This window comes from Macaca mulatta, chromosome 12, assembly GCF_049350105.2.
Source record: "Macaca mulatta isolate MMU2019108-1 chromosome 12, T2T-MMU8v2.0, whole genome shotgun sequence".
NCBI lineage: Eukaryota > Metazoa > Chordata > Mammalia > Primates > Cercopithecidae > Macaca > Macaca mulatta.
Genome location: NC_133417.1, coordinates 87,993,458 through 88,046,212, shown reverse-complemented (window position 1 = coordinate 88,046,212; position 52,755 = coordinate 87,993,458). Strand labels below are relative to the sequence as shown.

The window sequence follows — 52,755 nt, the reverse complement described above, 5'->3', positions numbered from 1 at the left end:
ATACCTGCTTTGAAAGGTGGTTATTCTTAGTACAGTGCCTGCTCCACTTCGGTTTTTATGACATTCACTTTCTCTACCATCAAACATTCAGATATTCTTTCTGCCTCTTCAATTTCTATACAATTGCAGTCAACTCTTCACATCTCCCTGCCTTCAGTTTCTCCCACCTAACACACCAGTAGCCAAAACTTTCTTTTTGTTGTTGTTGTTTTTTGAGATGGAGTCTCATTCTGCCATCCAGGCTGGAGTGCAGTGAAGCGATCTCAGGTTACTGCAACATCTGCCTCCTATGTTCAAGCAATTCTCCTGCCTCAGGCTCTTGAGTAGCTGAGATTACAGGTGCACACCACCATGCCAGGCTAATTTTTGTATTTTTAATAGAGATAGGGTTTTGCCATGTTGGCGAGGCTGGTCTCAAACTCCTGACCTCAAGTGATCCTCCAGCTTTGGCCTCCCAAAGTGTTGGAATTACAGGCATGAGCCACTGCACCTGGCCCAAAGTTTTTTCTTCATACACATTACCCAGCTGTCTGAAAACACTCACTGAGTTCCTATTTTCTACAGAAGCCTCCTTTTCTTCAGCCTCCACAAGGCTCAGGTGTGCAGCACATGTCATCTAGTAACATCCTTTATTATACCATATACATTGTCACCTGGACAGCAAAGGAGGAAAAAATCAAAATATCTCATGGTGGGAGGGTAGAAGCATCTCTTTGAGAGACTTCCATAGGAACCCCTAAAGGCAATACACATTGTTACCCTACTTTCACCTTGGGATAACTGAGAACCTTGGTTTCAAAAGTAAAATCCCAGGGTGTGGTGGCATGTACCTTGTAGTCCCAGCTACTCAGGAGGCTGAGGCGGGAGGATCACTTGAGCCCAGGAGTTCCATGCTGCAGTGAGCCATGATCCTGCTACTGAACTCCAGCCTAGGCCACAGAGCAGGACCCTGTTCCCTGGCCCCCCCAAAAAAGAAAATTTCCTTCACCTCCTCATCCTAAAATTTGCTCCAATCAATTATCTCGTTATTCCCTGTTGGAAACCCTCATTCTCTTGTGAACAGCTCCTCACATTGTATGTCTTGCTCACATCAACCTTCAGACTAGCATCCCTTAGCTTTCCACCCCAATTTGCAAAGTCTTGTGTTTCTTTCAAGTAGCAGCTCGAGTGTCTTTCTGTCATGAAACCTGCCCCAACCATGCCAACTCTGAATCATCTTCTCTCTTCACCTCACTTTGCTGTAAGATACTTGTAAGTTTTCTTTTCAGCCCCACTAGATGGATTTTCTTGAGGCCAGGGACCATAACTTTTCCTATTTTGTATTTCCATTACTTTTCAATTAAATGTATCTTGAAAAATGAATGGTTACAGTATGTAGCTATTTAGGCATAAACAGAGCAAGAGAGGGTGACCCCTACCCCAACCGGGAATGTCAAGCGGTTGTTAAACTGTCTCTCTGAAATAATTGGTTGCAGCCAGTGCCAGGAAAAGGCAGTTTCCCAACAGATAGAAACACCTAAAACTGGTGATCAGCAGCTTCCGGATAAGATCTAAGGAGATGGGAAAGTGGGCTCAGGCATGCATATTAAGAGGCAAAATCGAGGAGTTTAACTGGTACATGACCTCCTAAGGACATTCAGCTGGTAAGGGAAGAACACCTCTGGTGAGCATGCGTACAACTCCAGTAAACACACTGCGCACGCTCACCTCCAAAGTGCTAACAGGCCTCCCTCTCCAAGGAAAGAATCAAGGGAAAAGGGACGCAAGATGCTGGAAGTATGCCAACATGTAAAACCCTACGTCCAAGGTCAAATGGGGCACTTGTCCTCTAAGATGGCCACTTGGCCCTCTTCCAAGTGTACTTTACTTTCTTTTCATTCCTCCTCTAAAGTTTTTCAATAAACCTTCACTCCCACTCTAAAATTTGCCTTGATCTCTTCGTCTGCCTTACACCCCTTAGTCGGATTCTTTCCTGAGGACACAAGAATTGTTGTTGCAGACCCGTATTAGTCGGATTCTTTCCTGAGGACACAAGAATTGTTGTTGCAGACCCGTATGGATTTGCCGCTGATAACATATTCTGATGCTGTGTAACTCGGATTCCCACCACCGATAACAAAATGATTAAACGTTAATTACAAGCTGTAAATAAACATTAAACAAAGGATAATTATCTGACATAACTTATTTAATGCAATTTTGCATGTTTGCCAATTTTAAAAATCGTAACTGCACATTAATTATATTAGTGCTTATTATAAAATAAAGACCTATTTATAGTTCTAATTACTCTTTTTTGTGTAAAATGAGATCTTCAAAGTGTGGATTACCTTGAATGAGAAACATTTGTACATTTTTTTATTTCTTGTTAAACTGAAATTTTAGAAATATTGCAGGTTCACTATATTCCTCTGTACATGAATATTATCTTGATTACAATACTTGTTTCTCTACCTTCTATTCTGAACATATTATATAAACTGTCAAATGGAACCTGTTTCCTATTTCTGTTCTGAATTCCTCCCTCCCAGGGCATCAGATTTCATCAAAGTGCTATTTTTGTAGACCATTGATTATCAAACTTAGGTGGGGAGCCCTTTCTTCAACAAAGGATGGTGCAGATGCTTAATAAATACAACTGCCCAGTTGGGAGGGGAGGAACAGATAGAGTACAAGGGTTCTTGCCCCCTAAACTGCCAACTATCACAACTCCAAGTGACTCTTGAAACACTTGGTTTGGAGTACCTAGGGCTACAGAGAGCTCAACCTGAAAATTTGCTCTGGGCTGTATTTCAACTTTCTTCTAAACTCAAACTTTGAAAAAGTCAGAAATATGTAAAATCTCACATTAAAAAATTTTTTCGGCCGGGCGCGGTGGCTCAAGCCTGTAATCCCAGCACTTTGGGAGGCCGAGACGGGCGGATCACGAGGTCAGGAGATCGAGACTATCCTGGATAACCCGGTGAAACCCCGTCTTTACTAAAAAATACAAAAAACTAGCCGGGCGAGGCGGCGGGCGCCTGTAGTCCCAGCTACTCGGGAGGCTGAGGCAGGAGAATGGCGTAAACCCGGGAGGCGGAGCTTGCAGTAAGCTGAGATCCGGCCACTGCACTCCCGCCTGGGCGACAAACTGAGACTCCGTCTCAAAAAAAAAAAAAAAAAAAAAAATTTCAATAAGTTTAATATATTCACACCCAAACTGCTTGTGTATCTATCATATACTGAATATTCATCAACCTGCTTATAAATGTCTAACTATGCAGTGTTTGTATATAAATATAAAATCAACTTCTTAATCTTAAAAGCCCACTCTCAGTCTATTCTATAAAACAAAAACAAATACTTTTTTAAATGAAGGGAAGAAAAAAGATTTCCACCTTTAGTAAGACTTCAGAAAAAAGATGGAGTTTGTCATCTTCAGAAAGAGCAAGGGGAGAGAACATCTTATCACTCATGCTGTCACCATCTCAGCCTTCAGCACCTGGTGTAGCATGGGCTACCATTCACTTAGTGATGTCATATAAAGCACACAGAGGAACCATGACTTCATGGGTACCAAGGACAAGTGATCTCCAAAGGCCCTTTGTGATGTTTGCGATGTAGAGATCTGGCTGGGCATGGTGACTCATGCCTGTGATCCCAGCACTTTGGGAGGCTGAAGCAGGAGGATTGCTTGAGCTCAGGAGTTTAAACTCAATCTGGGCCACATAGTGAGAACTCATCTTCAAACAAATCACCTTTAAAAGAATCAGACATCATCTTTTAAAAAATACAAATTTGGCCGGGCACAGTGGCTCATGCCTGTAATCCCAGAAATTTGGGAGGCCGAAGTGGGTGGATCACCTGAGGTCAGGAGTTTGAGACCAGCCCAGACAACATGAAAGCCCGTTTCTACTAAAAAAGTACAAAAACTAGCTGGGTGCGGTGGTGGGCGCCTGTAATCCCAGCTACTCGGGAGGCTGAGGCAAGAGAATCGCTTGAATCCAGCAGGTGGAGGTTGCAGTGAGCCAAGATCACGCAATTGTACTCCAGTCTGGGCAACAAGAGCGAAACTCTGTCTCAAAAAAAAAAAGTACAAATTCGCTCGTTGTTATTTGCGTTATCTGACCTCTATAAACAATCATGACCAAAGCCACGTCTTTATAAAATTAAAAATAAAATGTTACATGTGAAAATATATGAAGTTTTTATGATCATTTTATTATAATAAACAACTGGCAGACAAGAAGTAGCTAAACTTCAAAAGAAACATCAGTGTACTTCATTCAACTGTTGTCGTTAAATCAATTAAATGATTCCTTTCACCTGTAGGAAGTGAAAAACTAAAACTTACATAACTTTCAGGTGTAATTTTATTTCCTGCTCTTCTATTTGAACTATCAGGTAGTTTGATCAGATGTTTAAAAGTAGAAATTTATAGCAGGCAAAATTGACAACTTTGAATAAAAAATGCTATAGATTTTAGGAAGAGCTATGTCTGGGATTTGCCTTGAAATAATTTGCTAGGGTAGGGAGGGCAGAAAGAGAGGAGGGATGATGGCTAGGGGTACATATTAAACCAGAAGAGCCATGAGCCTAAATTCTAGAGTGTTCAAAAGTCATTCATTCTGTCTCAGCTTATGTGAAAAATGAGAAGGAAAAAAAAAAAAAGAAAAACACTGGGCATGGTGGCCCCAGCCTGTAATCTTAGCCACTCAGAAGGCTGAGGCAAGAGGATCACTTCAGGCCAGGAGTTTGAGATCAGCCAGGGCAACTTAGGGCGACCCAAGAAATAAAAATTAAAAATTTTGCCAGGCATGGTGATGCATGCCTGTAGTCCCAGCTACTTGGGAGGCTAAGGTAGGAGGATAGCTTGAGCCCAGGAAGTTTGAGGCTGCAGTGAGCTATGATCACAGCACTGCACTCCATCCTGGGTGATTGAGTGAGACCCTATCTCTACAAAAAACAAAAAAAGGAAAACATGAATCTTTCCTTGCTTGATAATGCCGTTGTTTAGAGAATCAGCATGTTGTTGAGTACAGGTGCAAATCTTGACTTTAAATACTTAATAGTTATGTGACATTAACATCTCTAAGACTCAGTTTTAAAAATCCGAATAGTGTGAATAATTTTACCCACCTCATGTAATACATTGACTTATTTAACCAGTGACATATATATAATATATTCAACAACTGAATTTTAGCCTAATGGCCTTATCTGTCATCAGCATATGACATAGCCTTTGATAAACTAATTTGGCTTCTTCCCCCATTAATCTGCCAAACAAGTCTTTCCAAAGTCACCAAAGACCATCTGATATGTTTTGGATCTGTGTCCCCACCCAAATCTTATACTGAAATGTAATCCATGGTATTGGAGGTGGGGTCTGATGGGAAGTGATTGGATCGTGGGGATGGATTTCTCATGAATGGTTTAGCATTATCCCTCCTGGTACTGTCTTTGAGATAGTGAGTTCTCATGAGATATGGTTGTTTAAAAGTGTGTGGCATGTCCTGCCTCACTCTCTGGTTCCTGCTTTCACCATGTGAAGCACCTGTTCCTGTTCTGCCTTCCACTATGAGTAAAAAGCTTCCTGGGGCCTTCCCAGAAGCAAATACCACTATACTTCCTATACAGCCTGCAGAACTATGAGCCAATTAAACATCTTTTCTTATAAATTACCCAGTCTTCAGTATTTGTTTATAGCAAAGCAAGAACAGACTAATACAACCACCATGAGGCTAAATTCAATACATTTTCCGTTCTAACCTTTTGTAACTTCTCAGTATGAGTTCTTGAACACTCTCTTTGAAGCCTTCAGTTTCTCTGGCAATGTACTCTTGGGTTCCTGCTTACCCCTCTAATCATATGACCGTGTCTTTTCTTGACTCATCCTCCTCTACCTAGCCACTAAAAATTGTTCTCATAGCCAGGTGCAGTGACTCACACCTATAATTCTAACACTTTGGGAGGCTAAGGCAGGAAGATCGCTTGAACCCAGGAGTTTGAGACCAGCCTGGGCAACATAGCAAGACCCTGTCTCTATAAAAATAGGAATAATAATAATAAAATTGTCCCCCAAGGCTTTATCTTATGATCTGGTCTTGCCCTACACTCTTTCCTTATATGTTGTCATCCATGCACATTGCCTATAATGTCTCTCAATTCATACCGCCAGCCCAGATCATTCTGTGTGGTACAAATTTATGTACCCAATTACCTATTTGACATATCTGTTTGACTTGGATATCTCAAAGGTACTTCAAAATCAAATTTAAAAAGCCAAACCCATGGTCTTTTGTGTAAAACTTGAATGTTTATCTCAGGGAATGGCACTACCACCATCAAGACCATGAATGGTCTTGAAAACCTCTTTCCAACACCAATCCAATGCCAAGTCCTGTGAACTCTACCTCCTAAATACCATTTTAATGCATCCATTTTTTTTTCAATTTTTACTGCTTTAGCAAAATCCCGGTTTCCTCACTTGAGACCCGGACCCTAGTTTCCTTAATGAACTTGCTTTCCCTCCCTAATCCACTCTCCATAGTGCAGTCAGACTGATCTTTTCAAAGTAATATTCTGCACAAGTTTCTCTCCTGCTTAAAACTTCTCCATTTTGCTGGGTGCAGTGAGTCACACCTCTAATCCTAACACTTTGGGAGGCTCAGATGGGATTGCTACAGGTAGTCCCAGCTGCTTGGGTGGCTAAGGCAGGAGAGCCCGGGAAGTTGAGGCTGCAGTGAGTCCTGAGCATGCCACTGCACTCCAGCCTGGGCGACAGAGCGAGATCTTATCTCATAACTTCTCAGTTTCTTTCACTGTTTAAAAGGCCAAAATCCTAGAACTGCCTACAATCCCCTGCTTGATTTAGCCTAACAGTCCAGCCTCATCTGACACCACCTTATTGCTTCTGGTTCACTGCTTCAGCCATTCAGCCCTCTTTCCATCACTCCAATGTGTCATGCTCCTTCCCAACCCTGGGTCTTAACGTATTCTCTTCCCTCAGTTCTGGAAGACCTGCAACAACCCACTCTCCCTCACTTAGTCAACGCCTATCTTTTATAACTGATGGTAAATGTCACTCAAAAGTCAGGAAAGCCTTCCCTCATAACTAGATGAGGTTACTGTTTGAGTTACACACTTCTGTACTTTAAAAAATAATCCGTATCTCCCCTCACAACTAGATTATAAGCTCCATGAAGTCAAGGAATTGGGTTTTTTCATTAAGCCTTTTAAAAACTTTAAAAATTTTTGAGATATTTATAGATTCACTAGCAGTTGTAAAAACTAATGCAGAGAAATCTCATGTGCACTTTACCCAGTTTCTCCTAATGTACATCTTGCACAACTAAAGTATGATGTCATAACCAGGATATTGAACAGTGATACATCAAGTTAAAGGACATTATTATTATCATGTGGCCCTTTCATAACCCCACCAACTTCCCTCTCCTGCCACGATTTCCTTAATTCCTGACAATCACTATTCTGTTCTCCATTTCTATAATTTTGTCATGTCAAGAATGTTATAGTAGTGGAAAATTACAGTATTGGGGATTGACTTTTTTACTCAGCATAATTCTTTGTAGATTCATCTGGCTTGATGCGCATATCATTAGTTTGTTCCTCTTTATTACTGAGTGGTATTTCATGGCATGGATGCATCACACTTTAGACAGCCATTCACCCATTGAAGAACATCTGCGTTGTTTCCAGTTCTGCCTATAACAAATAAAGTGTCTATAAACATTCATGTAAAAGTTTTTGTATTAATATACATAATCATTTCTCTGGGGAAAATGCCCAGGTGTATAGTTGCTGGGTCACACAGTAGTTGTGTATTTAGCTTTTTCAAAAACTGCCAAAATCTTTTCTAGAGTAGCTGTACCCTTTTACATTTCCACCAATAACATATAAGTGATTCTATTTCTCTATTTCCTTGCCAACATTTGGTGGGTCATTATCTCTTAGCCATTCTGGTGGGTATGTAGTGATATCTCATTGTGGTTTTAACTTGCACTTTCCTGGTAGCTATGATGTTGAACATTTTATTATGTGCTTATTTGTCATCTGTGTATCCTCTTCAGTAAAGTGTCTCTTGATACATTTTGTCCATTTCCTAATTGGGTTGATTTTTTTTCTGACTGTTGAACTTTGAGAAATGTTTAAATATATTCTAGATGCTAATCTTTTGTCAAATACATGGTTCGCAAATATATTCTTCCATTTTTCATCTTCTTAACAAGGTCTTTCAAATAGCAAAGTTTTTAATTTTGATGAGATCCAATTTATAAATTTTTGCTTTTGTGGATCACAAGTTTGGTGTCAAGTCTAAGGACATTTTGACTAGCCCTGGAGCCCAATGATTTTCTTTGATTTTCTCCTAAAAGTTTTTTAGTTTTCCATTTAAGTCTATGCTCCATTTTTGAGTTAATTTTTGTTGAAGGTATGAGATTACATAGAATTTCTTTCTTTTTTGTTTTTTTTTTTTGCCTATGGAAATACAGATGTCCAATTGCTCCAGCATCATTTGTTAAAAAGGCTATCTTTCCTTCATCAAATTGCTTTCGCACCTTAGTCAAAGATCACTTGAGCATATTTATGTGGGTCTACTTCTGGATTTTTTTGTTCTGTTCCATTGATCTAAGTGTCTATCTCTCTGCCAATACTACATAGTCTTGATTACTGTAGCTATGTAACCAGCTTGAAATCGGATTACTTTATTCTTCTTTTTCAAAATTGTTGTAGCTATTTTTGTTTCTTGCCTTTCTGTATACATTTCAGAATAATCTTGTCTATATCTGTAAAAAGTCTTGCTGAGGTTTTCATAGGAATTTGATTAAACCTGTGTATCAATTTGGGGTCAACTGATATCTTTACTATGCTTAATTTTTTAATACATTAACAATTTTCTACATTTATTTAGATCTCTTTTTATTTCTTCATTAGCATGCTATAGCTTTTGGCATATAAGTCCTGTACGTGTTATATTAAATTTACACCTAAATATTTCTTCACTTTAAAAACTTTTTTTTGAGATGGAGTCTCACTCTGGCTGGAGTACAATGGCACAATCTTGGCTCACTGCAACCTCCGCTTCCCAGGTTCAAGCGATTCTCCTGCCTCAGCCATCCAAGTAGCTGGGATTACAGGCACCTACCACCATTCCTGGTTAATTTTTGTATTTTTAGTAGAAATGGGGTTTCACCATGTTGTCCAGGCTGGTCTCGAACTCCTGATCTCAGGTAATCTGCCTGCCTTGGCCTCCAAAAGTGCTGAGATTGCAGGCCTGAGCCACTGCGCTCAGCCTCTTCACTTTTTTTTTTTTGAGTGAATGTAAATCGTATTGTATTTTTAATCTCAGTGATCGTGTTTGTTGCTAGCATGTGGAAGTACAATTGTATTCAGTTTTTTTGTAAATTCTTTTGAATTTTTTATGTAAACAACCATGCAGTCTGCAAAAGGAACTCTTTTATTTCTTCCTATCTGATCTGTTGCCTTTTATTTCCTGGTTTTGATTTATTACACTGGCTAGGAGTTGCAGCAATATGTTGAAGAAGAGCGGTGAAAACACACATCCTTGCTTTGTTCCTGATCTTAGGAGAAAAGCATTTAGTCTTTCACCATTAAATATAATATTATATATAAGGTTTATTTTATTTTATTTTTTACTTTTATTTGTTTATTTTTTGAGACAGAGAATCACTCTGTTGCCCATGCTGGAGTGCAGTGGCGCAGTCTCGGCTCACTGCAACCTCCATTTCCTGGATTCAAGCGATTCTCCTGCCTCAGCCTCCCAAGTAGCTGGTATTACAGGCACCCACCACCACGCCTGGCTAATTTTTTGTATTTTTAGTAGAGACGGGGTTTCACCATTGTTGGCCAGGCTGTTCTCAAACTCCTGACCTCATGATCCACCTGCCTTGGCCTCCCAAATTGCTGGGATTACAGGCGTGAGCCACCGTGCCCAGCTATTTTATTTTATTTTTTGAGACAGAATCCTGCTCTGTTACCCAGGTTGGAGTACAGTGGTGTGATCTTGGCTCACTGAAACCTCCAACTTCCGGGTTCAAGAGATTCTCCTGCCTCAGCCTCCCGAGTAGCTGGGACTACATGTGCATGCCACCTTGCCTGGCTAATTTTTGTATTTTCGGTAGAGACGTGGTTTCACCATTTTGGCCAGGCTGGTCTCAAACTCCTGACCTTAGGTGATCCGCCTGTCTCTACCTCCCAAAGTGCTGGGATTGTAGGCGTGAGCCACCATCCTCAGCTATAGAGGTTTCTTGTAAATGCTTTTTATCAAGTTGAGATAGTTTCCTCTCCAATTTTTCTGAGAGTGATGAATTGGTATTGAAGCTTGTCAAATGTTTTTTTGGTATTAATTTACATGATTATGTGATTTTTCTTATTTTCCCTGTTAATATGATTGATTATACTGATTGATTTTCAATAGTTGAGACAACCTTGCGTCTCTGACATAATCCATTTTGTCATGGTACGTCATTCTTTTTACAAATAGCTGAGTATTTTAAAAAGCTGTCTCCTACAGGAAGGAAGAGCTGAATTCTTTTTTCTAATATTCTGTTAAGGACTTCTGCATCTATATTCAAGAGTGATATTGGCTGTATTCTTTCTTTGCCTGTTTTGGGTATCAGGCTAACTTCATAAAACAAAATGGAAATTGTTTCCTCCTCTTCTGTTTTCTGTAAGGGATTGAGTAGATTGGGTGTTGTGCTAGGTTCTACACTATATATACATAACTGGTCACACTATACTATTGTTATTTAACTATTTCAAATAAAATATGGAAACTTTTATGCCTCTTTATCCTTCCCCATTTGCAATATAATTGTTTTAGATATTTCCTCTACATACAGTTAAAAACACATCAGACTGTTATTATTATGGTTTAAACCTCAAACTTAATGCAGTAACTCAAGATGACATGGAAAGCTTATTTTATTTAGTCATATTTTGTTTGCCAAGTTATTCTTGTTCCAAGATTTTTTTTCCTTTATCATTTTGTCTCTGTTTAGAGAACTTCTTTTAAGCTATTATTTTAGAATAGGTGTGCCAGCCACAGCTTTTCTTCATTTTCCTCATATAATAATGTCCTGAGGACAGGCACAGTAGCTCATAACTGTAATCCCACCACCTTGGGAGGCTGAGGCGGGCTGATCACTTGAGTCCAGGAGTTCGAGACTGGACTGGGTAACATGGTGAAACCCTGTCTCAACAACAACAACAAAATACAAAAAATTAGCTGGATGTGGTGGCACATACCTGTTGTCCCAGATACTAGGAGGCTGAGGCAGGAGGATTGCTTGAACCTGGGAGGCAGAGGTTGCAGCAAACTGAGATCATGCCACTGCACTCCAGCCTGGGCAACAGAAATCCTATCCGAAAAAAAAAAAAAAAAGCACGAATGTCTTGATCGATTTCCCCTTAATTCCTGAAGAATATTTTGGCTGGTTGTAGGATAAACATTTGAAAAATATGATGCCACTTCCCTTTGGCCTCCATGTCTTCTGATGAGAAATCCACTGTCATTCAAATTGTTTTATACAGACAGGGCCAGGCGCAGTGCTCATGCCTGTAATCCCAGCACTTTGGGAGGCTGAGGAGGGTGGATCACCTGAGGTCAGAAGTTCAAGACTAGCCTGGCCAACATGGTGAAACCCCATCTCTACTGAAAATACAAAATTAGCTAGGCGTAATGGCACATGCCTGTAATCCCAGCTACTCAGGAGGCTGAGGCAGGGGAATCACTTGAACCCAGGAGGCAGAGGTTGCAGTGAGCCGAGATCACGCCATTGCACTCCAGCCTGGGCAACAAAAGCAAAACTCCGTCTCAAAAAAAAATTGTTTTATATAGACAGAATAGATAAGGTGTAATTTTCTTTGCTCCCTTCATGAATTTTTTTTGTCTTTCAGATGTTCGAGTGTCCTGATGTGCATTCGTTTTGGATGGGTGGTTATCCAATTGGGGTCTGTTCTGCTTCTTTAATCTATCAATTTATTTCTCCGGCCAAATTTGTGGAGTTTTCAACCCTTATTTCTTCAAGCACTTATTCATCCCTGACCTTTCACCCTGCTTTCCAGGACTCCACTGACAGGAGTATTCAACCTTTGGTTATAGTCCTACAAGTCTCTAAGCCTCTGTTCATTTTTTCAGTCTACTTCACTCTGTTCAGGTTGGATTGTTTCTATTGTTCTATCTTCCAGTTCATTGGGACTTTTTTCTGTCACCTCCATTCTGCTGTTAAGTCCATCTTTGGAGATTTTTATTTTGGTTACTTTATTTTTCAAGTCTAAAATTTTCATAGGGTTTTTTCTTATATTTTCTATTTTTTTATGAGGCTTTCCTTTTTTTATTTGTTTCACACATTCATAATTGCTCATTAAAACATTTTTGTAATGACTGCTTTAAAATCTTTGTCATATGCTTAATGGTAACTAAATATTATCATCAAAATCATTAGTTAGTTTTTGATAACCTTCAGAACTGAATCTCAAAATGTTGCCCATTACATAGATTTTTCTTATCACAAACAGCCATGCAAATTGTACCCTCTGCCTGCTAACATCACTGAAACATGCTGTAACCCTGTTCCTTATCAATGGCTTCTACTATCACCTGTACTTCTGGCTTAACTCCTAAACCTGTCTCTTATCCAACAGTTTCCCTATAGCTTCTATGTCTCCTATTTTTACATATAGTCTACAATTATATTGAACTGTTTCCAAAAAAATACGTACTTACAAACATGAAAACTCTTTTTAGGCCCAAGATGATCTGTTCTAGGCATTTAACAGTATTTGTATATGCAATACTAAGCATCATTCAATGATATTTAAAAAACACAATATTTATCAAGAGCATTTGTTAAGAACATTAGCTTCATGCCTATGTTGTTTTACATTATATTAGTTTCTATAAATTAAAAGAGAAATAAAAACTCTAACACTAATACAAAGAAATGTTTATTTTTGTTTGAAATACCTGGATATTCATTAACTAATGCATTATACAGTACAATTTAACATTGTATTATTTAAAATAAAGATAATTCAAGACACTAGCTGCGGACTAGTACACCCTGGACTATATAGTCTGGGGAAGGACTCGTACACCCTGTGCTATGGACTAAGGGAGGATTAACATATCATGTGCTGAGAACACACATTTTAAAAGCAGAGATTAAACTGAAGTTTCTAGAAAGTCTTTAATGACTAAAAGGTTTATTCTGACCAATTCATCTGAGAAAGTAATAAAATTACTATGGCAGTTTACAGTTTTAAATGGCATATTTTCATGCCATCCAAGTTTAGAGCCGTTAATTAGGGTAGACGATATTAAGTCAACTGGTAAGAAAAGATAACAACTTGACTCCTAATTTGCTCCAAGTTTCTCTGACCAAAGTTTTGCACCAAGTAGGTCAATCATTAATTGGTCCAAGTTGAGAATAACCTCAGTGAGATCAAGAGTCTGCAGTGTCAGCTGGGCGCAGCAGCTCAGACCTATAATCCCAGCACTTTGGGAGGCCGAGGTGGGTGGATCACCTGAGGTCAGGAGTTCAAGACCAGCCTGGCCACCATGGTGAAACCCCATCTCTACTAAATATACAAAAAATTACCTGGGTGTGGTGGCGGGCACCTGTAATCCCAATTACTTGGGAGGCTAAGACAGGAGAATCACTTGAACCTGGGAAGCAGAGGTTGCAGTGAGCTGAGATCGCATCATTGCACTCCAGCCTGGGTGACAAGAGTGAAACTCCATCTCAAAAAAAAGAAAAAAAACAAAAGAGTCTGCAGTATCAAAGAGCCAAATACTTGTAGCATTGGGTCAGCTTGTGGTGGTGGACAAGGTATAGCTGTTCTTATTTGCTGAAAGAGAAAAGACCACAGAATTGAATACCAGTGATTTCCCATTTTCTTAACTCTACTGAAAAGGTAATTTACTTTTTTTTAAGGAAAGCTTTTATGAATACTTCATTTTTCTATAATTAATGAGACTTGTAGTATATATTATTGCTTATTGAAAGAGAGTCTTTGTTATTATAAGAATATGGCTTATGTTGTGAGAAAATATCATTCCTGGGCTACCCATGATATAGAAATCTACTTCAACTTTAAAAAAAAAAAAAACTGATTGCCTACAATTAAGCCACATTATCTCATTTAATCTTTAAAACTACTGTATGAAATATGTTTAAAAGTTAATTTGCCCAAGTAAGCAGTGAAGTCAAAATTTGAATTGACAATCTGACTTCAGACCTTAGACCCTTATTTCAGAAAATATTGCATTTCCTTTTATAAAAGCTGTATATGAACAAATCTCTTGTGGTAAGACATTAACTGTTTTGATTTACTCCTTACAGTCATAAAGCTGCATTAGCAATAATTATAACTACAGTTGACCCTTGAACAACATGGGATTGAACTGTGTGGGTCCACTTACATGCAGATTTTCTTCCACTTCTGCCACCCTGAGGCAGCAAGTCAGCTCCTCTGCTCCCTCCTTCTCCTCAGCCTACTCTCCAGAAAGATGATGCCCAAGAAGACCTTTATGATGATCCACTTCCACTTAATTAATGGTAAGTATATTTTCTCTTCCTTATGATTTTCTTCATTTGTTTTTGTCTTGTTTTTGCATTTTTGTTTGTTTTGAGGCAGGGTCTCACTCTGTCACCCAGGTTGGAGTGTAGTGGCATGATCATAGCTCACTGTACCCTCAACTTCCTGGGCTGTAGTGATCCGTCCACCTCATCCTCCCAAGTATCTGGAACCACAGGCATTTGCCACTATGCCTGGATAATATTTTTATTTTTAGTAGAGATGAGGCTTCACCATTTTGCCCAGGTTGGTCTCAAACTCCTGAGCTCAAGTAATCTTCCCACCTCAGGCTCCCAAACTGCTAGGATTACAGGCATGGGCCACCATGCCCAGCCTATGATTTTCTTAATAACATTTTTTCTCTATCTTACTTTATTGTAAGAATATGGAATACATATAACATACAAAATATATGTGTAATTTTTGTGTGTACCTGGTGGTATATACCTATAGTCCCAGCTTCTTGGAAGGCTGAGATAGGAAGACAGCTTGAGCCCTGGAGTTTGAGTCTAGCCTGGGCAACATAGCAAGACCCCATGCCCTGGAAGAAAAAAGTTATACATGGATTTCCTACTGTGGAGGGAAGGGTTGGCTCCTGCAATACCCACCTTGTTCAAGGGACAACTCTATTATTAAGTAAATTCGCACATTTAATAGAAGAACTGAATTGTGGAAAGAGGAGAATGAAACTTTAGAGAATGGAAGCAATTAAACAGACTTTCTATCCTACCAGAATGATATTCAAGTAGAATAATACTCAAGTGGAAAGAGCAAAGGCAAGTTGCATTATTGGTGTTCTTTACTTCTAACTTTGAAGGATTTATCACTGTGTAGATAACAAGCATCAACAAAATCAGATTTATATGCAGTATTCTTATATTAAACACCATTTGTATTGATAGTTAGATTCTCAATAAATATTTCTACAGTATTAATTGCTATAGCAAGATGGTGAAATAGAACTCTCCAGCAATCATCCCCGCTACAGAAACACCAAATTGAACAACTATCTACACAAGAAAGCACTTTATAAAAAACAAAAAACAGGTGTTCTATCAAAGTACCTAGTTTTAACATCATATCAGGGAAAGAGGCACTGGAAAGGGTACGAAAGACTTGAATTGCGGATACCACTTCTCCCCCATCCCTTGGCAGTGACTGTGTCACCTCTAGAGAGAATCTGTGTGCTTGGGAAAGAGAGAGCACAATGACTGTGGAACTTTGCATTGGAACTCAGTGCTGCTCTGTTACAGCAGAAAGCAACATAAGGCAGAATTCAGTTAGCGCCCACCAAGAGACACTTCCCATCTGGCTAGGGCTGGTCTGCCCAGTGGTCAGAATCTGAGTTTCAGCTAGCCCCACCACCATGGGCTAAAGTGCTAGGGGGTCCTAAATAAACTTGAAAGACAGTCTAGGGCATAAGGACTATGATTCCAGGGCAAGTCCTGGTGCTGTGCTGGGCTTGGAGCCAGTAGACTTAGGGTGGTGCTACCTAGTGAGACACCAGCTGGGGCTGTCAAGAGAGTACTTGCATCACCCATCCTTTAACCCTAAGCAGTGCAGATCATAGCTTCAAGAGATTCCTTCCTTCAGGACCTAGCTCCTAGACATTTCTAGACACACTCTGGGTCAGAAGGGAACCAACTTCCTTGAAAGGAAGAGCCCAGTCGTAGAAGGATTTATCACCTGCTGACTAACAAGCCCTTGGTCCTTGAATAAACATCAGTGGTACTCAGCCAGTAATCACCATGGGACTTGGGTAAAATCAAGGGCCATGCTGGCTTCAGGAATGACACAGCACATTCCCAGCTGCGGTGGCCATGGAGACAGACTCCTTCTGCTTAAGGAAAGAAGAGGAAAGCATAAAGGGGACTGTGTCTTGCAGCTTGGGTACCAGCATGGCCACAGTTGGGCAGAGTGCAAAGTGAACTCCTAAGGTTCCTGATTCCAGGCCTTGGCTCCTGGATAGCATTTCTGGGCCCACCCTGGGCCACAGGAGAGCACACTGCCCTAAAGGGAGAGACTCAGGCCTGGCAGCATTCACCACAAGCTGACTGAAGAGCCCCTGGGCTTTGAGTGAACATTGGCAGTAGCCAGGCGGTACTCACTGTGGGCCTGGAGCAGTGGTGGCCATGAGGAGTGACTACTTCTGCATGAGCAAAGGAGAGGTAATAGTAGGAAGGTGATGATATGGTTTGGCTTTTTGTCACCACCCAAATCTCATCTTGAATTGTAATGCCATAATCCCCATGTGTCGCATGAAGGACCCAGTGGGAGGTAATTGAATAATAGGGGCAGTTTTCCCCCATATTGTTCTCATAATAGTGAGTGAGTTCTAGTGAGATCTGATGGTTTTATAAGGGGCTTCCCCCTTCGCTTGGCATTCATTCACTTCTCTCCTACCACCATGTGAAGAGGTGCTTTCCACTATGATTTTAAGTTTTCTGAGGCTTTGCCAGCCATGCAGAACTGTGAGTCAATTAAACCTCTTTTCTTTAAAAAATTACCCAGTCTTGGGCAGTTCTTTATGGCAGCGTGAGAACAGACTAATACAGAAGAACTGTGTCCCGTGGGTTGGCTGCCAGCTCAGCCACAGTAGAAACACCCTTAAAGACACTCATAGACCAAAAGTAGAGGAATGGAAAGATATTCCATGCAAATCAAAACCAAAAAAGAGCACGAGTAGTGGCTATATTTATATCCGACAAAATAGATTCCAAGACAAAATATATAAAAAGAGACAAAGTTACCATGTAATGATAAAGGAGTCAATTCAACAAGAGGATATTACAATCGTAAGAGTATATGTACCCAACACTGGAGCACCCAGATATATGAAACAATTATTACTAGAGGTAAAGAGGGAGATAAATCCCAATACAATAATAGCTGGAGACTTCAACACCTCACTTTCAGCTTTGGGCAGATAATCCAGACAGAAAATCAACAAAGAAACATTGGATTTAATCTGCACTGTAGACCAAATGGACCTAATAGGTATTTACAGGACATTTTAGCCAACAGCTGTAGAATCACATTCTTGTCCTCAGTACTTAGATCATTCTCAAGGATAAACCATATGTTAGGCCACAAAACAAGTTTTTAAAAATTCAGAAAAACATTGAAATCACATCAAGTATTTTTTCTGACTAGGAATGCTATAAAACTGGAAATCAACGGCAAGAGGAACTTTGGAAACTACATGAACACCTGGAAGTTAAATAATATGCTCCTGAATGACCAGTGAGCCAATGAATAAATTAAGAAGATAATTTAAAATTTTCTAGAAATAAAAGAAAATGGAAACACAACTTACTAAAACCTATGGGATACAGTGAAAGCAGTACTAAGAGGAAAGTTTATAGCAATCAGCACCTACAACAAAAAAATAGAAAAACTTCAAATAAAAAACCTAACCATGCATCTGTAAAAACTAGAAGAGCAAGAGCAAACCAAACAAAAAATTAGTAGAAGAAAATAAATACTAAATATTCGAGCAGAAATAAATGAAATGGAAATGGAAAAAATACAAAAGATCAATAAAATAAAAAGTTGTTCTTTGAAAAGATAAACAAAATTGACAGACTTTTAGTCAGACTAACATTCTGGGTCAGAGTTCCCTTCTGACATAGAGTGTTTCTAGAATAAGAGAGAGAAGACTAAATAAACAAAATCACAGATAGAGGAGACATTACAACTGATACCCCAGATATTCAAAGGATCATTAGAGACTACTATGAGCAACTGTATGCCAATAATTGCAAAACCTAGAAAAAATGAAAAACATCCTAGAAACATACAACCTACTGAGACTAAACCACTAAAAAATCCAAAACCGGAATAGACCAATAACAAGGAATGAGATCAAAGCCATAATAAAAAGTCTGCCAGCAAAGAAAAGTCCAGGACCCAGTGGCTTTTCTCCTGAATTTTATAAAACATTTAAAGCAGGACTAAAATCAATCCTACTCACACTATTTTGAAAAACAGAGGAGGAAGCAATATTACCAAATGTATTCTATGAGGTTAGTATTACCCTGATACCAAAATCACACAAAGACTCACTAGAAAAAAGCTGGAAGCATTCCCTTTGAAAACCGGCACAAGACAAGGATGCCTTCTCAACACTCCTATTAAACACAGTATTGGAAGTTCTGGCCAGGGAAACCAGGAAAGGAAATAAAGGATATTCAAATAGGAAGAGAGGTAGACAAATTGTCTCTGTTTGCAGATGACATGAGGGTATAGTTAGAAAACCCCATCATCTCAGCCCAAAACCTCCTTAAGCTGATAAGCAACTTCAACAAAGGCTCAGGATACAAAATCAATGTGCAAAAATCACAAGCATTCCTATACACCAATAACAGACAAACAGAGAGCCAAATCATGAGTGAACTCCCATTCACAATTGCTACAAATAAAATAAAATAAAATAAAATGGAAATACCTAGGAATACAACTCACAAGGGATGTGAAGGACCTCTTTAAGGAGAACTACAAACCACTGCTCAAGGAAATAAGAGAGGACACAAACAAATGGAAAAATAGTCCATGCTCATGGATAAGAAGAATCAATATTGTGAAAATGGCCATACTGCCCAAAGTAATTTGCAGATTCAATGCTATTCCCAACAAGCTACCACTGACTTTCTTCACAGAATTAGAAAAAAACTAATTTAAATTTCATATGGAAAAAAAACAAAGCTCATATAGCCAAGACAATTCTAAGCAAAAAGAACAAAGTGTAGGCATCACATTACCTGACTTCAAACTATATACTACAAGGCTACAGTAACCAAAACAGCATGGTACTAGTACCAAAACAGATATATAGACCAATGGAACAGAACAGAGGCCTCAGAAATAATGCCACACATCTACAACCATCTGATCTTAGACAAAGCTGACAAAAACAAGCAATGAGGAAAGGATTCCCTATTTAATAAATGGTGCTGGGAAAACTGGCTAGCCATATGCAGAAAACTGAAACTGGACCCCTTCCTCACACCTTATATAAAAATTAACTCAAGATGGATTAAAGACTTAAGCTTAAGACCTAAAACCATAAAAACCCTAGAAGAAAATCTAGGCAATACCATTCAGGGAATGGGCATGGGCAAAGACTTCATTACTAAAACACCAAAAGTAATTACAACAAAAGCCAAAATTGACCAATGGGATCTAATTAAACTAAAGAGCTTCTGCACAGCAAAAGAAACTATCATGAGAGAGAATAGGCAACCTACAGAATGGGAGAAAATTTTTGCAATCCAGCCATCTGACGAAGGGCTAATATACAGAATCTACAAGGAACTTCAACAAAAATATACAAAAAAAAACAAAAACAAAAAAAAAAACCTCATCAAAAAGTGGGTGAAGGATATGAACAGACACTTCTCAAAAGAAGACATTTATGTGGCCAACAAACATATGAAAAAAACGCTCGTCATCACTGGTCTTTAGAGAAACGCAAATCAAAAGCACAATGAGATACCATCTCACGCCAGTTAGAATGGTGATCGTTAAAAAGTCAGGAAACAACAGATGCTGGAGAGGATGTGGAGAAATCGGTATGATTTTACACTGTTGGTGGGATTGTAAATTAGTTCAACTATTGTGGAAGACAGTGGGGCAATTCCTCAAGGATCTAGAACCAGAAATACCATTTGACCCAGTAGTTCCAGTACTGGGTATATACACAAAGGATTATAAATCATTCTACTATAAAGACACATGCACACATATCATTATTGCCACACTCTTTACAACAGAAAAGACTTGGAACCAACCCAAATGCCCATCAATGATAGATTGGATAAAGAAAATGGCATATATACACCATGGAATACTATGCAGCCATAAAAAAGAATGAGTTCATGTCCTTTGCAGGGACATGGAAGAAGCTAGAAACCATCATTCTCAGCAAACTAACACAGAAACAGAAAACCAAACAACAAATGTTCTCACTCATAAGAAGGAGTTGAACAATGAGAACATATGGACACAGGGAGGGGAATATCACACACTGGGGCCTGTCGAGGGGTGGGAGGTAAGGGGAGGGATAGCATTAGGAGATATACCTAACGCATGTGGAGCTTAAAACCTAGATGACAGGTTGAAGGGTGCAGCAAACCACCCTGGCACATGTGTACCTATTTAACAAACCCCCAAGTTCTGCACATGTATCCCAGAACTAAAAGTATAATAATAATAAAAAGGACACATGAAAAAAGAAAACTATTGACCCATATCCCTGATGAACATTGATATATACCCAAAAGAAAGGAGATTAGTATATCAAAGAGATATTTGCATTCCCATGTTTATTGTGACACTATTCACAACAGCCAAGATTTGGAAGCAATCTAAGTGTCCATCAATAGATGAATGGATAAATAACATGTAGTACATATACATAATGGAGTAGTATTCAACCATAAAAAAGAATGAGATCTCGTCCTTTGGAAAAACATGTATAGAACTGGAGAACATTATGTTAAGTCAAATAAGGCTGGCACAGAAAGACAAACTTCACATGTTCTCCCTCCTTTGTGGGAGCTAAAAATTAAAACAATTGAATACAGGGAGATAGACAGCAGAATGATGGTTACCAGAAGCTGGAAAGAATATTGGGGACATGAAGGGGAGAAGTGTGATGGTTAATGGGTATTAAAATATAGCTACATTTAATAAGATCTAGTATTTGATAGCATAACAGGGTGACTACAGTCAACAATAATTTATTGTACATCTTAAAATAACTATTACTGAAATATTTGTAACACAAAGAAATTATAAATGCTTGAGATAATGGATACCCCATTTACCCTGATGTGATTATTTATTTATTTATTTATTTATTTTTAAGACAGAGTCTCACTCTGTTGCCCAGGCTGGAGTCCAGTGGTGCAATCTTGGCTCACAGCAACCTCCGCCTCCCGGATTCAAGTGATTCTTCTGCCTCAGCCTTCTGAGTCGCTAGGAGTACAGACGCCCACCACCACGGCTGGCTAATTTTTGTATTTTGAGTAGAGATGGAGTTTTACCATCTTGGTCAGGCTGGTCTCTAAACCTAACCTCAAGCGATCTACCCTTGGCCTCCCAGAGTGCTGGGATTACAGGCGTGAGCCACTACGCCTGACCTCCTGACATGATTATTATGTATTGTATGTTTGTATCAAAGTATCTCATGTATTCCATAAATATATATGCCTACTATGTACCCATAAAAATTAAAAAGAAAATAATTGGTTATAAATTATAGGCTGAATCAGTCTGGATCCAATCTGGAGAGATAAATCACACAATAGTTTGATCAGAGAGAGTTTAATATAATGATTTATTAACTGTAATGGGACTGAAATAATGAGGGATTGTCTAAAAACAAAGAAGTAAAAAGAATTCTAAATATAGGAATAGCAGCTATAAAAAGCAGCCACTCACTCCTAGGGCTAAGATAAAACATTCAAGGAAGAAAGGGGTAGAACCTGACCAGTAAATGAAAAATAAATTAAAGATAATAATAAAGGGAGAGGGACTGCATGTCGAAATACCAGTCTTATTATTTAACATTGTCCCCATCCCTAACACTTGGACAGAGTGAAGTCATGAGTCACTGGATTGCTGAGTTGTTGACCAACAGAACTTACTGAAACTGTACCTTCTAAGATGCCAAGTGTTGAAAATGGCTGTCTTGTGCATATAGTCTTTTTACCCCTGGCTGCCACATAATGGGCCTTGGGCCTGGAATACTTCCTAATGGAGAGAGAGTCTTCCTAGCCTGTACTGGGTTTATCGCCTTGCATGGGATTACATTTCCCTATTTTAGATACAATATGTACTCCTTTGTTCTGCTTAAACACATTTATCACTGGCCCTCAGGCATGTCCCCAGATTTCTATATTTCACATTCCATTGGGGAGACGGTCAGGGTCTTTCTACTGCAGCAGAAAGTGAGGTGTATGCTGTTACACAACCCGTGTTGACTTAGAATGAATCCACTCTTCCTTTCCTCTTGCTGTAAATAAACACTGTACCACTTGAGCCTGGTGTAGCTATGGTCTGTTCTCCGTGGCCTCAAATCATGCATTGGTCTCTTCCCTGGGTAATGCTTACATGCCTTTTAACTTTGACCACACAGCTTGGCCACTCAGTGAACGGTGTAACACCAGGCAAAGCTGTTGACAGAGGGTGTTTCAACAGAGGTGCTCTGCTACAAAACTACCTCAGGGTGTTATCTGGAAAAGCTGCTAGCCGGGGTGGCAGTGGAGGGAGGGGGCGGTGCTGCAGATGCCAAGTGCTGGAGAAGCCACCTGCACAATAGGACCAAATGGTGAAGTTGTGAGTACTGTATGATCCTGACACTGGGAAAATCGTCTGTACTGAAAACTTGACAAGCAAGCACAACAGAACCAGGTAGAAAAACCCCTCCCCTTCAACACAGAATCTTCTACTGACAAAGTGTGACATCATTCCAGCTATCAAAGGAAAAACGTTTCAAGGGCAAATCGCCACTTTTGCAGAGTGGCCAATAAAGAGTGGACTTGGAGTTGACAGACAATAAATTGATCATTAGCACATAAATAGTTGTTCTTTTATATCTAGAGTGAAGGCAAAATCCTATTATACTGGATACTCTTGCTGGTTATGTAATCAGCTTTTTAACTTTTAAATAATTTGATAGACTTTACCGTAGAAAAAGGGCACAGATATTTGCTGCTGTTTGGGGTTCTGTGTGGATCCTGTTTTAGACCTATCATTCCAAACTGCCATCTTCATGCACTGTCAGAACATGGCTACACACCGCACTGTGGGTCATCTGCCAGAGCTTCAACTGTCATCTTCAATAGGTAGCTTATTGTTGTAACAACATGTATCCTTTTTTTCCCTTCCTTCCTCCCTTCCTCCTAAAAAGCGATTTTTGAATTCCTGATATGATACACATGCATTTTTATATGCTTGCTGTAGATAAACAACATAGTTAGGGAAGGGGACAATTTTAAATAAAGTGGTCAGGGAAGGCTTTACTAAGTAGGTAACATTCAAACAGAGATCTGATATCTCTAGGGGAAAAGTGCTCCAGGTAGAGGGAACAGCAGGGGTGAAGGGAGACCTTGGTTATGTGTTTTCAAGGAACAGCAAAGAGGCCAAGGGGTTTGAAGCAGAGAGAGGAAGAAAGCAGTCAGCAATGAAGTCAAAGATATAACAGCCTGTTTGCATGAGCGTGGGAGGCACATGCTTCACTATGTACAAATAATCTCAATGCAGTAATGGTTAGAATGCAGGGTAATTTAATCTGACAGTAATTCAGCATCTTCTCTTAACTTAAATAAGGTGTTCTATTGAATTTTCATTGCCAATTTGTCCACAGTGATGCCAATTATAAACTCTTACTTTAGCTTTTCTTTTTTGTTTTTTGAGACAGTCTCGCTCTGTCACCTAGGCTGGAGTGCAGTGGCGCAATCTCAGTTCACTGCAACCTCTGCCTCCCAGGTTCAAGCGATTCTCCTGCCTCAGCCTCCCAAGTAGCTGGGACTATAGGCATGTGCCACCATGCCCGGCTAATTTTTTATTTTTTTATTTTTTTATTTTTAGTAGAGACAGGGTTTCACCATATTGGCCAGGCTGCTCTTGAACTCCTGACCTCGTGATCCGCCTGCCTTGGCCTCCCAAAATGCTGAGATTACAGGTGTGACCACCCCACCCAGCCGGCTTTTCATTTCTTGAAGAGACTGGAACAACAAATCTTCATAGATCTAAACTAACTTACATTTTAAAATATAAAACTGTGTGTCTTGCCAACAGAATTTTTTTTTTTTTTTTTTTTTTTTTGAGACAGAGTCTCACTCTGTCACCTAGAAGTGCAGTGGTGCTATCTCGGCTCACTGCAACCTCCGCCTCCCAGGGTCAAGCGATTCTCCTACCTCAGCCTCTGAGAAGCTGGGATTACAGGCACCCACCACCACGCCCGGGTAATTTTTGTATTTTTAGTAATGGGGTTTTGCCATGTTGGCCAGGCTGGTGTTGAACTCCTGGCCTCAAGTGATCTACCTCCTTGGCCTCCCAAAAAGTTGGGATTACAGGCATGAGCCACCGCACCTGGCCACCAACAGATTTTTTAACCCAGAATTTGACAGTAAATAAGTGTTACATCTTTTAAAACAAACACCTTCAAAGAAATACATTAATGGAGAAATATTAAACATATCATTTTTATTAAAGTATATCAACACCTAGAAACAATAAAGGGTACATGATGAATATGTATAAAAATAAGTAACTCAAAGCTTTACTTGAAATAGAAAAGTCTAACTATAAGTTATTTTTTAAGTGTACATCAATGGAAACAAACCATAAATTTGCTGATTATAACGCCATTTTATGTATTGCAAGAATATACAGCTTCAAAGTCTTCTGGTTTAAATTCCTAAATAACTACAGGGTAACTAAATATGTTCAGGATCCTTCAGACACAAAAATCAACTATATAAAGTCACCTGGAACAAATAAATAAGTAATCATACCACATTTCTGTTGTTTTTAAATTTATCATGGTTTTGCTTATAAAGGTATTGACTCATTGGGTTAACTCTGTAAGGTTATAGGATGATATCTGATTTATACTTGCTATATTTATGACTACCTATATACATTTGAACAATCTGAGTTACAAATAATCATGCTGACAAATTCAGGTTTCCCCACTACCACTGAAATGATCAGAGTCTAAGCTGAAAAAAAAAATCCGTATTCATACATTTTAATCAAGGTTCAGTAGGGAAGAAGGGAAGAAAAAGTAAAACTGCAAACAAAATGTTAAATACTATACTCCATTTCCTCTGAAATATTTGTCTTTGAATTATTATGTTGGTCTAAATTTTGCCTCCAAAAATCTAAGAAAAATATTGTTTGGGTTTTCCAAAAATCTACATGCTTCTTGAGTTTTTTATTCAAATATTATGTAATCAGAAACCTATTTTAAAGCACAAAATTAGAAAAACATTAAAAAATTATTAACTTTAATCAATCTCAGATAAATAGAATTGTATTGTATGCTCCACTGCCTTTGTTCTACTCATCTTTTTCAGTTTGTTGTTTAAAGCCTCTATATTTGGTTTCAATGTTTAAAAAAGACATACTGTTTTCATTTTCCCTTTCCTTTAAAAAATGGCAGAATAATCTATTTAAAAACAAAGAGGCAAAAACTCCTTGAAATATTTTTCTTCTCATTTAAAACGGACCTATATTTGGTGTACATATCTTTTAAGTTTACAATATGTGAGAAAGAGGATCGTAATGATAAAGATCCTTTTTAAAAATAACCAGGAATGACAGAGCGATTTATCTCCATGGGAAGCGCAATAAACATATTGTATAGTATATACGACCTTATGTTTTACTTGGTGCCCCGAAAAGACTGAATTATATTCGTTGATCTATTTTAATACAGTGAACTACAATTTAAGATTAAAACAAACTTGAGGCTCAAAGCACTTCTGTAGAAGATACAAAAGACAAATGTTTGAATCTTACCCAGGTCACTACAAGCAACTATTAAGTATATAAACCACAGACATAAATAATACACAATCCAGGCCAGGTGCAGTGGCTCACACCGTAATCCCAGCACTTTGGGAGACCAAAGTGGGTGGATCACTTGCCGTCAGGAGCTCGAGACCAGCCTGACCAGCATGGTTAAACCCCGTCTCTACCAAAAAAATACAAACTTAGCTGGGCATGGTGGCACATGCCTGTAATCCCGGCTACTTGGGAGGCTGATGCAGGAGAATCGCTTGAAGCTGGGAGGCAGAGGTTGCAGTGAGCCAAGATCACGCCACTGCACTCCAGCCTGGGCAGTAAGAGCAAAACTCTGTCTCAAATAATAATAATATCATTAAGAGCAAAACTCCATCTCAAATATTAATAATAATACACGATCCATTATTAACAAATTCTATCAAGGCTTCATGTGACATTTAATGGCTGAAAACTAAACAGGACTCAGCAAAATAAAATGTATTTAAATACATGCTTTCTTGTGAAAGAAGGCTCATCCAGTGATACTGACCATAGAGAGAAACTATACATCACTCTCATATTTAAGAGGGTTCTGCCTGCCTTGGTTGGCTTCAAACAGCTCACTGTCAGTTGATTATATTTAGACTGGTTCTCAGCAGAAGCAAAGAGTCCATAACATCACAAGTGATGGCATCTTGTCAGGGTGTAAGCAATCTCAAAACATAACTTGCATTTATCACTTCTACTTTTTGCTCATGACAGCACATGAAAGCCTGCCTTCTCAAATGCACAGATGTGCTCAATATGCACTTTCCATCTATGCTTGCTCTCTATAATGTGTATTTAAGAAGAGCTCAAGACTTTTAAAAATAAAATCTACATGGCAATGGTATCTTCTAAGTCATGAAAAACTATTTGGAAACTATCAGGCCAGGCACGGTGGTTGACGCCTGTAATCCTAGCACTTGGGAGGCTGAGGCGGGAGTTTGAGATCAGCCTGGGCAACATGGCAAGACTCCTGTCTCTACAAAAAAAAAAAAAAAAAATTAGCCAGAGGTGGTGGCGCACAGCTGTAGTCTCAGTCACTCAGGAGACTGAGGTGGGAGGATTGCTTGAGCCCAGGAGGTAGAGGCTGCAGTGCATTGTGTTCATGCCACTCCACTCTAGCCTGGGTGACAGAGCAAGACCCTGTCTCGAAAAAAAAAAGAAAAGAAACGAAACTGTGCTAATTAATTAAGTATACCTTATTCTGAAGAAAAAATCAAAATCTTTAAGCAAATTTACAATGTACAGAGCTCAGTCCTGCAAATATGGAGACATTAAAGAAAAAAGAACCTATTCAAAGGCCAAAGATAAAACTGTAAATGACTGTGGGTTTCCTAAAAGTATATTTAAAGTTTCTTACAAAACCATAACCCTTCTCCCCTAAAAAATATGTTCTCTGGTAGAATACTGAAGTAGAAAACAGACCACTGAACAATGATCTCGCAGTATCAAACATTTTCTCAAACAATTATGACATAGGATCAAAAAACAGAATGCTAGGCACCCAGGATAAAAAGCACAAAATGTAAGAGAATAGATCACCTATTCAAAGAACCAAAGCTCACAAGAATGTATGAGAGAACATCTATACATTAAAGAAAGAAAAGAAAGAAAGAAAGAAAGAAAGAAAGAAAGAAAGAAAGAAAGAAAGAAAGAAAGAAAGAAAGAAAGAAATGAATGCAGATAATAGAATTGAAAAAACCAAAATGAGGCCGGAGGCAGTGACTCACACCTGTAATCCCAGCATTTAGGAAGGCCAAGGTGGGTGGGTCACCTGAGGTCAGGAGTTCAAGACCAGCCTGGCCTACATGGTGAAACTCCGTTTCTATTAAAACTACAAAAATTAGCCAGGCATGGTGGCAGGCACCTATAATCCCAACTACTTGGGAGACTGAGGCAGGAGAATCGCTTGAACCCAGGAGGCAGAGGTTGCAGTGAGCCGAGATTGTGCCATTGCACTCCAGCCTGGGTGACAACAGCCAAATTATATCTCAAATAAAAAAAAAAAAAAGAAGAAGAAGAAGAAAGAAGAGGAAGAAAAACAAAATGAAAAGTGTATATTTTTCATAAGAGAACACAGGAATTTTGTGAATAGTGTAGCCACTATATAAATATTGTATAAACCTTCAGATACTGGTTATCTCTTTTGGGAGATTTAAGGTATTCATTTTTAATCTTAAAAAGATTCTTTAAAAAGAAATTTACTTCCCTCTGAAATAGTAAGTTAAGTAGCACTTCAAGCTTTTCCTTAATAAAAACCGTTGCTGGAACAGAAAAATAGGCTTATTAATTAAATGATTCTCTCCATGCTCTAAATACACATTTTAAATGTACACCTTTTTCTTCTACAGAAAACAATGATTACTAATACTTTGTTGTTTTCCCTTAGCAATTTAAAAAAGCATTTAACCACACATTATAATAACAAAGAGAAAGTAATGACATTTGAAATTTACTTATACAGTAGGTCAGGACATTCAAATTGACCTCCATTTATGCATAAAAAAGGCAAGAGAAAAAAGGGAGTTTTGCTACTCTCCAAAGAAGGGAAAAGATGGCTATAGAAGCCAGTTCAGAAACTACAGTTGTCCATTGTCTGCTATAAGGCAACTCAAGAACTGTTCTCCTTTATTCTGTCACACTTATTGCTTTCTTTGCCCTCTTGATATGTACGAAGCTGCTCCATGAAGCCAGAATTTGGACATATGGAAGGTCTTGCATTTTTCACCAAAGAAAAAGCACTGGTAAATGAGGTTTGTTCAGAATTCATCAGGAAGCCTATTACAATTGCAGCAGCCCTGGAAACTCCTGCATTACAATGAACAAGAACCACTCCATCCTACAAAAAAAAAAAAAAAAAAAAAAAACTTCATTATTCATTTGAGAAAGATTATTAAATCAATTGCACATTCTTATACTACTTGAAATTATAAAGTAAATATTCAATTTTATCAATTTATTTGATTCAACTTATTTGATTACTGAAATAAAATTCATTACCCACAACAAATGGACACTCGATCAGTCAATCAATCAACCTATACCTCCCTTACCTACTAACCCATGATTGAAATGCTTTAATGATGTTTGGAATTCTGAAACAGTATCTTTCACTAAACTAAAGTAATCCAGTAAAGAACACATTAAAACCTAACAACTTAGTAGCCAAATGTATCAGTAAACACAAAAACCTAATAACTTAGTAGTCAAATGTATCAGTAAAGTACACATGAAAACCTAACAACTTAGTAGCCAAATGTTTCAGTAAAGTACACATAAAACCTAAGAACTTAGTAGACAAGTGTATATAAATAAGAAAAAAAACACAGGAAATATATGCGAAAACATAAAATAAAATCATAAGTATAAACTAAACAGAGAGCCAGAAATACTCCAGAGTATACTTAGTGTTCTCATAAATAAGCTAGTGTCAGTGGCTTGCAAATCTGTTTAAATAATCAGCAAGGAAAACATTTTCCACCCTTGGACATATTTTATTCTGGCAGGAAGTTACTTAAAAATATTTAAACTTATGAGGTAGTAAAATGTGATACAAATAGTTCATAACAATGTGAAGTGGAAAAGGTAATCAGACACCAGCATGAGGTCAATAAATGAAAAAACGTTTCAGGTAACTTGCAAATGATACTTTCCAAGTGAAAAGAGACACAGCGCAAGACCAATGCTGATGGGGGCAATATTGTATTAATAATGAATGTGATAGATCTGATGGGACAGCACTGATACAGCTTGGCCCATCTGAAGCCTTTAAAAAGTTAATGATCTAAATGAAACGTGGTGAACCGTGAGCATACCCTCCAGAATTAGACATTTTAGTTACTTCATTTCCTGATTCTTTATTTGGTACAACACAAAAAAAGATGAGAGCAGGAGGAAAAAAATATGCTACCAAAAACCCTCTACCCAGAGCACATATTAACAATACTACTGTTATGACTCATCAGATTATTTTACTTCTGCAAGGTAGTTTTCTGATTCATACATCTGTTGCAAAACTCCTTTCTTTGATCTGCTGTAACAAACTTGCAAGTGCATCTCTTTTCAAGAAAGTCAAATTTTTAATAACAAAATTAGTTAACATTTTGAAAATCCTCATATAAAAAAGGACAATATCAATTGCTTTCTTTTTTCACATCTTACATTACTGTGGGATATACTGTTTTCTATAGATATTTATGACTCCTTTTCAAACTTCAGCAGTTTCTATATAAGAAAAGCAAAACACAAATATTCACTATACACCTTGGAAACTTTTTGTAGCAATAGCCCATTTTTACAAAACTTAAGATGTTTAAAAATTATATTAAGGTAACTGATGAAAATTATTAATGAACTTCATTTAGCATAAAACAAGTCAATTAGATACTCCAAAGAAACTTGCAACCATAAGCTTAATAAGCAAGAGATACCCTTCAATGTCACTTTTAATATTTCCTGCTTATATATTAGTCGGCTTTACTTTATGATCCATACATAGGCTTTTGAACATGAAACTAGTTTTATTTTCAGTCTTACACAATGTGCATCCAATTTTAGCTAATGTTTTAAAATGATATTATTTTCTTCTTCTTTCTACTTTATATAATAGCTGTTTTTCTACAGCTTTTCAATTTACCTACTTTCTACCTTTTGGTTATTCGTTAGGTATCATATTGTCCTTGAAAGTATTTCCAGAGAAATTATTGGCTTTGTATCCCTTTTTCAGAGCTCAAAACAGTAACAAACAATTTATAAAGCATTTTTTTTTTCTTTGCATTTGCTGTTGTCTTATGCCTAGAAGACTTTTGCTCTTCTTGGTACAGCTAATTCTGACTTCTGTTCTAAGACTGCCTCTTTCCAAGTGAAATGAGGGCAGGAGGAATGTCTTGGCCATCTTTGTATGCCTAGTAGTTAGTGCAATTCTTGGCATACAGTAGGTATTCCGTAACTGTTTGCTAAGTGAATAAATTTGTTCTGCATTTCTGAAAGGAAAGTGTTCTTTCAAAAATTCAAAATCACCATTTTGCTATGGGCAAGTAGTAACTTATAGGCAGATAGTAATTATGCTATGTTATTTCCATTTCACAGAGTTGTCTTTGTTCTTGTGCCGTTACAGTTTTCAACTAGATTGCAAGCTCCTGGAGGGCAGCAATGTGTATCCCTCACATCTTCTCAGAATAAGTAATTAATATTCCTTAACGGTAACTGAGCCAAGCCCAGGTGTTTTTCCTTACATTTAACTTCCATTAAAACTTTAGCATCTCCAGGCACGGTGGCTCACACCTGTAATCCCAGCACTTTGGGAAGCTGAGGCAGGTGGATCACAGGTCAGGAGTTTGAGACCAGCCTGGCCAACATGGTGAAACCCCATCTCTACTAAAAATACAAAAATTAGCTGGGCATGGTGGTGGGTGCCTGTAATCCCAGCTATTTGGGAGGCTGATGCAGGAGAATCGCCTGAACTCAGGAGGCAGAGGTTGCAGTGAGCTGAGATCGTGCCACTGCACTCCAGCCTGGTTGATGAGTGAGACTCTGTCTCAAAACAAACAAACAAACAAACAAACAAAAACTTGGGCATAAGCACTACTCATAATAGCAAAGACATGGAATCAACTCAATGCCGATCAATTATAGTCTGTATAATGAAAGTGTGGTACATATACCCCATGGAATACTATACAGCCATAAAAGGAATGAAATCATGTCCTTTGCAGGGACATAGATGGAGTTGGAAGCCATTATCCTTAGCAAACTAACACAGGAACAGAAAACCAAACACCGCATGTCTCACTTATAGGTGGAAGCTGAACAATGTGAACACACAGACACATGGAAGGGAACAACACAAACTGGGGGCCTGTCAGGGTGGGGTGGGGTAGGAGGAGGGAGAGCATCAGGAAAAATAACTAATGCATGCTGGGCTTAATACCTAGGTGATGGGTTGATAGGTGCAGCAAATCCCCATGGCACACATTTACCAATGTAACAAACCTGCACATGCTGTACATGTGCCCCAGAACTTAAAAAACCCTGGGTATAATGTGATAGTCTGCAAGTGCCTGACAGTCACCTATGATGAAATAAGAATTCTGCAGTGGAATGAAAATCAATTGTCACTAAAAATATACTCCTTAGTTCAGCGTTTGGGTGGGGTGGGGGAGTAGCCAAAATCTCTCAAAGAACTAAGCAATGTCTTGGTTTATATTCAGGCACAACCTTCTTATCCTGCAGAGATCTGGTAGCAAACCGGACAACACTATGAGGAGCACAGGTCACAACAGTCCACTCATGACTATCCACAGTAGTAGAGGTGAATGTAAATATGACAAACACAAAAAAAGTGATGGGTAGGCTGCTTTGAAACAAACTGGAAGAAGTAAGGCAAGAGAATAGGGTCTGGCAGCAGGGAACCTAAGGCTGTTTCACGCAGACTTCCTAGCACTAAATTAAAAGGAAAACCCTAACTTTCCACACCTAAGTAACAAAAGGACCAGAGGGCTACTGCCTTTGCAAAACCCCCCACTTTTTCTGCATGCAGATGGGAAATTTGCTGTCCACAACCAATCATATTGATTGCAGGCCAAGTCTTCGTTTGCATAGAAGTGTAACTTTGTAACTTTACCCTAGCCTCTCATTGGTTGCTTTTTGAAACCAATCAGATGTTTGCACAGGAGTCTGACCTTTGTAACTTCACTTAAGCCTCTGGTTGGCTGCTTTCTCTAACCAATCAGACTGACTGCAGGATACCACTTCCTTTACATGAGGTGAGCATGAAGTGGCCATTGGGAAACTTCTAGCGGATATTTGGGCTCAAGAAGTTTCTGTATCCTGTCCCTTGGGCCACTGCTTGGGCCTGCTCCCAAACTGTGGAGTGTGCTTTCGCTTTCAATAAATCCCTGCTTTCACTCTTTCGCTTCATTCTTTCTTTGCTTCGATGGGCGTTCTGTCCAATTCTTTGTTCAAAATGCCAAGAACCTGGACAACTTGCAGTCATGACCCTCTATTGGTAACAGAAGCATCTAAAAACTTAGTGAATTTAGGTACTTATTTAGACCCATGTTTCTCTAACGAACTTTTACTTATATTGAACAAAAAACTACAAACAGCTTACATGTCTCACAGTAGGAAATAAGATAAATTATAGAATCACCAACTACCGTAATACTGTGCAAAAATTTAAAATGATTTGAATCATTAAGTATAAAAAGCAGGCTATACAGAGGGGACCAGGGCCAGAGATGGGACCAGGAAGGAACTGAGGACCAAGAAGTGCAAATATTAGTATCCAGGACCAGAGTGGCTGCCCGAAGGTCCAGATCTCACATGTGATGTCACCCTGTCAGCCCTCCCCTCCTGAGCAGGAATCCAAGAATGTGCCAAGAGTCCTGCTGGCTTCAGCCAGGTGGGCCTGTACATAGGGTCCATGTGCAATAGGGAGGGATATCTTCTATTTTTTGCTGCCCCCTCCCAGCCCACTGTCTGGGGCAGGGGGAGAAGGTATTTTCAAGATAAAGCACAGGTACCACAAATAAAAGTCATGAAGTTGCAAAAAAAAAAAAAAAAAAAGGCAGGCTATAAAAGAATTTAAACTGTATGATACTATTTTTATAAAAATATATATACAGGTCTAGAAAAATATCTCAAAATGCTAACAATCGTTATATCTAAGTGTGGAAGTATTTTAATTTTTTCCATTTTTTTCTACAAAGAACATGGACTACTTACATCATGTTTTTAAAATCATATCTTATAAATAACAAACATGAAATATCAAATATACATTGTCATACTTTGCACCTTTTGCACGTAAAAAGAGGGGACAAATAAATTTAGTTTCTAAAAGGACTCTGGGCTATAGAAGTTACCATTACTGTTCCTCTCAGGTGTATTTCTGTCCCTTTAGGCATAAAGGAAGGACAGAGAAACCAAACAGAGTTTTGCAAGTATAGAGGGAAATGAAGAAAGACTTGGGAAATGGAAACCATTCCATTTGGCAATGGTATGTAAAAAGATAAAAACAACAAACTAGGCCTAGAAAGGTAGTTTTGAAACATGTAATTCACTGAGTAATTAAATTTAACAATATTTGAATATAAAATAGACAAAGGCATGAAGAGATCTTTTCTAAAACAAATGAAAAAAATTCAAGAATTCTATTGCTAAAACTAAATATATATTAGCCTTCCAGGCATGATGGCTCATGCCTATAATCCCAGCACTTTGGGAGGCTGAGGCAGGTGGATCAATTAACATCAGGCACGTGAGACTATCCTGGCCAACATGGCAAAACCCCGTCTCTACTAAAAATACAAAAATTAACCAGGCGTGGTGGCACGCACCTGTAATCCCAGCTACTATGGAGGCTGAGGCAGGAGAATCACTTGAGCCCAGGAGGCGGAGTTGCAGCAAGCTGAGATTGTGTCAATGCACTGAGTTTTCAGGGCAGGCAAATACTGGCTGAGGTTAGGATCCCAGTATAAAACATAAGGCTTGAGAGGGTAGAACATATTGCTGAAATCTAATTCATCTTATCAGAAACATTTTCTGCAACTCCTCAGATTCTCGTGGTGCCGCCATCTCACAGACCCTCTCAGCACACTCCACCTCAGCTACCACCTCCATGACTGACTACTCTCCCCTTAGGTCCATTCACTTTTGCCTGTCAAAGAAGGAGCTCTTCTTCAATGGTGTCCACAGCATAGACAGGCGTACTCTGAGTCCTGGATTTTCTATTTTTCAACTTGGTTGAAAAGTTGTATTACAGGGTGTTAGATTTGGCTTTGAGATGGCCGCTGAAGGAGTGGAATGTTATAACCCAGAATTGTGGGGTTGGTTATATCCCCACTGGCAAACTTTGGCCAATGGGAAACAGAAGCTGACAGGAAGCCAGGCAGATAAATTCTCTCTCCTTCCTCCCTCCCAGGCTGGGTTGAGGTACAGTTTCTTGGTACTGCCTGTCCAGAGATATTTTGGGTGGTAGAGTAGCTATACCTGCTGAATAGCCAACAGTCAGCTCACTGTGCAATGAGCCCAGCAGGGTAAATGCATCACTTTGTATTCCTTCTCGTCCCACCTTGAATCACTTTCCTTTCTTGCCACTCTCACTGCCTACAGATTGTACCTCTCAAATTAAGCATCAGCTCTAAATCCTCATCTCAAGCTTTGTTTTTAGGAAACCCAAGCTAAAATCCACTCTAATTTACTGGCCCAAATTAAGGCAAACTTTATTTTTAAATTTATTTAAAATTCCACGCTTATTAGAATATTCAATCTCTTGCTTTTCTTTCTAGATAGTATTACCCTGTCTAATTTTTACTTGCAATATTTACATCTCTTCTAATGTTAATATGAATATGGATGACATCTACACTTTCCCATCTCTGGCATATTCTACATCTCCTTAGAGAAGGAGCTAATACAGAAATATCATTTTTATTTTTAAAACTATTAACTCACACACTGGAATGTTACAATCCAGAGCCTGTAAATTTTTTCACAAGAAAACAGAATGGCCAATATTAGGCTTTGAATTAGAAGACCTCTTCCTTGGCCACGTGCGGTGGCTCACGCCTGTAATCCTAGCACTTTGGGAGGCCCTGGCGGGCAGTCTGCCTGAGCTCAGGAGTTCGAGACCAGCCTGGGCAATACAGTGAAACCCCGTCTCTACTAAAATACAAAAAATTAGCCAGGTGTGGTGGTGTGCACCTGCAGTCCCAGCTACTTGGCAGGCTGAGGCAGGAGAATCACTTGAACCCGGGAAGTGGAGGTTGCAGTGAGCTGGAGTTTGCAGTGTGCCGAGATCATGCCACCATACTCCAGCCTCATGACAGAGCGAGACTCCGTCTCAAAAAAAAGAAAAACCACAAAAAACAAACAAACAAAAACCCTCTTCCTTTGCTTCCATTCAAATACAGTCATGCATCATTTAACAGTGGTGATGCATTCTGAGAAATGTGTTGTTAGGCAGTTTGTTTGTGCTGTAAACATCACAGAGTGGACTCACACAAACTAGAATGGTATGGCCTATTGCTCCAAGGCTACAGACCTGTTCAGCATGTTACTGTACTAACTTGTAGGCAACTGTAACACAATGGTATGTATTTGTGTATCTAAACATACCTAAACATAGAAAAGGTATGGTAAAAATATATTATTATAATCTTATGGAACCACCATCATATATGCAGTCCAAACATCATTATGCAGCGCATGACTGTATCTGCTATTAAAGTTGATGAACAGTAGAATGGAATAGTTTTATATTTTCCAGGTAGTCTAGTGGAAAGGTAAGTAGAACAGTGCTAGGCACCTAAGGCATTCAATAAATATTACCAAATGAAAGGAAAGAAGGGAGAGAGGGAGAGAAAATGGGAAGGAGAGAAGGTAGAAGGGAGAGAAGGTAGGCCAGAGTTCAATTAAACCTGATTGTAATCTTGTCATTGTTAGGTGTTCCAGAAGAGTTATTTCTCTCTGTAAATGCTTCTACTTTCCCACCTACGTATCTTACGTAAAATCTGTGAGAATTATTTGCTGACTAAAAATGACGCTATTTCAAGGAATAATTATTGATAACAGCCAACCTAGAAACTTTGCCTGTCAGAATGTTGACTTGAATCCAATAACAAGATTGAAGTACCATATGGCATTGGCCATTGGTCTTCTAACTTCAGAAAACCAACAGACAGCTTCTGATCAGCATTTTCATACAATCTAAGTAAAGCAATACACATTTAGTCCTTAGAGTGCCTTAAAATTTTACTGCTAAAAATGCAGTTTCACAATAACTATCTCATTCATTAAAATGAAATGCATGTTAATCATCATAAATACACTAACAAGTCTAGAGCAGTCTCTGTTTTATGGTCCCCCTGAATATCTTGCAGACTGGTCAGAGGTCAGGTGGCTATAAACCCTCAAAGGAAATCTAGCTACATGTTTACAGACGAAAACTCAGTAAGTAGAGGATTTTTATTTCTGAACATTTCTCAGTAAGGCATAGGAAAATGAGAAACTGAATTAATGTTAAAACTAAGTATCTTATTGAAAAAAGAGCAATTAACCAAATAATTGTAGGAAATAATGAAACATTGTTAGAAGGGAAATTTCATAATGGTTTTTTAGAGATTCATTATAAAAACAATAAAGATTGGGTAATGGATCCATACTTTCAAATTTCTGCTTCTGAAGAACTATGGATCAAAACAAAACTCACCTTTCTTTTTGCTTCTTCAATAAATTCAAAACATTCTGGAAAATAAGACAGGATGTTGGTTTCAGGCAGATCCAATATAGAAATGCTCTTATATGTAAAGTCACTGAGGAAAGCATTTTCAACTCCATATGCAACATTAAGAATATGAGTCACCTTAAAGAGAAAGAAAAAAGATGATTTTTTAAAATCCCATGAATTAGGTTATCTAAAAAGAGACTGGGGTGTTGTGTTGACATCTATAACAAGAAAGGTAAAAAATTTAAATGCGACTCACTTGATTGATAATACTTCTTCAACCCACACCAGAAGTGCTCCTTCTACTATATGTTCTCTCTCTCTCCCCTCCACCCTTTTTTTTAACTTATTATTATCATCATGTAGAGACAGGGTCTCTTTCTGTCACCCAGGCTGGAGTGCAATGATGCAATCATAGGTCACTGCAATCTTGAACTCCTGGGCTCAGGTGATCCTCCTGCCTCAGCCGCCCAAGTAGCTGGGACTACAGGAGTGTACCACCACACCCAGCTAATTTTTTTTTTTTTCAGAGAGGGGTCTCGCTTTTTTTGCCCAGGCTGGTCTTGAACTCCTGGCCTCAAGTGACGTTCCCACTCCCGCCTCCCACAGTGCTGGGATTACAGGCGTGAGCCACCACACCTGGCCTATATATTCTCATAGCCCTGGACTTGCCCTATTACAGCTCATACCACTTAGAGATTGTTTGTCTCTTTCATTGCACTAGAAACTACATGAGGGTAGGGACCATGTTTAACTTAGTGTTATAAGCGAATGAGCAGTGAGTTTAGCAGAAAATGCTTAAAATCTTTGTTGAATTAATCTGTAAATATCCATATAAAAAACTTAAATAGGAGAAGTATATCAGTAGTACACAACTTCCCTTTCAAGAATTATTTCCCTATTTTCCTTCATATTCTTTACTTAATAAAATGGTTCTCCAGGATGACTGCACATTAGAGTCACCTGATGAACTCTTAAAAACTATCAATACCACAGGGTCTCATACCCAGAGATTCTGATGAACTAATCTGGCTGAAAAGTAAGGGGAGGGGTGGTTGTAAAAAATTTTCTTTCAGGTGGTACATTTGAGCAACCTCCTCCTCTTCCATCTATGTATTTGAGCCCCTTTTCTTAGAGGCCACCAAACATGTGGAAGAAAGCCATGTAGAAAGTCCATTAAGATAATCCAGAGGCTGAGAATCACTTGAACCCAGGAGGTGAAGGTTGCAGTGAGCCACGGTCATGCAACTGTGCTCCAGCCTGAGCAACAGAGTGAGACTCCATCTCAAAAAAAAAAAAAAAAAAAAAGAAAAAAGAAAAAGAAAAAAAAAAAACTAACAACTTTGTCCACATCTGTACTTCCCCTCTGCCTTCTGATTACAATGAAGGATGTGCTCATGCATCTTCAATAAGGCTCATTCCAGAATCTGTGCTTGGAGTCACAGTGCTTCCTACTTTCTTGGCATCTCCCTATAGTCATAATTCTTGCTTTTCTGTATCTTCAATTTCTTCTTCTACCATCAGCCTTAAAACATGCTGAAAGCTCTCCCATCCCCCCTCCTCACCTATAGCTCCTCTCTCTCTTTCTTTTCCCCTTCCCATCACTTCCTCACTTCTCAATCTTTTGCAATACGGCTTTGGCCTCCAATTCAAATGAAACTGTTTCCACCAAATGCACTAACAACCTCTCTGTCACCAAGTCCCATGAACATAATTTAGGCCTAATCGTACTTAAACTTTTGCAGTATCTGACATTGCTGACTCTCTCCTCCTTAAAACACTATTCTCTTTGGCTTCCACGACACCACCTTTTTGTTTTACCTTCTTTTGGCCTCTTTTGGATCCTCCTTTCCCACTGCAGACTCTTCTTCCTTTGATCATTCCATATAGGGTGATATTCCTCAATTTATCAGTTCTATGATAAGATTCTGTTATAGGCCCTCTTCTCTCTTACTTTATACTTTTCCCCAGGCAGCTTCATCTATTCTAATGATTTCAGTAACTATTTAAAAGCTGAAGATTCCTAAATCTGTATATTCACCTCTATTCTGAACTTCAGACCCTACATATCTACCCACCTAGATGATCCACATCACCCAAAATCTAACATGTTCAAAACTAAGCACACAGTTTTGCCTTCAAAGCCTGTTCCTTCTACGCTGTTTTCAATCTCATGGAACAATAACCTTACTTAGTTACCAAAGAAAGTGAGACATCAGCCTTGACTCCTCCTTCTCCCTTAGCCCCACTCCCTATCCTGCCTCATAAGTAATCAAATTGTAAGAATTCTACCCCCTAAAATACCCCTCACAGCTATGTAATTCTATCTCCACTACATCTTAATCTCAGCCATTGTCATCTTTTCCTTAGATTACTGCAATAGCTTTATAACCAGTTTCCCTATCTCTAACTTGAGCAACCCTCCAATGGATTTTCCACACTGCTTCTAATGAGAAATCTTTCTAAATTGCAAATTTGATCCTGTTACATCTCTGGGTAACTTCTCAGTGGCTTTCCACAGTCTTTTGGATCAAGTCCAAACAACTAACTCTGGCTTACATGGCCTTTTGGGATCTGGCTCATGCTTACCTCTCTCTCTGGTCTTGTCTCTTAGTGCCCTTCTTTCTCACACTCTCTATTCCAGGGCCACTGAACTTTTCTGTCCCTGAAAGCATCAGCCTTTCTCTTGCTTCTTGGCCTTCACACATATCTTTTATTCTGTGTGAACACTTTTCTTCCCTTTTTTTTTTTTTTTTGAGATAGAGTCTTGCTTTGTCACCCAGTCTGGAGTACAGTAGCAAAATCATAGCACACTGTAATCTTGAACTCCTGGGGTCAACCAATCCTCCTGCCTTGGTCTCCAAAAGCACTAGGATTACAGGCTGTCTACTCCTTTCCCACCCTCTTCAGAGAAATACTTCAATATCACTTCCTCCAGGAAGTCTCCCCTGACTCACCTATCCCCCAAAAAACAAACCAAACCAAACATGGGTTAAGAGCATCATCTCCTCTGCACTTCTATAGCACCCTGCACTTCCCCATCAAAGCACACAAATGCTGTTCTGTAGCTGCTTGTCTGTCTTCCCTGTCTGCCCCTTACGTCATAGGCTTCAAGTGAACAAGAATCTCTTGCACTCCTTCAACGACAGCAATTCCATGACCTGAAACAGTGCTCAACAAAATGGTAGAGGGCTAAAAATTCTTTTGAGTAAATATGTAATAAATCACATCAGTTGTATGGAGTAGAGTGGCTGGAAATGGCATTACAGAAGACGTGGTATGTGAGTTGGGACTTAAGGCCTGGGCAGTCTTGGACAAATAGAGATGAGGGAAAGCCTATCCCACACAGAGGAACTCCATAAACACAGGCAAGAAAGACATGCCTCCAAGGTCAGGCTCATGAGGGTACATGAAGGAGATCAAGAAGAATGTAAAACTGGAAAGATAGATTACAGATCCACATATTTGAATTATGCGCCAATTATTTTTCAACTCTATTAAAATGATAGCGAAAATGTTACCAAGTAAACTCCATAATGTACCAAAGATGCACCAATACAGTTTTTCCTAAATAAAACAACTAAAATATTCTGTGTATATGGTGCCAAACTTAAAGCATTTTTTTACCTTGTTCTTTTTCAGTGTATCCAAATCATGAGCAGCGTCTTGTGACCCTAGAAAAAATAAATGATACCACCTTGAACATAAATATAATCATCTTGACCTTTTATATAAATTTGTACAGCCATTCTGTTATTAAAAAAAAAAAAAAAAAAGACGAACAACTTGGAAGGACCTTAGTCCAACTTTCTGAAGGCCAATTTGATAAGAGTCATCCTACATAAACTCTTGGACTCTGAAATCCTACTTCTAAAAATTTGTCCTAAAAGTTACAGATGTTGCAAAGATTAGCTGTAAGAATGTTCACCATAGTATTGTTTGTAATATAAACAAAACAAAAACAAAAGAACAGCAAAAGCCCAATAGCTGTTGCATTAAATAAAAAATGGTACAATTGCATAGTGAAATACATACAGCCATTACCACCATTAGAAATAAAAAACGTAAGCCTGAACAACATTGTGAGACTCTCTCTATAGAAAAAAAATTTTTTTTTAAATTAGCCAGGCGTGGTAGTGTGTGCCTGTATTCCCAGGTATTCAGAAGGCTAAGGCAGGAGGATCCCTTGAACCTAGGAATTTGGGGTTACAGTAAGCTATGGTTATGCCACTGCACTCCAGCCTGGGTGACACAGCAAGAAGAAGAAAGAAAAGGAAAAGGAAAAGAGAAGAAGGAGAAAGGGAGGGAGGGAGGAAGGGAGGGAAGGAGGAAGGAAGGAAGAAAAGGAAGGGAAGGAAAGCAAAGAAAGAGAGGGAGAGAGAGAAAGAAGAAATGTGGTAAAATATTTATAGCATGTAAACATGTTCTTGGCCAGGAGTGATGGCTCCTGCCTATAATCCCAGCACTTTGGGAGGCTCGGACAGATAGATCACTTGAGGTTAGGAATTCAAAACCAGCCTGGCCAACATGACAAAACCCCATCTCTACTAAAAATACAAAAATTAGCTGGGTGTGGTGGTGCACACCTGTAATCCCAGCTATTCAGGAGGCTGAGGCATGAGAATTGCTCGAACCTGGGAGGTGGAAGTTGCAGTGAGCCAAGATCGTGCCATTGCATTCCAGCCTGGATGACAGAGCAAGACTCCATCTCAGAAAAAAAAAAGAAAGAAAGAAAGAAAAATGTTATCAATGTATCTGGTGATAAAAGCAGGTTACAAAATACTATCATCCATTTTTGTAACAAAAAATATGTATGTGCTTAAAAAATGGACAGGAAGTATATATAGAACAAAATGTTAATAGTGGGGTTGCAGGTGATTTTTTTTCTTCTTTATGCTCATTCTGACTTTTTACAATAAACATCTCTTTATTTTGTAACTTAAAAAAGGATATTACAAAAACCATACACCCACAAGACGACTTCGTGCCAGTCGGTTTGGGAACACCCAGTAGCTTAGAGCAAATGCTGTTGGCCTGCAGGATCCCACCCACACTCCATGTACCACTAGGGCTGTGCCCTTCTACAATCTTTCTGTCACAGCCGGCTTCCCAGATCTCCCACACTTGGAAACTGGCTCTAGTTAATAAGCAAGTTCATATGGAGAATAACTAGTTCAAATAAAGTGAGTTTCACAGTTTAAAGATTTCAAGCATTTTACTTTCCTGAATTAGGTTCTATTTCATAAACTTTTTTTTTAAGCTATGTATGTGGGAATTCAGCCAACTTTTTAAATGTGATTTTAGATAGCAGAAAGGCCAGCAAGTATGCTGTTTGGCCAATATCCTCTTGATAATACCAAGCTTACAGGTTCCTTACTGAACTCACATTCAGCTTTATTCTACTTAAAAGTTAGCCTATCAAAATATTAACATTTGTTAAAGCTGAATGGTGTATACATAATGGTCTATTAGTTTCTGTAATTTTCTACAAATTTGAAATACTTCATTTCTTTAAAAAATTCTGTTTTCTAATGTAGAAAGCCCTAATCAACTCCAGGGGAAAAAATAGGTTCAAATAATTGAAACTTGGTGATTTAGTCAGGCGCGATGGCTCATGCCTATAATCCCAGAACTCTGGGAGGCCAATGCAGGCAGATTGCTCAAGCCCAGGAGTTCAAGACTAGCTTGGGCAACATGGTAAAATCACATCTCTACAAAAAGTACAAAAAAATTAGCCAGGCATGGTGGTGTGCACCTGTAGTCCCAGCTATTCAGAGGCTGAGGTGGGAGGATCACTGGAGCCTGGAAGGTGGAGGTTGCAGTGAGCCAAGATTATACCACTGCACTCCACTCTGGATTTATTTTGAGACCCTATCTCAAAATACATAAATAAATAATAAATATCTATCTGTCTATAATATATAATTTTCAAAGCCTAGGACAAAAATGCTATCTAAAATCTTTCATCCATTCTTTAAATGGTTCAAGGGCCTATGTAATATTTTTTAAATGCAATCATTTTTTAGAGTTTATAAACTAAAAAAGATTACATATTTACAACTCTTTGTTTTCTTTATTCACTACCAAAACCAAAAGTTGTTTGGCATGCGATGCTGGGAAGAAGCTGTGTCGCTTCGAGGAGGTGAAGGAAGCTCTTAGAACCAACCTGCAAACAACCCCAGTCTCCCAGACATAAACTAAGTCTGGTCAGAAACAACTCTTTCAACATTCATGTAGAAGAACTGTAGGTGGAACCACCCACGGGTCCTTCAGGAATGAGGCACTTGTAATTAGGCAGAAAAAGGTGCGCTTTCAGAAGAGGGGAGGTTGTTCCTGATGAAAGTATTCCATTTCCTGGTCCAGTGAGAAGACCTTATTAGGGCTAGTTTCAGAAGTTCCTCCCAGGACTCTCCCACTATCCTGGGGAGGTTCCCAACCCCAATCTCAGAACACTACCTTGATTAATTCACTTTGGATAAGTCCACAAATAATAATAATAGTAATAAGCAAAGTTCATGAAGACCCTAAATTGGTGAATGATATATGAAAATTCTACCATAATTATTCCAAGCCATGATGACTACAGTGGAAGCCAAAATAACTGAAAAATGTGCCGTGGCATATTTTCTTTCCTAGATATGGTGAGCAAGGCCTAGGTGAACTTTTCAGATTACCTAAATAACTCAATTTTTCACTGTAAATGTCACAAGAATATGGTATAATTTTTCACGGGGCTGCAGAAACTAGTTAGAGACATTTATTTGGTGAATTTAAAGATAGCCTATGTAACAATTCATATAATATTTAATAACATATGTATACTGCAATTGATTTGCATCAAAAACCTTTTACAACAACCACCACCTCAGGAGGATCCTATGACATAAGCAGATACTGTTACTTCATCTTTACAGATGGCTTTTTGGAGGACCAGAAAGGATAAATGGCTTGCACCAGCTAATCTAGTAAATTAGAGGCAGAGCAGGACTGAAAACTTGGTCTATGTGAGGCAGCCTCGTATAACAATGGACAGCAGGAGTCCATCAGACTTGGGCTTGATGCCTAGCTCTGTTACTTACTAGGTGTGTTACCTTGTGTAAATTATTTCACCAACTTTAAATCCTGGTTTCTATTTGTAAAACAAAGCTGATAATCCCTACTTCGCAGGATTCTGCAAAGGAATGAGACACTAGGTGAACAATACCTGGGCTATTTGTCAGTCTTCTCTCTATTCAAGAATGCCTTCGCAGCATAGTGACACGTCATTTAGTCTTCCCAAGTCTTAATTTCTCTATTCATAAACAGAAATAATTCAGACGTACTTGAAAACATTCTTGACTATTTTTTTAAGAACACCATACCATATTCTTGCCAAATTAACAAGTTTGTACTTTTATGACCTTGCTTCATTTGCTATTTGTGAACTATGCTTGTATAGGGACTCAGTATTTCCATAATGCGAAATAAACCACAAAATCTTCAGACTCATAGCTATAAAATAAAAGATCTCCTTCTCTTAAACACTCCAAAAACAGACACCATGAACAGACGTGGCCACAGGAGGCATGTATTCCGCACGGTTTGTAAGAGCTGCGCAGGCCAGCAAGCACAGGACTATTTCAAATATTAACTTTTCTATAACTTTAACCATTGTCACCTGTAGTTCTGCCTTATACATTCTTTTTTTTTTTTTTAAGTTGTATCTTTTATAATCCGAGAAAACACAACACCAATGTGTTATTCTCCAGAGAAGTTAGGGAAACGGGAAGAAAGCTTTGCTAAAATTCAAACATGCGGTGCCAAGTGCTACTAGAATAGCATCTATGCTTCTTATGGGTACATTGTGAGGCAGAAACGGCTGTAGCTGGCTAATGGAAGTTCCGTATCCAAAAAAGGAAACAGTTCAGCTTTTCGGCAGGATAGCTGATAATACAGACTATTACGCATAAAGGGGGAAAATGAGAACGTAATCTGGCTAAAAGGACTCAATGATTTAGTGGCAAGTCGATGTACTCACCTAGGAGCAACCATGGCTTAATAACGCCAACCTGCAGGTCCGAGCTAAGGTCCTGCACATAACCACAACCACCCCCACTGCTCGGCTCTACTTCTTCCACAACATGAATTCTGGCATCTTTCCATGTTTCTATAATTTTCTTTCCAGTTAGCGTTGTCACCCTGGTGCATTGCTTCCTGAGATTATTCCGGGAGAATGCTTTAATTTCCTGGTTAAGGGAGTGCATTACATGAGCAGAGGCTGGGAACAAATACAAACAATCCAGCAGGCACAGAGAAGGGCTGAACTGCTAGTCCCTTATTGCCCAGGTAACAAAGAGCCTCAGAGGTGCTCGCCCATCCAGGTAACAGCAGCAGCCACAGGCCGAGAGACGGAGTCGTCCAGCTCCGTTTCTCTCAGCGATGCAATGTAAGGCGAAATTTGATTGGTCATTGAGACACAAGTGCTGATTGGATGCTGTTTCTTCTTCCTGTCAGCCAGAAATCTGCATTTTCCCGAAAAGCTCAAGGGATCCACTGGGGGAGATTTCTTATTGTTGCTGTTTACATTTAGCTTTATAATACACGCAGAATGGTAAAATATAAGACTTCGTTGGAGAAAGGGATGACGTGTCCTCCTTCTTTAAAGGCAGTGATTTTCTGATATATTTTGCTGGTGTCACTTACGGCAGCGACCATAGACGATCCGGGCTGACCTGTGTATCGCTACCGCTTGAATGAGACCGGCGGAGTCACCTAGCAAATCACCCTATGTCCCAAAGCCTTTCCTGCCCGTCTGCTTTTAGGCTAGTCCAGGAGGGCTAGAGCGGACTTTGTTTCTCGCTTCCTGTATCCTTCACACATTCTCCTTTTGCTGTTAATGCAAGAGGAACGTTTACTAGATAAAGTTGTTTTGCATATTTGTGAGGCAACAATTTAAATAAACTGGGAAAAAAGATATCTTTTTAAAATTCATGCTCATATATGTAGATAGACAAGAGCTTAAAATGTATGTATTTTTTGACTTTCAGCCTACGTTTTCATTTCATACAGTAAATATACATCCTAAAGAAGAATTACAGCAAGTCCCTCCATATGAAGAATTAAGAAAATCAGTTGTGTAAGCATCCAAATTTATAAAGCAGATAAATAAATTATAGAACGATGATTCTGATTACCAAAAAAAGTTTTGCAAAAGAAATCACAAGATTCCTTTAAAGAGAAAATTTTCAAACCCCTATTAAAGTAAATGTAATTTTAAATGAATTTCAACACAATGTATAAACACATATATAAAATGAAGAAGTTGCACTTATGAAAACTTTTCTTCCAATACCACATATTAAAATTTGTGTTGTTGTTGAAACTTTCTGACATAAAATTCAACTATTATGGATTGACTATTTCTGTCCCTTCAAAATGCATATGTTAAAGATTTAAACCTCAAGGTGATGGTATTTAAATGGGACTTTTAGGATGTAATTTAGAATTAGACTAAGACCCTAGGGTAGACTCCTCATGATGGGTTTAGTGGCTTCAGGAGAACTGAAAGAGATCTTCCAGCTCCCCTGTATGGACCAAGGAAAGACAGTATGAGGACATAAGAAGAAGCTGGCTGTCTGCAGGCCAAGAAGAGAGCTCTCACCAGGAACTGAATAAGCCAGCACCTTGATCTTGGACTTCTCAGCCTCCAGAACTGTAAGAAAATTTATTTTGGTTGTTTAAGCAACATAGTTTATGGCATTTTGTTAGAGCAGCCTCAGCAGACCAAGATATAAACCAAATTTCTCCCTCTTGGAAAGAGAACAGGCCTGGTACAGTGGCTCATGTCTGTAATCTCAGCACTTTGGGAGGCCAAAATGGGTGGATTGCTTGAGCCCAGGAGTTCGAGACCAGCCTGGGCAACATGATGCAACCTCAACTCGACTAAAAAAAATACAAAAAAATTAGCCATGTTTGGTGGCACGTGCCTGTAGTCCCAGCTACCTGGGAGGCTGAGGTGCGAGGAACACCTGAGCTAAGGAGTTTGAGGCTGCAGTGAGCCATGATTATGCCACTGTACTCTGGCCTGGGCAACAGAGTAAGACCCTGTCTCAAAAAAAGAAAAAAGAAAAAGAAAAAAATATGTATAAGCTCAGGCTATCTGCAGGACATCCGAAAATGAAAAACTGAAGAAACTATTTGCATTTTTAAAACAACAATCACAGGCTCATCAAAAAACAACTCTAACCATAAATCAATCCATATATTTATCATAATAATGATCAAAAAAATAAGTACTATTAAGCATTTACTGCATGGTAGGCACTGTGCTTATAAACAATTTTAGATTCTTAGTATTATCACTTAGCTGTTTAACAATGCTTTACATGCATTATCCTATTTGACCTCACCCCTAACCTATTATGTACATACTATTATAATCATCTTCATTTTACAACTGGGAAAAACTCAGGTACAGAGAAAGCATATCACATAGTCTACATTTCACAGCTCATAAGTTTAGAATCACAAATAAAACCTATGTTTGTTTCCGTCCAGTGCCTTAATTCTTAGTTACTGTAGAATACTGCCCTGCTTCCAAAATAATTACAGTTAATGAATATTTATTGAGATTCAACTATGTGCCTGGCACTGTGACAGTCATTGGAAATATAGCAATGAATAAAAACAAAGTCCCTTATTTCATGGATCTTACATCCAAGTGGAGGAAGCAAGAAACAAATATACATATAGCGATGTTGGGTCACAATTTAAATGCTAAAAAAAAAAACATCAAGCAAAATAAGGGAACGGAGTGAGAGGGCAGTGTGTTATTTGCTTTAGGGTGGTAAGAGAAAGCACTTCTGATTCAGTGAAAATTGAATAGAGACTTGAATAAAGTGCAGAAGCCAGCCCTGTAGATATATGGGGGAATAGCTTCATAGCCAAGTGTCTAAATCTTCTGACAGATTTGGAATGTCTATGCCAAGTGCTGAAACAGGAGTGCACTAGTAGGAGATGGAGAGGTTCAAGAAACACCTGGGTAGCTAACTTGGCTTTAAGGGAGTGAATTAAGGGAAAGAGTTGGAGGAGATGTGGACAGAGAGAAAGGATAAGAACTTTGGCTTGTATTCTGAGTGATGGGAAGCCACAGGAAGGAACTAGGGAAAGGAGTCATATGATGGATCCTGTGTTGTGCTACCCCAATCCTTCTTCAATGAATACCTATTGTCTCCACTACCGGGTGTACTATTGGCTGACTGGTAGGTAACAATCCCTTCAGGGACTGCTGCAGCTGCAGAGGGCTGCTTTGCTGAGGTTGTGTCCCTTATGGAATAGACCATATCCATGGCTGATTGATGAGGGAGCATAAAGATCTGTGTGTTAGCCCAGTTTGGAACAATTCTGAGGAGCCATTCTAGCTCTGAAAAGCTAACATGTGGTTGGCTAAGCCTGTCATTGGATATGTATAGCCACTTAACTTCTGTGTCTGCCCAATTCTGCTTTCTTCTTCCCTTCCACAAATGTTGATCCCAAGGGCACTCTTTGAAAAGTCTTACATGCTAAACTCTACCTCAGTCAGCTTCCAGGAAACTTAACCTATGACAAGTGACATGACATTGCTTATGCCATAGGAGGGTCTTCCTGGCTACTATAAGGAAAGGGAGCTCCCTTTCCTGCTTGTTGTTAGGAGACTACTACAGAGGTCCAGATGGAAGATGATAGTTGCTTGGGCTAGAATGGCAACAGAAGGAAGGTAAGAAGTAGTCAGATTCTAGGGACACATGAGAATCATGCCAAGAGAATCTGTTAGTAGATTGATGTGGAGTGATTCGGATAATTCCAAAGTTCTTAGCCTAAGCAACTGAAGAATAGATTTGCCAGTTACCAAGAAAGAGGTGATATGAATATGAGAAGTTTGTGACTTGTTAAGTTTAATACTCCTATTAGTCAGCCAAATGGAGATGTCAATTAGTCAGCCAAATGGAGACATCAAGTGGGCAGCTATACATATGAATCTGGACTTCATAAGAGAGGTATCTGCTGGAAATGCAACTTCTGGAGTAATCAGCTTAAAGATGCTATATAAAGCCATGGAGCTGAATGAGATGGCCTGGTAGTGAGGGTTGATAGAGAAGCCTCATCTATACCAAAGTGACTAACAAGGAGAGGTTAGGGAGTTGAATGAAAATGAATGAGAGAGAGAGTTCTGAAAGTACAAGTAAAGAAAATGTATTAAAGTGCAGAGTGTGATCAGCTGTTTCATATGCTGTTGATAGTGTTGGATAAGATGAAGACTGTGCACTATAATGGATTTAAAGACGCCTTCAACAAGAACAGATCTATGTCCCAGGAATATAAAAACAGTATCTGATTCAATCCCTATGATAACCTAATAAAATAGGTATCCATTCTCTTTTTATAAAGAAGGACATTTAACTTGGAACCTAAGGACACAGCCTTTGGTCACACGGTTCAGATCTGTTAGGTAACAGATCTGAGTAACAAGGTTGAACACAGTTCTATCTTACTCATGAGCCCATATTCTATACACCACATCATTCTGTAGAGGATGGGTAGAGTTGTTGGTTATATACTGATAGCTGCAGTCCCTGCTGGTAATACTAGAATATTAATGTCTGCAGTAACATTGGTTGTTAATATCCTGACACCTAGACGCTATCCAACTCATATCAACATTTTGCAGAAGAACCAAGGTGCAGAAAAGTAAACTGATTTGCCCAAGTTCACATCCCTTATAATCTCAGGTCCCTTGACTCAATATACAATGCTTGTTCCACTGCACTGTATGGCTTTCCAAAAAGTCCCTTAAGGGCAAAAATCCTTTACACAAAGCTAGCTTAGAGTGCTGGCAGGAGAGAAATAAGAGGCAAAATGTTATTAGACCCAGGCCAGAGGGAGAGGGCAGCATTCCACCCCTGGAGAAGGCATTGCCTATGCTGACACGTGAATGGTAAGAGATTGTCCTGCAAGAAAGGGCACATCCTTACAAGGGCTAAAGGGCCTTGGATCTGAGGAAAAGGGAAAAGTGTGAAGTGAATACATCCTAGAATATGTTCCTATGTTCTCCGTATAATTCTTGTCTCCTAACAGATTTAGAGTGTCTATGTGAAGTGCTATGCTAGACATTTTCTGAGCATTACCTCTAATCCTCACAAAATCCCACTTTTAGATAAAGTGGCTAAATTGCAATGAAGTAGTAAGCAGTGGATCTCGTATACTTAGTCTCAGGTCTGTTGAATTCTTTAAATTTTAAAATTTTTTTGAGACTGAGTCTTGCTCTGTCGCCCAGACTGTAGTACAGTGGCTTGATCTCAGCTCACTGCAACCTCCACCTCTTGACTTCAAGCGATTCTCCTGCCTCCATCTCCTGAGTAGCTGGAATTACAGGCAAGTGACACCTTACCTGGCTAATTTTTGTATTTTTTTTTTTTAGTAGAGACAGAGTTTCTCCATGTTGGCCAGGCTGGTCTGGAACTCCTGACCTCAGGTGATCCACCCACCTTGGCCTCCCAAAGTGCTGGGATTACAGGCGTGAGACACCGCACCCGGCCACTGGTCTGTTGAATTCTAAGATCCACTTTTATCCCACTACATTACATGCTCTGACATATTACGTAATAAAATCTGCCATGGGAATATGTAATCCTCATTAATTCGGATGTGACTTATATGGGTAAAAATCATTTATAAATAATCAAAAATCCTCCCCTTTGCATTACAATTTCTAGCCTGAGTTAGTAATCTCAATTCTGCACTTCACTAAGAACATGCAGACACAGCCTGAAATGAATATAGAGAAAAACAAAATTCAGCCAAGCACGTTGGCTCACCCCTGTAATCCCAGCACTTTGGGAGGCCGAGTCGGGCAGATCACTTGAGCTCAGGAGTTGCAGACCAGCCTGGACAACATGGTGAAACCCCGTCTCTACAAAAAAATATAAAAGAAGTAGTTGGGCATGATGGCACGCACCTGTAGTACTAGCTATTTAGGGGGCTAAGGTAGGAGGATTGCTGGAGCCCAGGAGGTCGAGACTGCAGTGAGCCAAAATCATACCACTGTACTACAGCCTGGGTGACAAAGAGAGAGAGACCCTGTCTCAAAACAAAACAAAACAAAACCCACAAAATTCCTCTCATGATTATGGCACCTGCTTCCTGTGTGATCCTTTAGAAGACTTTTTAAAAATTTCAATTAAGGCCGGGCACGGTGGCTCAAGCCTGTAATCCCAGCACTTTGGGAGGCCGAGACGGGCGGATCACGAGGTCAGGAGATCGAGACCATCCTGGGTAACACAGTGAAACCCCGTCTCTACTAAAAATACAAAAAAACTTAGCCGGGCGAGGTGGCAGGCGCCTGTAGTCCCAGCTACTCGGGAGGCTGAGGCAGGAGAATGGCATGAACCCGGGAGGCGGAGCTTGCAGTGAGCTGAGATCCGGCCACTGCACTCCAGCCTGGGTGACAGAGCGAGACTCCGTCTCAAAAAAAAAAAAAAAAAAAAAAAATTTCAATTAAAACAAGTTTGAATGTAAACTTTCTTCATGAATGTAATTCCTTATGTATAAATTTGTTATTAGAGTATTTTGATTACACAACATTTTTTGGTTATATATGTGTGATTTTGTATGTGTGTGTGTGTGTGTGTGTGTGTGTGTGGAGAGAGAGAGAGAGAGAGAGAGAGAGAGATGGAGTCTTGCTCTGGCGCACAGGCTGGAGTGTAGTGGTGCAATCTTGGCCCACTGCAACCACCACCTCCCAGGTTCAAGTGATTCTCCCACCTCAGCCTCCCAAGTAGCTGGGACTACAGGCAAGCACCACCATGCCCGGCTAATTTTTTGTATTTTTAGTAGAGATGGGGTTTCACCATGTTGGTCAGGCTGGTCTCCAACTCCTGGCCTCAGGTGATCCACCCGCCTCAGCCTCCCAAAGTGCTGGGATTATAGGCGTGAGCCACCAAGTCCAGCCTTAGTTATTTATATTATATTGATAATATAAGAAGTCAATCAAGAAGCAGCTTCTCCACTCCTTCTGGGAACTTCGCCTGGTTCAGCCTGCCTGCCTCCACTCCTGCCTCCACCATGTCCATCAGGGTGACCCAGAAGTCCTACAAGGTGTCCACCTCTGGTCCCCTGGCCTTCAGCAGCCATTCCTACACGAGTGGGCCTGGTGCCTGCATCAGCTCCTTGAGCTCCCGAGTGGGCAGCAGCAGCTTCAGGGGTGGCCTGGGCAGAGGCTATGGTGGGGCCAGTGGCATGGGAGGCATCACCACTGTCACTGTCAACCAGAGCCTGCTGAGCCCCCTTAACCTGGAGGTGGACCCCAGCATCCAGGCAGTGCACACCCAGAAGAAGGAACAGATCAAGAC

The 52,755-nt window shown here is 39.3% G+C and overlaps 1 protein-coding gene, 1 long non-coding RNA gene and 1 pseudogene across 3 annotated transcripts; 2 read left to right on the top strand and 1 right to left on the bottom strand.

Moving 5' to 3' along the window:
• Positions 1-11,913: 11,913 nt before the first annotated feature.
• LOC144333430 (uncharacterized) lies at positions 11,914-22,639 on the top strand. The gene is made up of 3 exons (XR_013402069.1): positions 11,914-11,973; positions 14,367-14,582; positions 21,470-22,639. It is a non-coding gene; the product is annotated as an uncharacterized LOC144333430 (long non-coding RNA).
• A 4,848-nt stretch (positions 22,640-27,487) lies between these two features.
• On the bottom strand, positions 27,488-46,007 carry DUSP19 (dual specificity phosphatase 19). Of its 2 annotated transcripts, none has more exons than XM_028830540.2 (4): positions 45,408-45,799; positions 41,018-41,064; positions 37,376-37,410; positions 27,488-29,002 (listed from the first exon to the last, which is right to left on the bottom strand). In XM_028830540.2, the coding sequence occupies exons 1-4, from the start codon at positions 45,631-45,633 to the stop codon at positions 28,945-28,947; spliced, it is 366 nt and encodes a 121-aa protein (XP_028686373.1). In that variant the 5' UTR covers positions 45,634-45,799; the 3' UTR covers positions 27,488-28,944.
• A 6,427-nt stretch (positions 46,008-52,434) lies between these two features.
• The window catches only part of LOC711208 (keratin, type II cytoskeletal 8 pseudogene), a 1,447-nt pseudogene continuing 1,126 nt past the window's right edge, over positions 52,435-52,755 (top strand).

Coding starts and splice junctions, on each gene's coding strand:
- DUSP19 (XM_028830540.2), bottom strand. CDS start 45,633: ATGCACTCCCTTAACCAGGAAATTAAAGCATTCTCCCGGAATAATCTC. Junction 41,065..45,407: donor TAAGCCATGGTTGCTCCTAG/GTGAGTACATCG, acceptor TATTTTTTCTAG/GGTCACAAGACGCTGCTCAT. Junction 37,411..41,017: donor ATACACTGAAAAAGAACAAG/GTAAAAAAATGC, acceptor CTTATTTTCCAG/AATGTTTTGAATTTATTGAA.